This window comes from Rousettus aegyptiacus, unplaced genomic scaffold, assembly GCF_014176215.1.
Source record: "Rousettus aegyptiacus isolate mRouAeg1 unplaced genomic scaffold, mRouAeg1.p scaffold_m13_p_2, whole genome shotgun sequence".
Lineage (NCBI taxonomy): Eukaryota > Metazoa > Chordata > Mammalia > Chiroptera > Pteropodidae > Rousettus > Rousettus aegyptiacus.
In genome coordinates this window covers 21,728,097-21,798,584 of record NW_023416295.1, presented here as the reverse complement: position 1 = coordinate 21,798,584, position 70,488 = coordinate 21,728,097, and the positions used below count along the sequence as shown (strand labels likewise).

The window sequence follows — 70,488 nt, the reverse complement described above, 5'->3', positions numbered from 1 at the left end:
TGCATTGACTACACAGTAACACAACTACGCAATATACAGTGCACGATAATGATGATGCAACAGAAGCTCACACATACATTTAGCATTCATTGCATGCCAGGCCCCGTGCTAAATGCTTAACATGCACCATTTCATTTATCCCTCACAACAACCCTGCCAACCATCTTGTGTGATGAGGTTCAGAGAAGCTAAATAACTTACCCCTCGTCTCCTGGTCACTTAGTAAGAGAACCAGAATTCAAACTCAGGTCTATCTGACCTCAGGGCTTAATTACCAAACAATACTCTTTGGAGTTTCAATCTTTGTTCCTAATTGTGCAGAAATGTAGCTGAGATTGTTTTGCTTACCCTACATGATGATTTTTAAAAGTTTAAGCCTGTATTAAAAATCGGGGTGGTGAGTGGATAGTTAACACCAGAACATATAATTCTAGATTTTCATGAAAAGTTGGAAGATCTAGCTACTCCGGGCCCTCCTTTCCCTAGGACTGGAGGTAGCGGTTATGTACAGCTGACCACTCTTGATGGCCCAAGTTCATGCATACTTTGCCAATTCTCTGCAAACGCCCTTGTGGTATTTCCTGCTTGAGTCCCTCCTCCCAGTTGTCTGACCTTTGTCTTTAAGGAAACACAGGTCCAATTGCATCACACCTGCTGAATAGCTTCCACAGTCCCCTGTTACCTGAAAGTACTTCATATCCTGCTCCACCCTACCTTTCCAGCATCTTCGCTGGCCCTTTGCCTCTACCCACTCCCGATATCCTGTTCTCCAACCTCGCCGGGTTCCTCACTGTCCGCCTAACGCACCATGCCCGGTCATGCCTCTGTGTGTTCATACCTTTCTCATGCTGTCTGGATGCTATCAACATCCTTCTGCTCTTTCTCAATAGTTAAATTCTTACTCATAATTTAAAATCCATCTCCAATGTCACTTCCTCAGGAAATAACATCCCTCACCTGGGATTCTCCGTACGTACCTTGGAAGAGCCCACGTCTCCTGTGCCCTGGCAGCCCTGCACATGCTCAACTCCTGCCCCGTTAAACCACATGTTACCTCATCGAGTTAACTGTGGGTCTGACTCTCCTGAGACTCTGAGCACCTCAAGGGAAAAGGCTTCACCTGATTCCCCTTTGCCTTCCCAGGACCCGCTTCAGGGATGGGCGCAGAGTAAGGGCTCAATTAAAGAAAGTTCCTTCTCGCATCTCCTTAATGGCAATGACCATCTCACCATCTCTGAACTTTCTCTGCTTATCTCAGCAGCACTGGGGCCTGGGACATAATAGGTGCTCAATTAACCTGTGTTGCCTTATTGATTGAATGAATGTGTAGCTGGCATAGCAGGGCTCCATCTATATCTGACCCCATATTGTCCTTGGCCTTCCTAGTACCCTTTATGGTCCCTATGTGCTCAAGTGTCCCAGCTGCCGGAAATACCTACTGCCTGTACCCTCTGCTCTTCTAATCATAAGCCAATGACAAAGTCAGCTTGCCGAGATGTTAGGAAGCTTTTGGTCGGCATAGTGTTCTCAGAAGCAATGGAGATGAACAAAATCCCAGAATTCCGCAGGACATCACACTCCCCTGCCCACCAGCCTCCCGTCCCCCTGGTGGAAGTTACATTTTGCTTGACCGGTCACCCCTTGCCTGAGTTTCCTACTGGGCCAGAAGCCTAGACTTGAGCAGCAGCCCAGCAGGTGTGGATTCTGGGCACCTGGCCAAGTTCTCCAAGTCCATCCTCATGGCTTCTATTATCCGTTTTATTGACGCAGACTTAGGCAATGCTACGAAAGTTCTACTGTCACATCTTGTCTGGATCTTCTGGAACACTGACGAGAACTCGGAACCCACCGGCATTTGTGCTTCTCTCTAATTTGGCAGTTCACGCAGTAAGCCCTCTGTTGGGGGCGCCCTTCTCCGCCGTCCTCCTAGGGGACTACTGCCAGCTCTCTTCCTGCCTCTTCCTGCCAGGAACCCCCAGCTGGCCCGCCAGGGCCTGTCACCATTTCCTTGGCTCCTCTCAGCTTCTAATCTCAGGTTGAAGTTTTCTCTCAGTTTTCTGTCTTCTAAAGACAGAGCTTGGGCTTCCTAGTCCTTTAAGTAACTATCTAGGTAAACGTGCCCTTCCATAAAAAACACGAACCAAAATGTCTCTATTATTTTCAACTCAAGATAATAAATAATAATTATACAATACCCACATCGGTTTTTCAGTCCTGGGCTGACACAGTTTCTTTTCTTTTTTAGAAAATTCAGTAAGGAGACCACCCCCTCTCTAAGCCTCCGTGCCATGGAAGGGGTTCACGGCCCCCATCACGCACCCGAGTCTCTTCCTCTGGAGGGGTAAAGCGGCCCAGCTCCCCGCTTATTGAACAATGGTTGATCGTGATGACATCCTGCACTGATTGCCCTTTTCCTATCTGGAGGAGCACAGATAGGAGACAGATTCCCTCTGTTTTCTCACAGAAACATTCAAAAGCCTCGTTAAGGTCTCCGGACTGAGAGCAACCTACCAGGATATTGCAACACTTCATTCTCTCCCCTTGCTTGTCTGTACCAACGATCTTTTTGAGAAGACCCTGCCCATGCCTTATGGTATCTCGCCCTAGAAACACGAGTGAAGGCCAATCAAACCTACTCCTCCCCAGATGAAGGCAGGATGGCTGTGGGAAGGCAAATTACTGCCAGTCTGGGCCTGCACATGTGTTGCAAGAATGTCCTGTGGAAGCAGTGACCTCTAATCACACCTTTATCATCTTGCAGACAATCTTGTCTAAAACGACAGAAGTGACAACATCCGGTCTGATTTCAGGAGCGTTACAGACCCGGAATCTCCCCAGACCACTTCGTCTTTGTTTCAAAGATCCCTCCCTTCTACTTCCAGTCCTCTAGGTGGGGCACTTTCTCTCCCTCTCCTGCTGCCCCTCTCCTTCTCCTTGGGTATGACAAGTTACAGTCTTTGAGTAAATTACCTCCGGGAACACCACGTCCAGGAAATAGCATACACATTTCTGTCCACCCCCACCCTCATCTTCCTATGTCAAGGTGCGTCCTTACCCCGCACAGGGGCAGTGTAACTTAATGGCCAAGAGAGGCTTCTGAAGTCAGAGAAATCTGGCTTCAGATCCTGGTTCTGCCCCGTCTCCCCGCATGTGGTGCTGGGTCACTAATGTAACTGTTCAGAACTTGCGTCCTTGTGAAACGCAGATGCTCCCAGGACCCACTGGGAGGGACTGAACGAGCAAATGGGTTGTCCCCATGCCCGGTACACTGGAAACACTGTAAGTGGTGTCCGTTATTATTACTGGCTGCGTGGCAGAAAGGAACGTTGTCAAAGCGGCAAGCCGACCAGACTTTCAGCAGCTGCTCAATCTCTGCTCGCTGACGTGTGGGTTACAGGACACGGTGCCAACAAGTCAGCTTTCCACGTCTGGAAATGTCTTCCAGATGCTTAAAGAATGTCAGTGTTTTCCTATGTAATAAAATCTAGGTGGAGAATCGTCGCAACAGCGCCGGTTAGGTTTTATCTCTACAATTACAGTAATGTGTATTAGACCTCATGGGGACTTTTTTGTTTGCCTCCGAGCCAACAGAGATGTTAAAATTGATAGCACCAATGAAGAAGGGGGTAGGGAAGAGGCCCCTTCTCACCGCATCACCGTTTTAAAAAGCTCCCCGTAGGGTGGCAGTTACAATGAATCCTCATTAGCCCGGGACAAGCTGAGATGCAGCAGTGTGAATCGTTCCGGCTTTTGTCATTAGGCTCACCGTCAGGCTGGCTCCTGTGTCTCTCCCTGCCCTCCGCCCTTTCTCCTTCTAGCGTTTTCTTACTTTCTGGTACCACAAGATGTTCCAGACTCGTATTCTATTGTCTCTGCTCCTGCCCTGGAATTAACTGTTCCTCCTAGATCCCTGATTCCTTTTACTACAGAACGGTGCTGAGATGTCAAGGAAGAACACACTAGTGTTTTCCCTTACACCACGCACAATACTCTGAACACTTCGATATTCTATATTCAAATGTGTGGAGGTTTTTCTATTCCCTCAAATGATTCTGCGTCATCATCTAGGTGTCCTACAATTTAACTCAATTCTGGCACGATCGACCTGGAGATAGTCAGATCCCACAGGTTAAGGGCTTAGTCCTACACGGATGCCTCCCGCCACACTTGAGAAGCCAGTCTGAACCAAGTTCAGATTGTCACCGGTGCTTCTGACCAACGGGCTATAGATCAGAGGTTCTCACAACCTCCTCCTCAGATTTGATTAATTTGCTAGAGAGGCCCATAGAATTAAAAAAAAAAAAAAGTTGCTTTACTAGATTACAGGTTTATTATTATAAAAGGATTATTATAAAAGGATTTTAAAGAGGTTTTAGTTGTTTTTATTTATTTGTTTAAAGATTAGAGATAGTGGTTAAAAAAAAAACAGACATTTGCTAAAAGCTTTCAGTAATAAGACCATCACTATCAAATTAGTTTCTCTCATAAAAAGTGGCCACTCCTTTAAGTGTTTCTGAAAATTTCTTAGGACAGTCTAAGCATCCCAAAGAGTCTATAGTTACACATATTATTACGTATTACTTGTTGTCACTTAAAAACCTTGGGCAGAACAGCTCAGGGGGAGAAGACGCATCAGGCAAGATATGGGGAAAGGGACTCTGAGCTTCCATAGCCTCTCCCACTGTGCCGTTCTCCCAGTACCTCCACAGCATTCACCGACCTGGAAGCTCCGCAAACCCTGTCCCTTTGGGGTCTTATGGAGTACGTAGGCATAGCTGGCTAAATCACTGGACAGTGGTAACTGAACTCAATCTCCACCCCATTTCTCTTCCCCAGAAGTAGGCAGTGGGGGTGGGGCTGAAAGTCCCAACCCTCTAATTTCAGGTCAGTTCCCCTGGCAATGAGCCCCCATCCTTGGAGCCTTTCCAAAGGTCACTCAGGTGCTCAGGACAAAAAATGAGACAAACACAAAAGCAATAGCTTTCGTAGGAGGGAAAGGATCGGTGACCAATGGGTACCTCAAAACCCAATTCACAAGAGTCATGATTCAGAGAACTAATTCTTACCAATGTTCTCCTCCTGCTAATCTGGATTTAGAAAGGAAAAGTCAAAGTAAAATTATACTTGCTGTTTTCATGGGCACTACTGACAGAGATCAAGCAGAACTTTTGGCAAAAAATTTTTTCCATTTTTTCCTTCACTGACTTCTGCCAGATTTCCAAGATCCCATCTGCAGACTTTGGAGTACTTGGGGTGGCCCATCTGGTCCCTTTTGAGTTGCTGTCTTTTCCACTGGTAAGATTCTTTTGCAATCTAGAGATTTAGAGTCATTTTTCTCTTCCTAGTACAAGTTTTTCTTATAAATACAGATGTTCCCTATAAAAGGTAACTTGTATATTCTATTTTAAGAGTTTCTCCTGTGTCTCTTTCCTAAAAATAATCAGCTCAAAATAGTCTTTATGCCAAAGAGGCCTATTTTAGGGTGGCACATTCTGCTACCTTCACCTATGTACCAAAGATCACTGCTGTTGAACAAAAGTGAGTTTCCTGATACTTGCTGCAAGCAGGGGGTCTGTGCACCATGGGGCACCCCAGTGAGAAGGTGTCAAGAGAGGCTATTACAAGATTTGGTCTTGTGTTAGGTGCTTTGAAGATGGTCATCAGATAGGATCAGTTCTATGATTGGGTGTCTAGATATTATTATCTAAATATTGTCTATTATCTAGGAGGTGGAAGGAATAGAGTGGGACTAACGTTGTCATTGGGAAAGAAACAGCAGTCACTCATTATGATCTGGAGGAGGGAGATGTTCGGTCATCTTTGTCATTTGTAGGGTTCTCGTTCTTGCTTTCTGTGCCCAGACATGGTTACAGAGTGGTCTTATTTTTGTCTTGCTCCATCATGCTTGCAGGGCAACCCCAACTGATGATAGCGTTCTGTAAATTGTTCATGAGTGCCAGGCCAGCTCCTTGCTGTGAGCTGTCAGGAGCTGCTTTTTCCTCTCTCTTGACCAAAGTGCCCTGCGGGGGATCTCTGACCAGAGTGGGCAGAGGGTGGGGTCGGGGGGATGGGGCAGACAGTGGTGGTGGTTCATAGGGTACTTAGTCCTCCCAGTCCACAAGCAGTTAACAGAGGCTATGTTCTTTCTAACTCTTGCTAGGCACCCGGGAAAATTACAGAACATCTACTCCCTTCCTTTAGACCTGCCCTCCCTCCCCTCTGTCTAGAATATTCTTTCCTTACAGCCACTCCTTGTACTAAATTTCACGGTGTAACTCCACAGTCACCTCCTTGCTGAACTGGTTGTGAAAATATTGAAAGAAATGTTTCCATGCTGTTGGGCAAGTCACCTTTGCCCTTAACCTTGAGGTTCACTCAACTCACCCTTTTGGGATCCCAGTTTAGCCTCAGGACCCTGAAGCTGGCATTCATTTTGCTATGTCTGTGCCTTTGCCTTACGGGGTTCTTAAATATTTTACATACCACCTCCTGCGTCTCTCTTTGGTCACGGGAATATGTTAAACTCTCATGGCACATGTTTCTTTTTCCACTATAAATCAGTTTTGTGAATGCCTATCTCTCTTAGATATATAGGACTGTGTCTCCATGATATTTATTTTCTGAGGTCTTACAACAATGCTTGGTATATAGAAGGCCTCAATCACTGTCTGTTATATGTTAAGCCAAACTTGTCCCCTGACCTCCAGGCACTCATGATCAAGGCAGTTTGGTTTGGAGAAAAAAATTACAAAGTTTAATTAAATTAATTAATTAAATATTTTGAATTACATAATTCATCTTTATTTATTGAAGAAAAAATAGCTAAATAATAACTTATGTCATCTTGAATCCCACACCTTAGAGACAAATGCCAGTCACATTTTTGTGTTGATTTTTCAAGACTGTTTTTTACCTGCACACACAAAGAAAACCGGGATTACACCTTACATGCCTCTTTGACAAATGTTATTTTTCTTAAAGTATTATAAGCAGCTTTAATGTTCTCACCACAATAAGAACAACAAAATAGTAATGACATGAGGTAAAGAATGTGTTAACTAACCTTGCCGTGGTGAACATTTTGCGATATATTCTTGTATCGAATCGTCACATTGTATACCTTAAATTAACACAATGGTATATATCAATTATATCTCAATAAAGCTGAGAAAAAAAGAAAAATGAACAAACAAAATTGCTCACTGTGAATCCTTGAATGGAGGTATATAATAGGGGTGATGGAGGAACAGAGAAACTTTAAAGCCTATTTAAATAAATATTAAAGAGTTGTGAAGAAAAAAGATTACAAAATAGGCATAAAGGTGACAAAGAATTTGACACATGGGCAGTGGAGTGGTTCCTGGAGAGCCTGATGGTCAGGCAGCTTAGAACGGACTAGTTTGATTTCATGGAGAGAAAAGATGATGCTGTGAGGCAAGACATCTTATCTTTCCAGCCAGGACTCTGAGAGGGTGAAGCAGGTGACCACAAAGGCTGAGTGAGAGGGAGAAGGTACATTTCAAAGCCGATGTCTCGTAGACCCTCACGGCGCTCTGGGATCTGGGCTGCTTTGCGGTGTCCCCCTTCCACTGAGGGCATAGGCGAAGGTTTTCTGGAATGTTTAACAAAGCCCACAGGGGATGAGAACATGAATTATATTTGTGAGCTACATTAACGGTTTTCAGTTCCCACCCCTGAGACCAGTGTAAGCTGGACGTAGGAGGGTTCAGGCAGAAAGAAAAACATCCCTTTGAGGATATTACTGAAAGCAGCCTCAAGATGCATTGCTTAGGTGTTTTTTTGAAAGAGCCAAGTTGTAATTTTCAAAAGCAAGGATGGGCAGCAGAGGAGCTGCCCTGCACACTGTTCATTAACTAAGTGAATACACTTAGTTGACTTGGGATATTATAAGACCAGTGGGATAAGGATATCTTTAAGTGTCAGCAGACACTGAGGGACACAGGAAATAAGCCAACCAGATTTGGAATAGGTATCCTTCCCCCGCCCCCCCCCCAACAAAAAGATAGTAATGAAGATCTTTGTAAAAAAAAAATACACACACACACACATATACACACACACATATATGTATGTATGTATAATGGTAAAAAAATGCAAAGGGAATAAAACAGTTGGTTAAGAAATCATAAGTAAATAGGAGTTGAGTTTGAAGATGAAGTGGAGGAAAGATCTGAATAAGAATGTGGGATCGATCACACTCATGAACTCAGTTTCATAACTTAGAAGTGGATCTGTCAGACAGTGAGAGTTGGAGGGAGAAGACAGTGGGCCCCGTTAACAGGCGCAGTGCAAATGCTGGATTCCACGCTCCAAAGGGCCGTGCCTGCTCTGGTGAGCACAGGATCAGTCGTCATGCCTTTCTTCATCTTTTATGAAATGCTAAGGATGTGTCACAAAGCTCTCAAACACTGCTTTTAAAATAAGGTTTACATGTGCTTAAGAAGCACTTTGGCTATATTAGAAGATTACTCTGAATACACTGCACAGCAGAGTTCATTTAAAAGGTGCAAAATAATCTCTTAATACTCATGATTTCAGAAGAGGTTACATCATACTTGCCTTCCTTCTGATGAACACTAGGTGGAGCTCTTATCTAGAGTAAGTAAAAGCCTTGTCTAAGCAGAAGCAAAGGAAGCTACTTTAAAGAATTTGCATTTATGGAATTTTTAACTATTTAGTATCTCTCTGGAACAAGTCTTCCAACTTTTAACTAAAAAAAAAAAGAATTACAGGAACTATAAATCAGTAATAAAGAAAGATGTGGAAAGTAGGGTACAAAGAGAAAGAGCAAGGATTTGTGAATGGAAAGCTGTCATGTTATTAACAAATTTGGCTGATGGTGAGTTTAAGCATGGATGGGTTCTAAAGACTTCGTGTTCTAAAATCTTGTCCCTAAGTACAGAAAAGTCACCTTGGTTTTCAGGTGGTTCAGCTTGCCTAATCAACAAAAAGTCCAGATTGGACGGGGCCATTGCCCCCAGGTCACAGGGTCTCCGTGACTTTCCCTGCAGGAGCTGTCTGCCCAGGTCACCTGCACTCCCCCTGCCATACCTGACTCTGTCACCTGGGAAGGGCACCTGCAATCCCATAGGTGCTCTGCCTGAACCTGGTGGTTAGTTTGATTTTAAGAGAAGCTAAGAGTCCCTTCTTGGCACTAGATCCAAATCTTGTTTCCCAATCAAACTTTATCATTATCATTTTTTTAATTTTTATTTTTATGTTAGTTTCAGGTGTATAGGCGATGGAGCTTTATCATTATTAAAATATTATGATGTTTGAATATCTAGAACAAACAAGTACAAGAGCATATGTGAGTCAATAAATTTTAAATCAGGAGAGAAATTATTTGAAAATTATGTAATTTATTCAGAGCCTTTGTGAGTGCAGCTTGGGCATTAGCATTTTTGAAAATTCCATGGGTGATTCTAATGTGTAGCCAGACATGAGAACTCAGGATGTACAATGTACGCATACTAGATTTAGGGGACAGTGGCACTCTGTTGCCCAGAGCTTCTCAAATTTGCATGTACATAAGAATTACCTGGGATCTTGTTAAAATGTAGATTCTGATTCAGGAGGTCTGGGGGCGAGGCCTAAGGCTCTGCCATTTCCAGCAAACTCCCAGGGCAGCTCTGTGCTGCTGGTTTGCAGACCACACCTTGGAAAGAAAGTGTGTTTTTCAAATGGTGTACGGCAGGACCCTTGCCAGGGGAGCTTGTTAACCATCAGAAGCACAGGGTGCTCCCTGAGATTTCTGATTCACCAGGTCTGGGAATCTGCCTGCTAATAAGTGCCCAGCTGACTCTCATGACCTGTGAGCTGGGGAAAGGTCTCTCTAACTTAACCTATGTAGTTAATGGTGTACCAGACGTCTGTCACGTTACTTACCACGGCTTCAAAGTCCTTAATCTCTCTCTTAATAATTCTAACTATGAGTGCATGGGCATCATGGTATCTTTTAGTATTCATCATAAATTTCCAAGTTTTCTTGATGAATTGGTAGGTAGTGCTTTCTAGCATAATGGACAAAAAATTCGAAGTGATATAAAACGATTTAGTTCCGCTTCTCTCATTTTGTTGGCACTGCTCCTGCTGACTTCAATGTTTCCAGACTTATCTGGTCTGAAGAATTAGTTTAAAAGTCATTACATTTTATTATTTTTTTAAACGAAAGATACAAGTTTTATTGTGTAGCCACTGAACGTTTGGCATTATTTCTTACAGCGGTTAGCCCTCCCAGACCCATACATTCTTCTTCACCTTGTGGTCTTAAGGCTGAGGTGTCCTGGGGCTTCTCCACCTACACACACTCCCTCGAAGATCTTCTCTAAACTTAGGACTTTTGATACCGTCTACCCACTGATGACTTGCGAAAGCAGGTCTCCAGCCATGCCTTTCTCTTGAACTCCAGACTAGTACAACCAGTTGCCTGGTGAACAGCCCACTTGGATGTTTACTGTCATCTCAAACTTCGCTTGTCCAAAACAGAGTGCCTGGTTTTCCTTCCCGAAACTGCTCCCCCTGCAGCTCTCCCTGTTTGGGTGGAGGGCAACTCCCCTCTTCCAGATGCTCAAACCAAACCTCTCTCTCATATTCACATTGAATCCAGCAAGAGTTTTTGTTGGCTCTGCCTTCGGAATGTATTCAGATTCTGGCCACTACTCATCTCCATAAATGCCCCCATCCCACCCAGAGCCACCATCCTCTCTTCTCTGAATGACTGCAGCAACCTCACAGCTGGTGTCTCTGTTTTCTTCCTCAACGCTTCCTCTGTTTTTATTTTAAAGTTTCTCGAAATAATCTTTTGCAGTTCATAGTCATAGAAACAACCCATTTACCAAAATAACGTATTTAATATTCCAATTAGTTTGTAGAGAAAAAAAGATTGGTTTTAAAAGAAAACAGGAAGGACCCAGGCAAAAGTAACTAAGAAGTTATTGGAATAGTTCAGGTGAACGGTAATAAGAGGAGGAGCGGCAGGGAGAACGGAGAGGTTTTAAATAGCGGTGTTGATTCTTCTACAACCAGCTCTTCAGGTTTATGGTCTGGGTGGCGACCAGCTGCAGCCTCTCAGAGGAAGATGAGGTCGCGGGGCTTGTGGAAGAAGCAACAGTGTCAATGTTCTGTACCGATGCTTCTCCTTTACTGAGGTTTGCTTATGTGGAGTGGATTGGGAAAGGTTTTGCTTGCCTCTTTTTTTTTTTTTTTTTTTTAAAGCTTTTTGCTTTGGAGCTCAAGATCTAGATGCCAACTGTGAGCCTTCTGATGACATCACTCCTGTCTCAGCCAAGGTCTGATCAATAATGCCATTTCCCTCCCAAGTCCGGCCTTAACCATCTGTCTTCTCTTTTACTTCTCCTCTCTGGACCCCCTACTACGTCAGCTAACTTGAATTACTCATTGTTCCCCTCGTGTATGCCCTGTTTTCTTTCTTATTGAACAAAATGAGTTTATGACATTTTTTCGGCACTTTCTACCCATTTCTCTCATATTCACAGAACTTAATAACAATAATAATAATAATGATAATTATAGACACTTGAGGGAGCACTTACTATGTACCAGGCGCTGTGCTAAGTGATCGCAGGCATTATATCATTTAACCTTACAATGTATGCAGGAGATGCCTTTATTATCCCTCCTGTACTGACCAGGTACACCCTGCTCAATGCTCTCAGGTCCTCTTTGCAGCTCCAGGTGCTCACCTCCAGCTTCTATACGCTTCGCTGCCAGTGCTCACCCTGCAATCTTCGGAAGATTCACCCTCGCCAGTCGTTAAGGTGAGTCCAAAGGCTTTGGAATTTTCTGTCCCTCTTGCCCCATGATCAATGACAGAGGGGACTGGTGTAGGAATATCAGCCCCCGAATCTTTTGCCTCCAGGCAGGAGAGACTCCGAGACGCAATCCATGCTCCAGAGTAGCCAGGATTAGACTGAGCTGGCTTCCTCCCCTTCGCGATCTTGCTTCCTTCCTCCCTCATCTTTCCTCCTGGGAGCAATTCTCCAGTGAGTCACCTCCTCCCGAAACCCTGGTTCATGATGCACATTTGAGGGAAACCCTACCTAAGGCTCTTGCCTGGCTAACACAAGATACAGTTGAGATTTAAACCCAGTCTAACTCCAGTCGTATTTTAGAGTTAACCCTCCTCGTTATATTGTCTGTCATGTCAGTGTGATGATTCTGTTTCATTTTCTTTTTCCTAGCACACCGTTAGAAGAACTTTGGAACAGTGTCTCTGGTAGTTGTTTAGTTTTCTCAGTGTGGTACTGGGAATGTTTGAGGTCCTTTCCAGGGATGAGTGAAGCTGTGGTAGGGGCATCTCAGAAAGCACTAACAAGCATCTTCTTAGTCAACTTGCCCTCAGCCCTTTAGACATCCATGCTTCTACTCTTCTGCTGGGATAATTAAAGATGCTGTTGGGTGTTCTGCTCCCCCGCCCGACTATTCTACTTACTGCTGTTTCCCAGTACAGAGTTCAGTGTCTAAAAGTGGAAATGCTCAATCTTTTTGGATAGAATTCTGTAGTGCACAAAACTAGATTTTCAAAGGTGATTTCATATCTTTTTACATATGAAGCTTAGGGGCGAGGTCTAGGAATATGCATTTTAACAAGGGTCTCAGGTGATTCTGATGCAGGTGATCCTCAAATCATTATTGATATTCTGAAAAAAAGACAAACGCTAATTTATGAGATCTAAATAGTAAAAACCAAGAAACATTTATGTTATAAATACTTATTATGAAGCATTTACTTTGCACTTGATACCATTTATGAGAATTAAAAATAATAACTCATTTAATCCACACCACAACCTTATGAGATGAAGAGTGTTGCCACCCCACTTTTTACAAATCACGAAACTGAGGCACAGAAGTGCTAAGTAAGCTGCCCCATCATGTATAGCTAGGAAGTGGATGTGGACCCAGGCATTCCGGGTCCAGAGGCCGTGCTACCCCATACCACGCTTTCCACTGACAGGTGTAAGAAAGGCCACGTTAGGTCCAGCTTTGTTTTTGCCGAGCCCTTCCAAGGAGCCAGAAAGGAAAACAGGACCACGTGACTGCATGAAACACACAGGAAATATTTTATTAGCTTCCAGACGGAGAAAAAGGTAGAGTAAAAATATTTCAGTAGAAATCTATGGCTCTCCTCAAAGAGCCCACTCTGGCACTTGTGGCCCCCCAGTCGTGGTAGCGCCTGTAGTCCCCCGGCCTCAGCAGGTACTGCCGCCCGCGGTAGTGGGGCATCTCGTACAGGACCCAGTAGCCCTCCAGCACGCTGAAGGAGTGGATCTCACTGAAGTGGAAGCGGTCGTACACCGAGGAGCAGTCCTCCGTGAACTCCACCATCTGGCCCCTGTAATCTTCCCTCTCGTAGAGTCTGATTCTGTGGGAGCTGCTCTGTGGATTCGGCAATCAGCAGATAAGGGAAAGTCAGGAAACCTAGCCTTTACCAGCCAACCACACTCAGCCCTGGGGGGATGGGCATTTCTTTATCTTTTCTATATCAAAGGCAACAACTTAAAAAGACAGCCAACACCAAGGCCCCTGTGTACATTTGGGAAGGTCAATGCTGAGAAACTGAAGAGGGCGCCATTCACATAGGTCAAGATAGTAATGGTGCTACTTAGAGTTTTCTAAACCTAAATCCACACTAACCACGCATGCTGGCTCTGTTTAGTACCATTCTTAAGTAACAACTTTAATATATTTTTTGCTCTCTACTGGCTTATGGTGGTGGTCTGCGGCTCTCCTTAGATGATGAAAAAAAATTAGATATTAAAAAGATAAATATACACTGATGAAGACATTATTTTGAATCTTGATAGCATTAGGAAACCCTAGGGAGAGAGGAAGTCAAATTGCTTTCCCCAAAGTGGGCACAGAGTGGTGGCAATTAAGCACAGGCAATTCCTTACCATCTTCCTTTCTGCTTTAAGTCCTGCCGCCTTAAAATTTTGCAAAGCGAGAGCCATCGTAAAGATTAGGTTTCAGTTCTCAGCTCTAATTTATTCTCTAGAGAAACAGTTTTAGGTAACTAATAAAAATGGAAGCTCAAGATCATAAAAGATGCCTTTACAGATTAATCGATTGTAAAACCTTTAGAAAAATTGAAAGATAGTCTGTTTAGTCCTGGGCAAATCCTGTCTGTCTTTCCTTAAGTAGTTGTTCTTTTTTTATGTTCTTGTTCCTTCTCAGCAGGTACCCATTCAACATCTTCCTTCTTGTACGATTAAATTCACTTTAGAAAGGTTCTCTTAGGCAATTCACTCTGTGATATAAAAGATTGCTGACAACGGATCTTCCACGGTTTATAAAGGACTCACATATACTTTATCTAATTTGATTGTCACCACAGCCTGACACACACGGACTGCCATTAACAAGTCTTTTCTCCTTTTATGAGGAACTAACGAAAAGCCTGTAGTCTGTAACTAGAAGAGTCAGAACTGGAAAGTGGACGGCCAGATTTTCAGGCTCCTAACGCCAGTCTGGGTCCTTTTCCCTAGGACACTGTCATGGTCAAATCAGAGAATCACTAATTGTGGCCAGGGGGAGGGGGTGGTATTTGGGTAAGAGCGGGCTTTGCAGGAGCTATTGGAATCACATTGTTGGTTTTGCATTTTGCCTAATCTAAGGGCAGGACTTGAGAGACCTTTGCTGCTCATAATATTTTGGGGAGAGGGTGGTTTGCCACGTGCTTCTAGGTAAGCGCCTTTCATCCTCATCACAACTCTAGGAATTAGCTGCTCTTATTAGCCCCACTTTACAGAGGAGAGAGAAATGGTCTGGAGTAACTAGCCTAAGACCACCTGACAGTAAGGAGTTAATCTGTTACTTATTCATCACCTGTAACACAGACACTCTGAACTAATAAAACTTCCCATTAGAGGTGAGTTTACTTTCAACGAAGTAAAATAACATTTCCGATTGGAAGCCTTGCATAAATAAAGGAAAAGAGATTTTAGTTAGAACCAGAAAAAGGCTACCGTCCCAAATGGTGAATACTACGTCTGGAGCACTGGGGTGACCGGAGGGCTCAGAAGGAGCAGAGGGCCTGGACTCACGTGGGGGATGAGGCGGCAGGAGCGGACCGAGTCGCTGAGGCCCATCCACTGCTGGTAGTCGGGGTAGTCGCCGCGCCGCAGGAAGTACTGGCAGCCCGAGTAGTTGGGCTGCTCGTACAGCATCCAGCAGCCGCTGTCCACGCGCACCGAGTTGCAGCGGCTGAAGTAGGGCTGCAGGTTGGAGTGGTCGCTGCTGCACTCGTAGTGGCGGCCCTGGAAGCCGCGGTCCTCGTAGAAGGTGATCTGCAAGGGAGGCAAGGAGACGCTCAGAGGCCCGGCCCCCGCCCCCGGCGGCCCGGGCCCCTCCCGGCCTGGGCGCGGGGCTCACCTTCCCCATGGCTGGTCGACACGGATGAAGCGAGTTCAGTGGATGCGCCCGCAGGGCGGCGGGTCTATATAGCAGGCCGGCTGCTGCGTTGGCAGGAACAACACAAAAGGGGCCCGCGGGGTGAGGGGATGTCCTCTCTTTTCTATATAATGACTGCGGGGGTGGGGTGGGGGACTTATTGTATGTTTCCTCGTAAACTCGCCAGAGCTTTCGAACTGATGACCCGGGTTAAAACTGCCACTCGGTGCCTCTCGGACCTTTAAATGGAACCCATTCAGGACACTGGAACTGAAAGGGCGCTTAACCACGTTAGTAATTGTAATCAAAGGTTTCATTTGTCTTTTTAAATTTCGAAATGATCTCTCTTTTGAGTGACAATACAGGGCAGCGACCAGGTTCGAAGTCGGAAAGGGCTACAGCACGAGACGTTCAGATCAGATTGCGTTTTCCTGATCAGTGTGAATGTGGAATATGGGAACTTGCCTCCCCGCTAGGCCTTTTAAAGTAGGAAGGGATTTTCCTCCAAGAGAACTTGTCTATGATCCTACCTGCCCATACGAGGGTGTAGCAGATATTACTAACATTGGAGGAAGAATGGCAGACTGGGGCAGGGCGGAGTTAGGCGCCCCCCCCCCCCCCCGGAGGAAGCCCTGTTCAGGCACCTGGCCTCAGCTCTGCTCCCTGGGACTGGGTAGGACCAGGACATCTCCAGGGGTATCTCAACAGCTTCGGGTCTTGCCTCCCACCCCACAGGCAAAGAAATCCTTTTGGGATTCATGAGGTGACTCACTGGTGGTTATTACTCACACTGTAACTATTTATTTAACTAATAATTTTGCAAACTAAGCCCTATGCTAAGCTTAGTCAGTTCTAGCAGCTGACAACTGCTAGTTAACATGCAAATATAACAGCTTTAAAATCCTACAATTCTGCCTTCTCTAGCTTTCCCAGTCCTGGTTGCTCTCTAGTTAAGGTTCTGCCTCCAGGGAGTCTTCCTTCCCTTAAGACCGCCTCCCACAACCCTGCCTGCAGCGCAGCTGCTGGACCCCCACTCTCTTTAGAACAGGATTTCTCAGCCTCATACTATTTTGACATTTTGGATTAGAAAATTCTCTGTTGTGGGGGACTGTCCTGTGCATTTTAGGATGTTTAGTAGTATCCCTGGTCTTAACCCACCAGATGCTAACTGCATTATTCTCAATGTCGTGGCAACCGAAAATGTCTCCAGAGATTGTCAACCATCCCCTTGGGGAGCAGAATCGACCCTGGTTAGAAGGAGCTAGTCCCCAACTAGATACAACCTTGATCCACTACATCTTGTTCCTTAGTTTGGATTCTTGCTACCAAAGGCAAATGCTAAAAAGTTATTTTTGTCAATGGCCGTGCTACTCTGTTCAAGCCTGATCTCATCTGATCTCCAAAGTTAAGCAGGGTCGGGCCTGGTTAGTACTTAGATGGGAGACCACCTAGGAAGACCAGGTGCTGTAGGCACAAAAAAATAAGGGATTGTAAGCTGACAAGGTCCTTGCAATCTGTGAGGTCAACTAAGTGTTGCCTCTTCTAAAAAAAAATAAAGTGAAAAGTTATTTTACCAGAATAAATTTCATTTGATACACACGAATTTATAAGACTTATTCACGTTCTTTCTTTTAAAAATTCTAACTTTATAAAAAATTTGGAAACTACAGAGAAGCAGAAAGGAGGAAAAAATTTCAATCATTGTACTGTATATTAAAAAGCATTGTTAATCTACATTAAAAAACCTCCTTTCAGTTCTGCAAAATGAAAAAGGTCTAGAGAGCTGTTGCCTAATGATGTGCATGTAGTTAACACTAATATACTCTGTGGTTAAGAATAGTTAAGATGGTAAATTTCATGTTATGTGTTTTTACCACAAAAAAGACACCACCCCTTAAAAAAAAATACCCTTTTAAATTTCACTTCTCGAGCTAATACTTTCATCTCTAGGTATTTGTCCCCCCAAAATAAAGATACATGTAAACATTATGCCCAGTGGTATTTTATCAGAACATTGTTTATAATATAAAAAATTAGGTAAAAATAAAATGTCAAAAATATGACATTAATTGTACAAATTATGAAACATCTGTTTGATGAGATGGCATGCAGATACCCAAAATTATGTTCTCAAAGAATTTATTTAAAGATATGAAAAATACTCACTATATGTTTTTTTAAAGCAAGTATATTATATACTGAAAACTACAAAACTGAAAGAAAGATGTAAATAAGTGGAAATATATCTTGCATTCATGGATTAGAAGGTTTAATATTGTTCAGATATCAATACTACCCAAAGTGATCTACAGAGTCAATACAATCCCTATCAAAATGCCAATGTTTTATGCAAGAATAGAAAAACCCATCCTAAAATTCATGTAGAATCTCAAGGGATGCTAAATCCCCCAAAAAATCTTGGGGTGAGGGGAGAACAAAGTTGGAGAACTAACACTTCTCGATTTTAAGACTCTCTACAAAGTTACTGTAATCGAAACAGTGTGATACTGGAATAAAGAACAGAGAACCCAGAAACAAACCCTCACCTATATGTCAAATGGCTTTTGAGAAGGTTGCCAAGACCATTCAATGGAGAAAGGATAATCTTTGCAACGAATGGTATGCAGAAAGCCGGTTATCCACATGCAAAAGAATGAAGTGGGAGGCTTACCTTATATTATATACAAAAATTAACTCGAAATACATTAAAGACCAAATGTAAGAGCTAAATGTAAGAGCTAAAACTATAAGACTCCTAGAAGAAAACATAGTGGGGAAGCTTCATGACAATAGATTTGGCAATGATTTTCTAGATATGAAAAAAATAGGCATAGGTAATAGATAAATTAACTTTATCAAACTAAAACCTCTGTACATCAAAGAAGACTATTAACAGGGTAAAAAAGGCAACATATGAAATAGGATAAAATATTTGCAAATCGTATATTTGATAAGGGATTGATATTCAAAATACATAAAGAATTCTTACAACTCAGCAATAACAACAAAAACAAATTTAAACATTCTATGAAAAAATTTGAATAGACAGTTTTCAAATGGCCAATAAGCACATAAAAAGATGCTCAATATCACTAATTATTCTTGAAATGCAATCAAAACTCTAATGAGATACTACTTCACACCATTAGGATGGCTATTATAAAAAAGTCAGAAACAAAACAGAAAATAGCAAATGTAAGTGAGGGTGTAGAGCAGTTGGAAACTTTGTGCATCGCTGGTGGGAATGTAAAATGGTAGAATCACTGTGGAACGCTGTATGATAGTTCCTCAAAAAATCAAACATCTAATTACGTAATCCAGCAATTCTACTTCTAGACATAAACCTGAAAAAATTGAAAGCACAAACTCCAACAGATGTTTGTACACCAATATTTATAGCAGCATTACTTATAATAGCTAAAAAGGTGAAAACAATCCAAATGCCAGTTGAGAGGTGAACGGACAAACAAAATGTGGTATACGCACAGAATGGAAGATTATTCAGCCTTAGAAAGGAATGAGGTTTTGATAAATGTCACAACAGAGATAAACCTTAAAAACAAGCCAGACACAGAAGGACAAATATTGTATAATTCTGTTTATTTGAGGTGTTTAGAATAGTAAGATTCATGAATACAGAAAGTAGAATGGTGGTGACCAGAGGATGGGGGAAGGTGCGAATGGGAGATTGTTGTTTAATGGGCATAGAGTTTGGGATGATGAAAAAGCTCTGGAGATGGGTAGTGCTGATGTTTGCACAGCAATGTGAATGTGCTGCGTTGTACACTTAAAAATGGTTAGAATGATACGTTTTATGTACGTAAGTTTTCACACAATTTAAAACATCTTCCATGAGCATTGAGGAAGAAAATCAATATTTTATCAATATTACTTCTTAATTTTGATAATTGTACTGTGGTTGTAAGAAAACATTAAAATAAAGTGTGTCTTAGGGACTAAAAAGGAATTAAAAAGCATTTAATAGTTGATTTTAAATTTCTTACAGTACTCTTTATAATGAGAATAAAAAGAATAATTAACATTTAAACATTTTTTTTTTCTATTGGTATTTTTCCCTTGTTGGGCTCCCTCACTCTTTCTTCTTTTATTTATTTCATTCTAATTTCCTCACATCTCAAAGCTTACACCCAGAAACCTGATAATATTTCAAGGTCCTCTTTAATCTTGGGGATTTGTGCTCTGGATACACTTGTCCTGTAGGCAAAGATTGTTGTGTGCTTTCCTTCACCCAAGCTGCCTTGTATATTGCCCCATTTGCAACTAGCGGCTACCCTATGGTTACCAGGGACACCAGATTCAGGCCGATGCAGATGTGAAGGCAGACAGAAAAATCTTGGGGCCCTGGTGATACTGTTTAGATACTCAATCAACCATTCCTAAATCCAGTGCCTTCTAGGACTTCCTTCTATTTGAGCTAATAGATTTCCATACTGCTTGTCTGTTTGGTAGGGGCTTTCTGCCACTTCCACTCTAACGTATCTTAACTGATTTAAATTCTTTTTGGCCAACAATTAGAGTGAATTTTGATCAAACTTTGGAGGATGAGCAGCTCACAAGGAAGAAGGTGGGGAAGAATGACCCAGGCGAGGAAAAGATGTGAGCAAAGGCACACATATCATGTGCGCTTGGTGTGCTAGGAGGACTAAAGTGAGGTGGGAGTAAAGGGCAACTGGGGTCAAGTAACAGGAGGTGAAGTAGACAGGGAAGGGGCAGGTTCTTAAAAGAAGTGGAATTTTCCCCTGTGGGCAGGGCGGAAACATGGAAGGTTTAATCAGGGAAATGACATGACCAGATCAGTCTCTGAGCATGTAAACAGTCATCATTTTTCTTTTCTTAAACCTTAGCAAGGAGAGCATAAGTAAGACAGAACAAGAGGTAAGAGAAGAATCGACATAAGTATTATAGTGTCCTGCTTCCCTATAACCTTATACATATAGTCTTCTAACACACACACACACACACACACACACAGAGTTTATGTAGATGGTTATATTAATATATATAACTGTGTGTGAGTGTGTGCATATATACAGAGAGAGAACACAACTCTAAATTATCTTATGTATTTAATTTAATTCTTGGTTGGTTGTTTGCAATGACCTCCCAGCAAGAATCTGTAAACTAGTGCTGTCATTACTTTGACAAGAGTCTTCCTGATTTAACAATAGAAAAGCTCTGATCTCTGAGCTGTGAGCTCTGGGTTCCAATGCCATCTCTAATATTAACTATTTGACATTAGTATCGGACTTAGTTTTCCTTTACATAAAATGAGTTATCTAGGTTAGATGCTCTCTAGATCTAAAATATGTTAAACATCATATATATGACTTTGTTGTTCTATAGTAGTTTTCTTTCTTCTTGCCCTCTTCCCTCCCTTCCTCCCTCCCTCCATCTCTCTCTCCCTCTCTTCTTCCCTTCTTCCTTACCTCTCTTTCCTTCCTTCCTTCCTTCCTTCCTTCCTTCCTTCCTTCCTTCCTTCCTTCCTTCCTTCCTTCCTTCCCCTCCTCCTGTTCCTTCTCCTTCTTCACATTTTCCATTAGGAATTATTTTTGAGACTCTGAATAAAATTTTAAACAATAGCCTAAGAAAAATTCACATATACTATATATCAGCTAGAAATGTGAGTTGAACTACAAATAACAGAATACCCAATTAGTGTGGCATAAACATATGTGTGCTTATTTTACTCCTATTGCAAGAAGTCTGAAGGTAAAAGATCGCTGGCATTGTGTGTTGGTTAATTTTATGTGCCAACTTGATTGGGATAAGGGATTCCCAGATAGCTGGTAAACCATCATTTCTGGGTGTGGCTGTAAGAATTTTTCCTGGAGAGAGTAGCATGTGAAATCTTAGACTGAGAAGATCGCCTTCACCAATGTATCATCCAATCTGCTGAGGGCCTGAATAGAACAAAAACGTGAAGGAAGGAGGAATTTGCTCTTTCTGCTTCAACTGAAACATCCATCTTCTACCTTCAGAAATGGAGCTCCTGATTTCCAGTCCTTTGGATTCAGACTAAATTATACCAATGGTTTTCCTGGTTCTCCAGCTATAGGTTGTAGAACCTCTTGGCCGCCATAATTACATGAGCCAATTTCTGTAATAAATATCTTCATCTATATCTAGATACATCTCCCCTTGGTTCTGTTTCTCTGGAGAGCCCTGAGTAATAGACACTGGTATGGGGGCTTGACCACATTGAGGCCAGCAGTTCTGAGACTGTGGTGTTTCCTTCATCCTTGTCACCTCTCGGGTATAAAATATCTGGAATAAGAGGGAATTGCAGCATCAGAAGCAGCCACTCCATTTCATCATAAATGCAACAGTTTTTCCAGAGCCATCTCTTTTTCCTCCCAATCAGCACTCCTCTACTTACAATTCAATGTCCAGAGTTTCATGTGACCACCTCAGCACCAAGGGAGTCTGCTAGAGATTTGTGAACTTGACTTTGCATATAATTTAGGGGATTCAAACATCTTTTGAGAACTGTGGCGGAACCCAGCCTCAGAATCTGTGATTTAAAGAGTGGATTATGCTATCTTTGAATCTCAGCTTTCAGATCCTCACTCCTCAGAGATAAACTGACTGAACAGGTCTCTGATAATCTGATTTGAAGCAGCAACTTGTTTAAAGGCCAGAGAACTGAACGAGATAATGTATTATGAAAGTGTTTTTTGCAAACTGTAAAGTTCTGCTTAATACGAAGGCATATTTCTATTATGAGAACTTTTTTTGTTACCTATTGATCACACATCTTGGGTTCCGCTTGCATTGCGTGTGCATATATGTGTAAATAAAAAAAAATAAGAGTAAGATAAAGGAAAAATACAAGCAAATCAGTGCCAGAAACACACAGAAAATATTTTATTAGTTTCCAGACTGAGAAATGATGAAGAACTTATTTCAATAGAAATCCATGACTCTCCTCAAAGAGCCCACTCTGGCACTTGTGGCCCCCCAGTCATGGTACCGCCTGTAGTCCCCCGGCCTCAGCAGGTACTGCCGCCCCCGGTAGTTGGGCATCTCGTAGAGGACCCAGGAGCCCTCCAGAACATTGAGGGAGTAAATTTCATTGGAGTGGAAGCGGTCCTGAAGAGAGGAGCAGTCCTCCGTGAACTCCACCATCTGGCCTCTGTAGTCTTCCCTCTCGTAGAGTCTGATCCGGTGGGAGCCAGCCTGGCTCATCCCAGGATGGCAAGAGGGGAAAAGCAAACCATGAAACGACTCCAACATATTCCTGCAGTCTCGTTGTGTGGAGACCAGCTCAAGCCATTTTGAAATACGTGGTAAAAATTAATGAATTTTGAATATTTATACATTCTCCATTTTCAAAGGTGGTAATTGGGTACCGTTTCAAAATAATAAAGTGTGATTGAATGAATTAAGAAGGAAATCTCACTCTTTAAAATATTCAGCTATTTCCCAAGACAAACTACTAACCATCCTAACCATATTAACCAGTATACCATACCACGGAGAAATCCAAATCTTTAACTACTTTTCACTATTTTTGCCATTTTGAAAAAATATTTTTAATTTTTCAAGCATGTGTACTTGAATACTAAAGCCAGTTTATGAAATGAATGACCCTGCACTGAGTTTAAAATAAATCTTGGAAAAAATCACCAATGGCTTGGATATTTCTATTGAATGCAAAGGTAAATGGCTTAAGTCTCTCAGGCAATAATCAATCCTTATTTAATAATTTATACATAGAACGAGGGAAAATGGTGTGTGTGGGGGGATCAGTAAGCCCAAAGACTAATTTTTAAAAAAAATTAGTGTTTTTAAAACATTAATAAAATATATGTGGCCCATGTGTGAAATCTCTCTGTGTTGATTACCATTGAAAGAAAGTACTTTTATTTGTATAGGTTGGAGAAAACTAAAATATTCAAAAAAGGGAGGAAGCCTTTAAAAAAATTACCTCTGTAAAGGTTTCCTTTTTGATTCCTGTGTGCTCAGGAACTACCACGCATTCTAGCACTTCATTACTCCTCTATTAGACATTAGGGGTTTTCCTACAACTCCATTGTAAACGATGCCCAGACAGAACTCTGTCATATCTCACCAGGGCAGCCAACACATTCTTGCTCAATAAATATTTTTTGATTAATTGGTACCTGGGTAAACCTCGCTTTTTGTTCAGGGGGAACTATATTGAACTAATCTACCATAGCTTATCTTTTGTCCAAACTCTCAATTATTCTGAGCGATCCCTACTCCAAATGTTTAACCTTTGCCTTGAAACTATCCATTGTGCCCCTAGGGCCCATTTCTGATATGGAACTGGACTCACGTGGGGGATGAGGCGGCAGGAGCGGACCGAGTCGCTGAGGCCCATCCACTGCTGGTAGTCGGGGTAGTCGCCGCGCCGCAGGAAGTACTGGCAGCCCGAGTAGTTGGGCTGCTCGTACAGCATCCAGCAGCCGCTGTCCACGCGCACCGAGTTGCAGCGGCTGAAGTAGGGCTGCAGGTTGGAGTGGTCGCTGCTGCACTCGTAGTGGCGGCCCTGGAAGCCGCGGTCCTCGTAGAAGGTGATCTGCAAGGGAGGCAAGGAGACGCTCAGAGGCCCGGCCCCCGCCCCCGGCGGCCCGGGCCCCTCCCGGCCTGGGCGCGGGGCTCACCTTCCCCATGGCTGGTCGACACGGATGAAGCGAGTTCAGTGGATGCGCCCGCAGGGCGGCGGGTCTATATAGCAGGCCGGCTGCTGCGTTGGCAGGAACAACACAAAAGGGGCCCGCGGGGTGAGGAGGGGATTTTCGTGTTCTCTTTTTTCTCTTTGCTGTCATAGTCCACGGGGCTCATTGTGGGGTTTGGTCCCATTCTCTCTGGAGTATTCGAGTTGCTATCACTGGTTGATGCTATTGAGACAGTTTTAAAAAAAGTCATTTGGGACATTGTCTATTTAATAATAGAGATAGAAATTCAGCCATTTTATATATACTCTAGACTTTCATTTGTATAGGTTGGGGAAATACAAAAAAAAGTGTTAAGTGGGGGAGCAAAATAGAAAGGATCTTAATATGGTAAATATAAAATAAACTGTAAGAACTATCATATTACTTATTGAATGCTAATTGTTCATAGAAGAAAATGACCCTAGCTGAATGTGAAAATTTCAGATTAGTCCTATGAGGGAACTTCCTCATTCAAGGGTATAAGAAATTGGAATGTTTACCAAGGATGTTCACAGAATTTCAAGCTTTAAATATGGTTAAAAAAAAAAAAAAAAAAAAAAAGGAAAAAAAACCCAGCAAGCACAGATCTTCAGTACTTGGTTCAATTTTGATTTTGTTGCAGTCATGCTTAAAAGTAGGCTAAGAATTAGTTGTTTTTTTCTTGGCTAATTGAGATTCAAAAGGAAGAATAGTTTTAAGATGTTTAATCTCAGAAAGAACTAACATTGACATTTCTAAGTTTAAAGAAATAAGAAAAAGTAATATATTTAAAACACAAAACCAGATGGCCTCTTAGGTTATTATAAATAAAACCAAAAATTTAACAACCCCCTTCTGATTGATCTAGAGATATCTTTGTTCTCTGGGGAACAAGAGCACACAAAGCTATTGACTCAGGAGATAGATTACATGAAGATAAAGAGGAGCTCTGGTTGAAATAGTGTAGGGAAAGAGAGGAATAAATATCTAGGACTCTAGGAAGACTTTAGAAAGTATTTATCGGCCTGGAAGTGAATAATTTGATGGACTGGAAAGAGCACTGGAGTGGAAGATGACCTATGACTTTAGCCTCTTTCATGTTCAAAGAATTATTCACAGTCCTGTGTTGTCTTGTGGAAATACTTTGTTTTGACTTTGGGTGATAAATCTTTGTAAGTCTATACTTTTGAATTAAATACCAGCTTTGTAAAATATAATGATTTCAGTTATTGTTATTCACTGTGTAAAGGCATATGTTTCAAAGTTACTCATGTGTCCATAGTGGAAAATAAGCAGCCAGAATCTAAAAAATAAAAATCATCATTTTAATTAAAATTAAAAGAAAATAAGAATAATTTTAAAAATAAATTTTAAAATCACCAAGTCTGCTCAGAGCTGGTTCTATGAGGAGAATGCTAAGAGTCCCAGAGAGCACCTTGGGGAGCGTGGCGGGTAGGTCTGCGGGGGTCACCACCTCAGCTGACATGCTATGACAACTGAAATTTAGCATACATCTAAAGGACCAAAACAAGGAACTTCCGGCGTGGGCTTTTTGTTTTTGGTTTTGCTTTGTTTTTTTGTTTTTTGGTTTTTGTTTTTTTTTGTTTTTTTTGTTTTTGTTTTTGTTTTGTTTTCATTAACTAGGTGGAGAAGAGGCTTTATTTCAGCCTGGGGGAAGAAACAAGGGAAAAATCCTGTACTTCTCACAGACCTGAAAAGCGAATGGCTTGGGCCAAAAAAAAAAATGGCTTGATTTCAGTCCTCTACAGAAAATTTTGGAAGTGACAAATGTGTTTCAGACCTAAGTTCCACACTGTACTTAGTGCGATTAGGTGAAATAAGACCTGAGAATCCTAACCCCTGTAGCACAGAGGCAGAGCTCTGTGCAAGTTGCCTGCAGCGACTGATGGGGCCTGGCTTCAGAGGGAGAACAGAGATAAGGAACAGGTGCCCTATTGCCCTATTAGTGGCTCTCTCCAGTTTTCACAGCAGCATGGAAATGACAACTGGCAACCCTGAAGGCTGTGGATCTGGAGGTGTGATTTATTTGGTTGGCACAGTGTTCAGGCATTTTTTTTTTTTTTTTTGTAATGCTTTGGGTTGATTCACACTTGCCACAGTTCACCGCACTCCCCATTAGTCCTTGTTGTCTTAAAAAAGATGGTTTCACTTATTTACATCATCTCCCTGGGCCCCTAAGGCGTTGAGTGGCAACCTCAAAGAAGAGTTTTTAAACTCTACTCAGTCTCTATCAGTTTTTGCCAAATGAAAAACAACAACAGTAACAACAACAACAACAACAACTATACATCGAAGTTCCCAAGCATTCTTTCTTACTCTGAACCATTCTTTATTAGGAACTTGTGTGTTTTGGGGTGAAAATGTCCTTTTGTAAATGTTTTTTTCTTTTATGAAATGTGCAAATAGATAGTGGTTAGTTTTACCTTTTTTGTTGTTTTGTTTTTAATTTTAAATGTCCTTGCTTGGCAAAATTAAAATTGGTGATCCTATGTTGATCCCTATTTAAAGCAGATTAGTCTGGGAAATCTAAAATATTGAGAACCACTTGATGTAAAGAATATGAAAAATATGGCGAACAGTTTTTTGGCGGGGATGGGGGAGACATTCTGTTTGTTTTAATGCTTCAAAATTAGATCCTAGAGTTACTTCAGAAATTATTCCTCCATAGAACTCTCCCACGTTAGGGAGAGCATAGCAGTTAGGAACATCAGACAAACCTGAGCTATAGTCTCATCCTTGCCTCTTACTAATGGTGGAACCCTGGGCATGTTATTTAATTCAACTTAACCTCAGTTTTTTCTACAGGTATTATAAACAACAGGCTTCATATAAGGTGATTGTTTCAAGCTAATAATTTTCACCTTCACATTAATATTTCTTATATGTAAGCCAAGTCATTATGCTATACATTTAAGACTTTTTTTTTTTAATGTGCAGGGCTTTGCTTGTGAGCAAGCAGATTTTACTTCAATCAAAGGGCTCTGGAAATTATGGCTTTCTTCAAATGTGCCTTTAAATTTGAGCCAGTCTTTTTGTAGTAAAGGAATTTTTATGTTTAAAGTACACTATATCATGCGTATTTATTTAAAATATTAATGTGCATCTCATCAATTTATTTGTATTAGCTGGGTGCCATGTTTAGCCATGCGGTTTCTGTCCTTCATGCAGTGTTTGGCTCAGTGGCTGCATTGGCCAAGAGGTGCACCCCAGACACAAGCTGTTTTAGAACAGAGAGGAAGGTCTTCTTTAAACTGAGTCCAAAAGTTTGGCAATGGCAAAAGGCACCCCTGGCATTAGTTACATAATACAGTGCTTGAAAGTAAACAAAATTACAATTCCTTATATAGTCTTAATCAAGCTTTTTTCCAAGTGGGCTTCTCTTCAGCATTCATCTGTGACCCTCTGTGGCCTCCAGTCACCTTTTGAATCAGAAGGAAACTCCTGGAATATTGTTCCTCAAGGCCCTGAGCTGAATGCCTCCCTTCTCACCAGTCACCCTCTCCCGTTTCTGCCTTTCTTTCTCAGAAAGACTACCTCCTCCCTATACCCCCACTTCTGAGGCTTGCGCAAGTCTCGTTTTACCTTGAAGCTCTTCTAGAATAGACCCTTCCACACTTATTCACCCTTCAACCTTTACCAGGGAGCATTTACAGGTGAATTAATTGGCACACGACGAAAGAAAAACAGAAGCCAGCAATTGCCAACAATACAGACTAAATACTTTATTAGGTTCCAAATTGAGAAAATGGTAGTGTGAACCTATTTTAGTATAAATCCACCACTCTCCGCAAAGAGCCAGCCTTAGCATCCACAGCCCCCCAGTCATGGTAGCGTCTGTACTCCTGGGGCCTCAGCAGGTACTGCCGCCCCCGGTAGTTGGGCAACTCGTAGAGGACCCAGCAGCCCTCCAGCACGTGCAAGGAGCGGACCTCACTCAGGTGAAAGCGGTCCTGGATGCAGGAGCAGTCCTCACTCAGCTCCATCATGAGGCCTTTGTGGTCCTCTCTCTCATACAGCCGCAGCCTGTGGGAGGCCGTCTGCTCGGTCCACAGAGAGAAGGAGCAGAAGAAACAACCAAACAACAGATGAACTTGGTTGGCTGGGGCATGGGATTGTCCATGTAATAACTGAGACTCTAAGATTGCTGTGAATGCTGTATATCGATCTGTGTCGTACTAGCATTTAACAAATAGTTGCATGCTCCTTTTCCAATTCTTATCTAGGACACATAATTTTTAAGAGGTTCAAAGTCTAGGTTAGAATCCATCAAGTACTCATCTTGTTTTCTAATTCCTAATTCTTTAATTCCTTAAGCGTTAACTCAAACTGGTGTTTGGGGGAAATGTAAAATATTTGACTAATATTCTTTCAATATGAGTATTATCTCCCAAATTTATATTTATAAAAATTTACCACTGAAGTAGGATTTTAAAAATCACATCCTTCAGCTAACATTAGTTTAAATAGTCACTCGGAGCCAGAATTCAATTGGTTTCCTAAATTAAGGACAACTACCTTTTCCAAAGTTAAATATTACCTTTGGGTAGCTTAGATTAACAATAGAATTTTCGCTTTTTACTAGTCTACAGTGGGACTTAGCTAATTTGTTCATCGTCAATGTCTTTACTATGGGTAAAAATTAATTTGTTAGAAATACCACTTTCTTATGCTCAACCAGCCTCCCATTTGCGAGTTTTGTTTTATAATCCACTACGATATCATATGTGTTACAACCTTCCATTGATCTAATGGCAGCAACATTTGAAAATAAAACTTCCTCTAAGTGGATTCTTCCCCAGATTCTCTGTTGTTTTCGTGTGGATATCTATCCTGTCTTAGGCAGGTGTCTAAAGCCCACTTAACACTTAGGTGTTTTTAAAGGAAAACCTCCCTCAGTCTAAGCCCCAGCAGTCACACTGTGAGGACACTCAGGCAGCATGGTCAGGCCTCACTCACTTGGGGGATGAGACAGCAGGAGCGGATGGAGTCGCTGAAGCCCATCCACTGCTGGTAGTCGGGGTAGTCGCCGCGCCGCAGGAAGTACTGGTGGCCCTGGTAGTTGGGGCGCTCGTACAGCATCCAGCAGCCGCTGTCCACCCGGATGGAGTTGCAGCGGCTGAAGTAGGTCTGCAGGTTGGGGCAGTCGCTGCTGCACTCATAGCAGCGGCCCTGGAAGCCCCGGTCCTCGTAGAAGGTGATCTGCAAGTGAGAAGAATAATTCCAAATTAAACCCTTTGCTCCCAGTAGAACTTGTATGCAGGCATTTATTTTTATTTTTATTTTTATTTAACTTGTGTTCTGCTCACCTTTCCCATGGCTGGTTGACACGGATGAAGTGAGTTCAGTGGATAAGGCCGGCAGGGCGGCGGATCTATATAGCAGGCCGGCTGCTGCGTTGGCAGGAACAACACAAAAGGGGCCCGCGGGGTGAGTAAGGGGATTTCATGGATCGCTTTTACATGCTCCATTCAGTGGAAATGCCGGTGGAGTTTGCCCTCATTCTCTGGTATATTCTAATGCTGTCCTGTATGTATCCTAGATGAGTCCCTACAGTTGCTTTTATTTGGATTCTTAGTGTTTTCTAAATTTATCAGCACATCAGTCTGAACTTTTGACCTGAAGTGCATGTCTCTACATATAATTCAGTTATGCCCCATATATTTTCTGGGGAAAACCTATGCCTTTATAACAGTGCCTCAGAATTCCAGAGAGGCTGTCAGGAAATAGAATGCCACGGCACTAATTTTCCTTGACGACAGAGGCCACTCTAACTTAAGATTTCTTGCTTTACATGACTTGCCAGTCTAGTGAAGGGCACAAATCTGGGTTCTGATCTTTGCTAGTTTTGACAGTGTTGACCAGATGCTTTAACTTATAACTGCTAACTTCCTCTTTGGTGTGTATATAAGAAATCAGCCACTGATAGTCAACTTGTGAGGAACCAACAAAAGTATTCTATGGTTATTGTGTCCAAGACTGAGAATTTTATTTCTTTACAGATCGCTTCCCCATTTCCAGGGCTGGGGAAGGCAGCAAAGCCTCAGGGACTGAGAATGTCCACTTAGTAGCTGCATGAGCTCACCAAGCCACATAACCTCACAGAGCATGAGTTGCTTCATAGTACTTATCTCATGGGATATAATATGTTGAATGAAAAAGAACTAAAGAAAAGAAAAAAGAAAGAAAGAAAGAAAGAAAGAAAGAAAGAAAGAAAGAAAGAAAGAAAGAAAGAAAGGCCTCTGACATTTAAAAGCTGGCCAGACACTCAGAGCTCAGCCATGTTATTCCCTATTAGACATAAACAACTTCATAGAATACCAACTTCAGGCAAGGTTACTCTGAGATCACGATGAAACAAGACAAAAAAGGGCACTTAGCAATTTTGTCTAATCATAGGCAAAAACAAAGTCAGCGTGCCACCCATGAGATACCAAGCACTATCCCCCTTTCATCTAAAATGATTAACTGCTACTTTATAAAACAAATCAACCGCAGCTTTATTCTTGTTCTAGGCTCCCCTCCCTGTGAATAGATTTATTGAGCTATCCAATTATAAAATTACCCCTGCTTTCTGACAACATCTAATTTAGAGCGAACCCCTCTTTTTCTAGACATTTCCCCAAATCTCCCAACCAAAGTACAAATCCTATAATAGATTCTTTCTAACACTCTTACTGAGGCAGCCCATGCTTCCTCCTCCTCCTCCTCCTCCTCCTCCTCCTCCTCCTCTTCCTCCTCCTCCTCCTCCACTTCCTCCTCCTTCTCCTTCTTCAAGAAAGAAAACACATTTTAGCTGCCCCAAGGTAATATTTTATTAGCAAGTATACTAACATTTTCTTTAACCACACAGGCAGACATACTCTCTTCTTTGCTCTATAGTTTCATATGCACATGACAGGAGATTCAAAGCAGAGGTATCAGCCCTTTAAATAATAGTACTGTTAGAAAGGAAAAAAAATAGCGATGAGAAAATGCCTATTACTAAACTTTAGTCTCGTCTCAGAATAGTACAGTCTTTATATTTCTCTCACCTGTTTTCAGATCTTTCTTGTTGTCTTTCCTGGCCCCTGTCTTCCTCTCTTCCACAACCCACCCCCTGCCCCTGGCTGTAGCTGCCTTACTTAGAGTCTCATTATATCTCAGCTGGACTGAACTTAACCCTGTTCAGTGTTGCCTTCCTCCAAACTGAACTCTGCTGGGATGCCAGGGTGATCAGAATCAAGTCATGCCAGCTGCTATAGACAGAATGTCTTTATTCCCTCAAAGTTCATACGTCGAAACTCTAATCCTCAATATAATGTTGAAACCCTAACCCCCAAAGGAGATGGGGCCTTTGGGAGGTAACTAGGTCATGAGGGTGGAGCTCTCATGAGGGATTAGTGTCCTTATAAAAAGAGACGTGGGACGGCTTGCTTCCTCTCTCTGTTTGGCAGGTGAGGATACAAAAATGATGTCTGGAAACCATGACGCGGGCCCTGATCTTGGACTTCTCAGTCCCCAGAATTGTGAGAAACAAATGCTCGCTGCTTATGTCATCCAGTCTACAGTATTTTTGGAATAGCAGACAACACTAAGATAGCTGCTCACCTGCTTGAACTACTTGGCTGATTCCCCTTGCCTCCAGAATCAAGTACCGGTTCCTTAGCATGGCACACCAGACCTGACATCCTCTGTCTGTCCCCAGACTTTCTGTCTGATCACACTGAACTACTTGTAGTTTCCCAAATGCACAAAGTTATTTTCATACTTTTCATGTTTTGATCCTTGAATATGTTGATCCTTTGAATTGAGACACCAGTTCCATATTTGTCACCCAGAGAAATTTTACTCTTTCTTCAAGAATCAGCTCAAGTGTCAATTCCTCTGTAACTATTTTCTTTAGCCATTCTTTATATTCAAGGCTGAATTTAATACTGCCTAATCATCCCCAATCATCTTGTTCATACCACCATAATGGTAATTATCATTTTCTAATTCTTTCATTTAGATATCGGTTCCTTGAAATAAATGAGAAAAGCCTCATGAGAGCAGTGATTATTCCATCTTTATTTTTGTATTCTCACAACTGGCAAAATAAATTGGCATGTTGAAGTTACTCAGTAAATGCCTGGGGGATATAAACGTTACTCCCTAGTCTGAAATTCATTATTGTAATAGTCCACGGGACTGATTTCAAATGCTCAGCAAATGCTGGCATACACACTTTCATCAAAGTTCAGCGTTTTCAACTTTCAATGTGTAGAACGACACAAGCACCCTGCATTTGATGTTAATGGGCCTTTATAACAGAGAAGATGAGGAAGCAAAAGAGAGAAAACAGGAATGTTGTGCTGTCCCCAGGAATTCCTCGGTAATTTTAATTACTATGTCTTCTGAGCTGTCAAATGAATATTACAATAGCAACAGCCAATTCCAGAGTTTTGTAGTATCTGAGGTCCAGCCAGAAGTGGGCCTTACGACTCACCTTCCTGCTTCCTAGTAATTAATGTAGCATCTTATCATATACGCACTCGGTTAAATGAGCAGAGCTCATTTGATTGGCAGCCATGAAGACCAAACTATCCCAAACAAAGAGACTGGGTAAAGACCAAAGATCACCATCACAGCACCAGCCTCTGGTTCCCTTTCTCACTTTGTCTTTGATGACCCTTTAACAAATGACAAGAAGACAGAGCAATCATCGAGTCACCGTTGCTTAACTCCTATGGCGTTCTTCTTGGAACGAATTGATTTTTGTGTTAAAAACAATACATTTTTTTCTTGTTTAAGCAACAGGTGGTTGTGATGGTCATTTTTGCTTTGACAAAATGACAAAGAAGAAAATTTGAATTTCTACAGTATGGAGACAAAGGAATAAGACCATAGTAATATCAAGACTTAACCCTGTGGCAGCATGCCAGAACAAATGGAGAGGGACCCCATGAGAAGGAGAACCCTCTGAAGGTACAACATAAAACAATAGTTCTTGGCACTCCTTTATGGAATAGCTGCTACTTCAGGTCCTTTGCTTGGCGAGCCCTGTATAAGGTTAGATAGACCAGAAATCATTGTAGATTAAAAGGAAGAAAAGAGGGAGAAAGGGAAGAAAAGACTTAAAATCTGGACTTAGTATTACAAGCTAGAATTTCCAGAAAACACTGATGTGTGTAGGATACATAGACTGACACTGAGTCATCCCAAATTGTTGGTATATCTTAATGGCGATAAGGTTGCTAGGATCCCTTCTCCCATTCTGCTCTTGGAGGCTGCTTTTACCTCAGATCCTTTTACCTCTCTGAGGTCCCAGTGTTTACATTAGAGAGAAGAGGGAGAGAAGAGAGAAGGAGGGAGAATAGAATTAGGAGGTAGTAGGGACACAATCCCCTTCCCCCTCCCCCCGCCCCCCAGCTTCCACTCACCACTACTGACTTTCTCTTTATTTGGAATTAAAGGAAGGATACCATTCTTTGTCATTGCCCCGGGAATGGAAAGAACCAATTTTCCAAGAAGAAAAATTTGATCAATGAGATTTAGGGTCTCTAATTTAGCGAGCTTCCAATTCAGGTATATCAGGATAATTTCCATGTCTGAAGTCTGTGATAGTATGCCTACTAGGAAAATAGTATAAAATTCAGCACTCCGAGAAACTTTTGCTTTCTAATTCATGTTTGATATATTAATATTTAAAAACAGAGGATTCTGGTTAATGTCCCTAGGAAGCCAGCCCTAGTGTTGGGAGTTTAAAGGTTAAAGAAGTGGGATTTAGGAACAATGAATGCCAAATAATTTAAAAATGTGACTCTTTTCCAGGGAAGGAACTTTTATAAGTAGCCAAACCACATGCTCCAGTTTGCCTAGAACAGTCTCGATTCGTGCCTTTTGCCCCAACATAAACCTTATATAGTACACCCTTTCTCTCTCAAAATGACTCAGTTTAAGAGGCAAATTATATGCTTGCTGTATTTTTTAGCCACTTGGGTGGTAAATTTGGATACCTCGAGGGCATGAGATGGGCAGAGACTCTATGAAACTGAACAACCATGTGGTTACAGCTAAGAACAAAGGAGAGATGAGCACAAAAGGGAAAGAAGACCAGGCAACCAAAGGCATGATGAAGCCTGCAGACTGGGGCCATCGACTATTAAATTTGACACTATTGTACTATGATGATCTACACTTGTCTTTCTCCCAGAGAACCACTATAAGAAAGCTGGCTGCACACATTAATGCTTTATGTGAGAAATGGTTCAGGGGTTATAGGAAAAGGAACTATTCTCTACCATCTGGGTCAGTATGATGTATGAGAGCAGGGAGGAGACACACCTGGGAAGACAAGATGATCCACCCAGTGACAAGGTAGGAGATCAGAGTAGATGGTGACCGGAAAAGTACAAACCATTCAATGATCTCTCTAGAATTACAAAAGACAGTGTGTGTGTGTGTGTGTGTGTGTGTGTGTGTGTGTGTGTGTGTGTAAATGGGATTTGAGTCATTTCATTAGAATTTCAAAGGATGGGCTACTTCAGATAAATTTTGAGTTGATGCCATCAGCTTCATTGAGGAATGGTCCTAAGAACTATATTCAATATTTACTCAGTACCCTCTTTAGCAGGACCTATAAGAAAATTTTCCTTTAGGTTTCAGTACTAGGGATCGTTAAGTTTGTCTTGAATAATGCAGTTATTTGTCTTACGAATTCTATGACTCGTGGAACTGATCTTGTTTCCCTTTCTGCCTTGGCTGCTGGATCCAAATCTGGTTCTACCTATAACTAGCAAACTGCCTTGTAGATAAACTTGGACTCGAGCTTTACTCCTGGCTCCATCTCTCTTTCTCTTACTCTTGTTTACCCTTTGACCCAATTCTCTCATTCACCTATTTTTAATTTCTTTAATTTATTATATTATAAATTTTTATTAATGGACTTTAATCCATTCTTTAAAAATAAAAGAAACGAACATACAATCAAACTTCTCCAGCGAATTTCAATTCCTTATTTTACACTTAGTATTATTTTCTGTGTATTATGTCATAATACTTATTTTCTATTAAAATGACAAGAGACCGAATTTCCCTGTGTGCCTGTGTTTTTGGTGAAAATCCTGAAATTCTACAAAGCATGTAAAGCAAGCTGACAGTGAATTATATTTGGACTAGAAATCTCATGGAGGAATGGGATATTAGAAATGCAATTGGGAGAAAAGGAACACGACAGGACAATAGGATCGGAGTGGAATAGTTGAGTGGGACCCGTTTATTTGTTTACGGAACTAGAGTAAGAGTCTAGAGTGGAATAGTTGAGTGGGACCCGTTTATTTGTTTACGGAACTAGAATAAGAGTGTAGACTTTCTTCATCAGTTAAGATTTGGACTATCTAAGGAAGATGGTGGGGATAACCTGGAAGGATAGCTGGAGTGTCTCAATAAATACTAATTTGTTATTGTAGCTGCAGAAATAGCCTTGTGAGACCAACCACAAACGGCTTTGGCCCAATTGAATTGAACTTTTCTTTGTGTTCACATGGTTTAATATTTAAAAGAATGCTGGCAATAATACCTCCTACTTTATTTCCCTTATAAGACATTGTTTCCCCCTCTTGAAAACATGTCATTATTTTGGCCAAATGCCATTATTGCATAGGAATCCTTAGTAGAGTGAAAGAAAGACAGGACTCTATTAGTGCCAGAAACACAAGCTACGATATTTTATTAGATTCTAAAGGAGAAAACTAGAGAATATGAATACTTCAGTAAAAATCCATGACACGTCTAAAAGAACCAACTTTGGCATTCATAGCCCCCCAGTCGAGATATCTTCTGTACTCTCCTGGTCTCAGGAGGTACTGCCTTCCCCGGTAGCTGGGCATCTCGTAAAGAACCCAGCAGCCCTCCAGCACATTGAGGGAGTGGATTTCATTGAGGTGGAAGCGGTCTTGAAGAGAGAGACAATCATCTGTGATCTCTGACATTTGTCCTCTGAAGTCATCTCTCTCATAGATCCTCATTCTGTAGGTGCCAGAGTGCTGGGGTGGTAAACAGAAAAGAAAAAGTAAATGAACACAAAAAGAGAGAAATTAAAGTTCTAGCTCCTGCACCTCCCTGGCCACAGCTGCCCCGAAGTTCTCAGAGTCCAAGCTTGCTTCCAGGACAGACATGTTGCAGAGTTAAAAAGCGTTCTTGGCTCCTGATCACCCACTTCTGGTGAGTGTAATGGTTTATGGATAAAGCGAGGAAAAGAACTCAACAGCCCTTCAACTGCTACCACCAGTTTCTGTCCTTGGGAATTAAGATTTGCCTAAAATAAAATAAATTTTATTAGAGAAAGTCCCTCTCAAAGAAGAAAAATGAGAGCCCAGTCTCACTTAGTATATTATTCTTATTAAAAAGGAATCAACATTTAAGTATTTTCTGTAAACATGATGTTTAAGTGTTCATGGACACCACGGAACATAACAGCATGAAGCTTTTGTAATTAATTACGATAGCACGCTTTCTTTGGCTGTTTTCATAATCTCAATTTCGGTTCAGATTTCAGCCTTTTTGACTCTTCAGCTTCCTTTCTGGCCTCCTACCCTTTACTTACCCATTTCCCTCAGCAGCTCTGTTTGGATGACACTATATCCCCTGCCTTCCACATTCCATTCTTCTAAGAACTATGCAATCACTTTCTAGAAAATATTAAATCTCAAACTAAGGTTTTGGATTTGGCCTTTCCACTAATTTATACCTCAAAGTGAACGGATGATAGGTGCTGACCATGAAATTATTATAGAAACCAGAAGACAGAGGCCTGTTATTCTCCAAGAAGATAATTAAAAGAAAAGCAAGCCAAAGCAAGCAGAAGTACTTTTATCAATTAAGCAGACCCAAACTGTATTTCTACACTTTGTTATATTAGATGTCTGAGTTGATATGGCTTAGAATCACCACTTTAAGAAATTATATCTTGAACAGATTGCAAACTCAGTTTCCTCTGTGTTCTGCTTTTTCTTAGACTTTGGTCTTTTAATGTTTGATTACATTTAAAATATAAAATTTTGGAACGTGTAATTAAAAAAAAAAAAAACAGATTTCCTGAAAAACAGCTTCCCATGCAAGACATCCTTCTAGAATGGACTGCATTATTAGGCTCATTTCCACTTTCTACTCTCTAGTTGGAACAATTTGGTTGAAGAATGACATTTTTTAATGACGCTCCTTTCCAAAGAGAACGAAGACAAAGAGAGAACCACACTCACCTGAGGAATGAGGCGGCAGGAGCGGATGGAGTCGCTGAAGCCCATCCACTGCTGGTAGTCGGGGTAGTCGCCGCGCCGCAGGAAGTACTGGTGGCCCTGGTAGTTGGGGCGCTCGTACAGCATCCAGCAGCCGCTGTCCACCCGGATGGAGTTGCAGCGGCTGAAGTAGGTCTGCAGGTTGGGGCAGTCGCTGCTGCACTCATAGCAGCGGCCCTGGAAGCCCCGGTCCTCGTAGAAGGTGATCTGTAAATGGAAGATGTGGGAGCATGAGGCTATTCGCCCTCTCCGAAGATGCTGCCAAAGGGTAAAGGTGGAGCTTCAGGTACCCAGCACTTACCTTTCCCATTTTGGAGAGAGTGAGCAGTAGATGTTCGCTCGGTGCTGTGTGGGACTAGGGGACCGCTGCTGTATATATAGCAGCCATGAGTGCTGCCTCCGCAGGAAATCACACAAAAGGGGCCCATTTCGGTGAGTAGGGGATTTGCCAGCTCCCCGCTCCCCCTCCCCCCTGGTCATTGGGGTTAGCTGAATGGTTTACTCTCATTCTTTCTGGTAGGTTCGGGTTGTTCTAATTCGCTAAAGCTGTTGTTGCCACCAAAATGAAAAGAGTCTTTACTCTTTTAGTTGAGCAAAAGGATGAGCGAAATTCCATCCTCATGCTTTTATTTTATAGCCTAGTCGGCTTAATTGGCTCCTCAAAGATAATTAAACTAAGCAATGTATTCTGCTTGGGGACTGATGGTTTCTTTTTTTAAAGAAAAAAAGAAAAGACAAGACTTCGTAAAAACCAGAATTTAAATAATTAAGAATCTTAAGGAAGAGGGAATCAGGTGAAGTAATTTATGAAAGTGCTTTGAAAAGCATAAAGCTTAGTTCAAATTTGAGATTCTGTAATTATTATTGTTATTTTGGGACTTATCTTGAGTAAAACTGATACTTGACTGGAAATTTGTACGCTCCTGGGGGCTGTGAATTCTTTCTTGTTCCTTTCTGCTCCTGGGCCCTAGAGCAGAGGTTTGGCACATAGTAGGCCCTCAATACTTGGCTTTGACCTGAAAGAAAGCAGATAGTGTGGGCTTTCTCCCTTTCTCACATCATCCTGGGAGCCTAAATTCTTCCTTCAAATGTTCTAAGATCTTTCTTTCCTCTTCACCATTATAAACTCTTGCTCCCTTGATAAAGGTGCTTCAAGTTAGTGTAATGTAGAAACCCTTAGACTATCACACCTGTCTACTTCCTCAGATGTTTGAGATGCTGGACAGCACCCAGAAATGCCAATAGAGCCTCTTGACATTACAGAATTTACAGTGGTATGGGGGACTCCCTCCACCAAAGGTCCTGAGATGCTTTTAAGGGGTTCAAAAGGTCAAAACAATACCAAGAAGTTATTTGCCTTTTTCACTCTTATTCTTTTGCAAGTATATAATGGAGTTTTTCCAGAGACTATTGACATTAATTTTTAAAAGTGTAAAACAGTACCAGTCTTTCCATTAATTGTTTTTGTTTTAGAAAATACAGCTATTATTCATAAATGTTACTTCTGTTAACATGTAATAGGGTTGCTGTCCATCTAAGGCTCTCCTTTAAAAAAAAGGGAAACCCACAGGGGGTCCCTCTGTTTGACTAGAACAAACACAATATTCAACAAATGCCCAGACCCTGGCATGACTCTCCATGGGATGATAAAGAGAATAGGGTGGTTATAGGCTGAATCCATTCTACTTCTTAGCCAATTCCATATAACATTATGAAATTCATCCCAACCTCTTATAAAACTAGTAGCAGCACTAAAGGATCCCTGAGGCAAAGAGTTATGCTAAGACATATTCAGGATCAAATAAAATACCTAGAAATAAAATATTGGGTCAGGAGGTTGGTGAGAGCTAGCCTTATCTGTTGATTTCAAAGACATAGGAAAGTCTGGGCCTACGTCAAGCCCTCACAGTAATATAGTCAGCTTCTAACGTTAGAGAATCAGGGACATGGGCTGGGTCAAGTAGTGGGCTCACTGGTGCTTCAGGGGCTGCATCATTGCTTGGTGGAAGAGCAAGGGCTTGCAAACTACCTACCCTGCCTGTCCTGTGGCCTTGCTTTCATACTGCTTCCTCCAAAGTTATTTTTCTTCACAGTACTAACGAGTACCATAAAATTGTTGAATAGGCACTACCTGTGAAGGACACATTCAGGGAGCAATGGCTACATACATCCACGCACACTTCTGCAGCTTTCGTTACTGCTTGTGTAATCTTTGGAAAGTCACTCAATATTCCTCAAGCCCCAGTTTTCCCTATTTATAAAATAGGAATGACAATAAAAATCAAATGAAGTAATGGACTTGAAAGCACATGGTAAATTGTCAAGTACCTTCAGTGGTGAAAAAATATGTTACATTATTTGTGTGTTAATAAATGCTAAAGATGAAAATATTAATAGAATTCTTTGGTACATCAATCAAGAATGCTTGTGGTTTGGGGTTCAGTGTCCAGGCTTTTGCTTATGGTATGGAGACTAAAGGTAATTAGTGGATAATTTCAAGTATTGGAACGCTTTGTTCTAATTTAGCAAAGATCTTCTGTTTGGGAATTTTGGTATCACAATCAAATAATGACTACTATTTGTTTGTGACCTTGAGGAAGATGCCAGGAGGTGGAATAACACATGGAAGGACTGGGTAGTCAGAGAGGATGGAGTCTGTTGAAGCCTGCCCACTGCTGGTAGTGGATATACTGTCCCAGCCCAGAACATCCAGTCTTACTGTCCACCTGTAAGCACTAAGTTGCCCTGTATAAAGTAGGACTACAGATTGAAGTGCTCACTGCTGCAGCATAGGAGGTTATGTGCAATGGAACATACCAACAGTAAGGGAAATCTTCCCAAGAACACTGTGAGTTCATTGACAAACCTTTCTTTGTTCTATACCCATCTCACTGTGTATGGTAGACTATAGACGCAGAAGCCAGGAGCATCACCAGCCATAACAGAGGCTCAAGGGTGTGCATGCTTCTGTGTATATGTGGACATATCAGATCTATCAGGTGATTTAGGACTGATTTGGCTCGAAGCAGAATTTCCCCCTTTTTCTCATTTCCATATGACTTTTATTCTTCATTACATTTAACTATGTATTCTTTCTATTAAAGTGCATTGGAGGTCTTTGAAGCACTGTGGAATAGGAAAGCTGATATATAAAGAACTACCCTCAGAAGGACTACCCTCGCTCTCATTTTATTGACCCTCTTTATGATTAAGTAGAGAAATAGTAAGAATAGACACAATTCACACTGAAAACAATGGGCACATTTGTTTTAAATCTTGGCAGCTGAGAGGGCTAACTAGGGAGAATTTTTTCCCTTTTTTTGCCTTCTAATTTCAAGATGTCTATGATAATCTGGGCCTGTGGAAGGGAGCTGTTCCCTAACATGCAATACCTTCCCTTTCTGGAAGCTTATCGAATCCTACCCAGTATTCAAGGCAGTCTAGTCCCTCTTCCTAGGATGTCTCCTCTCAGAAGCAGCTTTGACTCGTCTCTCCCTTCTCTGAATGTTTACATCCACTTCAGCACCACCCGACTTTGCAGTTAAGCATTGCCTTCCTCTTACTGTTTCTTCTTTTCCTGGCTTAGTGTCTTCAACAAGGTTATAAGCTCAAGGGACCAGGTCACACTTCTCTATCCCCCATAATTAATTGTTAATTATAGAGCCCTGGAAACATGAAAAGCAACTAAACCAACAATGCTTCCAATCCTATTTTGGAAAACAATAGCTTTCCCACATGAAGTGCCCATGTGAATGTTCAGAGACACAGAAGCCACTTACTTTCTCCCACTCACTCTTCTACCACCGCTCCTGGTTCTGATACCCTCCGGTTTTGCCCTGTCCTGGTGATCTGAGAAGGCTCAAAAGGAGGTAAAAATGGCCCAGAAACCTTGCAGGCTGGTATAGGCGACAGGAGGGAGACTTTCCCGAGGGGGGCGCTAGAGCACCACCAGGGAGATCCTGCGGAGGTCTCAGCTTTTACAGTGAAAGAAGAGACAGGAGAGGTGGCCTGAGAAAGGAAATGAAAATGAAAGAAAAGGTCATAAACAACATCGTTGTGAAGGAGAACAATAAAAGAGATTCCCAGGCACTTACTTACATTTTAGAAGATGGATGGATCAATGGAATGAGACATTTGGTCTCAGATGCTACAAGACATGCTTCGTTAGGTTTCTTTGTATTATCAGCTAACATCTCAGTCTAGAATATGCCAAAGATTAAGGGACTGAAGCCAATGAGACTTTTATCACAAATATTTGAATACTGAGTTTAACTCTAAAGTTAAATACAAGCTTTTTTTGTCTTTAAAAATAAGTGCAAAACTTAAAACACACACGCATGCGCGCGTGCACACACACACATACACAAACAGATCTCATTTAAATCAGAAAAATAAAAAAAATAAAGCCCAGGAACTCACAGTTAAATAAGCTTATATAATAAAATATATAAGCACATCTATCATAACATTTAAAAGAATCTAGTTAACCTGGCTTCTTCCCCAAACCAAATCTTTCATTTAGGAACCGTTAAAGTTACCATGTCTGAAGCTTCGGCAGAAATAGTTCTAGGCTCCTCCCTTGACATAGATGTTTTAGTTTATAATCTGGGTTTTCTGAAGCATTTGCAGACTTCTTTCCCTGCTCTGCGGTAGCCACCTACATGTTTCCCAGCTGAAACCTCCTGAATTCATCAGGACATTGCTGACATGGCCCTGCTGAAGGAAGCCAGGCTCACTTCCGTTTATGTAGGTAGGATTGAACCTGCAGCAAACTTTATAGTACTCATTTGATTCACAATGATGAAAATAATAATAGTTAATAATAATAGCCTACTGCATAATGAGTGTCTACTCTGTTCCAAACATTGTGCCAAGAATCTTACGCAAAGTAGGTCATGTAGCCAACACAGCACAATTATTACCAGGACTGCCCCAAATATTTGAGACTTGGGGCAAGAACATACAGAGTCCCTGTCCACTACTCCATCGACTATGCTTCTGTCTTCCCACTCACTCATGCGTCCAAGCTCCATCCACATGTTCCTCTCCCCTTCACTTCCCACAAACATCTGCCCTTAAACTAGCAGTGTCCTCGGAGGATAGACCTGGTAAAGACTCTCTCTTAGGTCTTGAAATCAAGGGTCTAAATGGAGGGAATACTGGAGCTTCAAGTATAGGAAGTATTGTCTAGGAGAACTGTGGGCATGTCTGCGTTTCCCCATCGATTACTGTCCTGTAGGGAACGCTGCAGCTAGAGAAGTTTAAAGGAGGTTCCCTGAAGCACCTAGTTCAGGCCAAGAACCTTAACTAAGTCTAATCACAGTACTCATCACTATGAGGAAATATACGAAACGATACATAGAGCTAGTAAGTGGAGGAACTGGGAATTGGACTCAAGTCTGTCAGCCTTTAACGCCTGAGCTAATTGCCTCTGCATATACCATTGCTTGTTTTAGATGTTATCTTTCTAGATGTGCACATCTATGTCTTCCCTAAATTGTATACCTCTCATAGTAGGTTCAATGTTATGCCTTTTTTTTTTTTTTTTTTTTTTTTTTGTAGAAATCCCTAACACCCAAGTATCCTACAGTGTCCCTACCAACCCGGAGAATCATCTTTGGCTCTAATAGGAACTCTACATTCTAGTGGATTATACAATTGACTGATTTCTTCAGCCTGGCTCTAAGATCTTGGCATTAACTAACTAACTATAAAGGGCGCTGCATTTCTGATTTACTTATTTGTGTGTAAACTTCAAAGATAAGAGTAATGAGTGCCTATCAAAAGAACACTGAAAATGTTCATGTTTCCTCAAGTTAGAGGAATTTTCTAGTAAATATCGAATTTATTCTGATCCTTTTTTCTTATAAAATCCATATATATAGCATAACCACATAAAGCTATTGAATTGGTGACTGCTATTTATTGAGCCTCTGCTATGTGCTAGCTCCTTTACAAGAGGTATCTATCTCATTTATTTCTCATGAGAATATGCGAGGAACAACCGAGGCTTAGGGAGGATAAGTAACTTGCTCAAGGTCACACAACCATTAGGTGGTCAAGCCAGAAATGAAGTCCACAGACCTGTAAGCCTATGTTGGTAACTACTGAGATACGCCACCTTGAAACCTAATAGAATCTTAAAGTGAAGGACTCATGGAGCTCATCTTGTCCATACCCCCAGCTTTGTAGGGAAGGAAGCTTGCGGCATACTGAGCTTTATCAGATAAAATGCTGTTTTCTAAATCTTTCAGTTCACCAGGTTAAAACAAAGAAAAACTTCAAGTTAATAAAATTATTTTCAGTGAGACATGTCATTTAGTTTTTCCTTTTTTGTTAAAACAAAGCTGATATTTTATTAGTTACCCATCTAGAGGACAACACACAATGATTTAGCTAAGCCAGTAGCAAAACCCCAAATATTCTGCATATTTGATATTGGAAAGAATCACAACATTTTGATAATACAGTAGTCCCTCCTTATCCACAAAGGATGTGTTCCAATCCCTCAGTGGATGCCTGAAACCTCAGATAGTACCAAACATATATGCTATGTTTTTTCCTATACATACTTATGATAAAGTTTAATTTAGAAATTAGACAGCAGATTAAAAATAATAACTAATAATAAACTAGAACACTTATAACAACATACTGTAATAAAAGTTGTGTGAATGTGGTCCCTCTCTCATTCTCGCTGATAACTGATAGCCTACACAGCTACTGAGCGACTAATGGGCAGGTAATTTATGAAGCATAGATACAGGGTGATTCATGTACCTGGCTGGACAAAGAGAGGTGGCATGAGATTTCATCACACTTTTCAGAACGGCATGCAGTTTAAAACTTATGAGTTGTTTATTTCTGAAATTTTTCATTTAATATTTTTGGACCACTGTCGACCACTGGTAACTGAAACCTTGAAAAGTGAAACGACGGATAAGGGGGGACTACTGTATGTGTATCTTCATATTTATAGTTGAATCCCATAAGAGTCCAACAAGAAGGGATCTTAATTTAAAGAATCTTCATTATTTAAGGTTCTGTGCAGGGCTTTATTTTTTTTTTAACAGCTTTATTGAGATATAATTCACATACCATACAGTTCACCCATCTTAAGTGTACGATTCAGTAGCTTTAGTATATTCAGACATATGCAACCAGTCAATTTTAGAACATATTTACCATCATAATGAGAAACCCTGTACCCTTTAGCTATCTTTCCCTCCAGCACTAAATAACCACCAACCTACTTACTGTCACTATAGATTTGCCTATTCTGGTATTTTATATAAATGGAATCACATAATATGAGAACTTAGATGACTGTCTTCTTTCACATAGCATAATGTTTTCAAGGTTCTTCATCGTTGTATAGCATGTATTAGTACTTCATTCCTTTTCGTTGTCAAATAATATTTCCTTATATTGATAATATCACATTTCATTTATCCAATCATCTATTGATAGACATGTGGGTTTCTCTCACCCTTTAATTATTGTGAATGGTGCTGCTATAGACATTCATGTGTAAGTTTTTGTTTGAACATTCTTTTTCAATTCTTTTCAGTATATACTTAGGAGTAGACTTACTGAGTCATGTGATAACTCTATATTTAACTATTTGAGGAATTACTGAACTGTTTTCCACATGGCTGCACCATTTTACATTCTCACCAGAAATTTGTAAGAATTCCAATTTCTTCATATCCTTACCAATACTTGTTATTTTCTGTTTTACCCCCTTAGAATTATTATAAACATCCTGGTGAGAATTAGGTGGTATTTTATTGTGATTTTGACTTGGATTTCCCTAATGACTAATGATATTGAACATCTTTTTGCTTGTAGGCCAATTGTATATTTTTGGAAAGATATATATTCAAGTCCTTTGATCATTTTTTAATTACATTATTAGTGTTGTTGAATTGTAAGGGTTCTTTATGTATTCTGGGTACTAGACCCTTATCAGATATATGCTTTCTAAGTATTTTCTCTCATTCTGTGGGCTGTATTTTCACTTTATTGATAGTGTACTTTGATGCATAAAAGGTTTTAATTTTCATGAAATCCAATTTATTTTTCTGTTGCTTATGCTTTTGGTGTCATATTTAAGAAATATTGCCTCATAAAAGGTCATAAAAATGTATGCCTCTATTTTCTTCTAAGAGTTTTATAGTTTAAGATTTTACATTTAGGTATTTAATCTATTTTGAGTTAGTTTATATATATAGATATTAGATAGGGGTCCAACTTCATTCCTTTTCATGTGGATATCCGGTAGTTGCAGCAGAACTGTTGAAAAGCTATTCTTTCTCCTATTGAATTGTTTTAGCACCCTCGTCAAAAATCAGTTAAACATAGACTCATGGGTTTATTTCTGGACGTTCAAGTCTATTACATTTATTTTATGTCTACCCTATGACAGTACCTCACTATCTTTATTATTGTTTTGTGGTGAGAAGTGTGAGTACTCCTACTTTTTTCTTCTTTCTCAAGATTGTTTTGGCTCTTCTGGGTCCTTTGCAATTCCAGAAATTTTAAAATCAATTTCTACAAAAAAAATTTAACTGGGACAGAGCACTATTTTTGCTTATATAAATTTGGAAAGAAATCCCAGAGGTATGCAGAATAGTAAATATTAATACTTTGCTTTGCATAATTAAGTCTTTGATAAGTGAGTCTTGATAAAATTCATATTGGAGTCCAAAATAAAGCTGACCATATCGTACTGTTGAATTTGAAGGGACACTAAGGATACATTCATTTCTTACATTTACATTTATATAGCGATTTAAAGATAACAAAACGCGTTCACAATTTTTCTTCATCTTTTCATCATAACTTTCCTGGGATTTAGTGATGCAGGAATTTGTTATTACCTGTAGTTTTCAATAAGGCAGTTTAAGCATAGAGAGGATAATAAGGGACTTGCTCAAAGAGATAAGCTAGTAAATAGGGCAACCAACCACCCCGTTTACCTGAGACTGAGTGCTTTCTAGGAGGTAGGACTAAATCTGGGAGAATCTCTAGAAAACTAGTGTGAGTTGGTCTCTCTACCAGTAATTTATAGAGACAAGATAACAATGCAGGCCCTTTAACTCTTAATTTCCACCAGATGACCTCATCAAGCAAGCTTGACCTTCTCTACTTTGGGAATTCTGCTTAAAACCCTTCTCTTCTTTTAGCCTGCCTTGACTAATGCCTGAGACTTCAGCTGCACTAGCCTCTCTGGCAATCCCTTGTCTTTGGTGTCGTGGTCACACCTGGTTCCAATTTTTCTCCTTTATATGAGTTCCAATAATTTTTCATTATGTTTGTCTTTCCTCTCTCCCTCAGGAGAGAGTGGGTAATAGAAGCAGAAACAATGCTTCTCTCTCCTTCTCACATGAGTGGGGACTCCATAAATACTGTTGAAAGTAAGTAGACATTGAAAACACCTATCTTTGGGGTCAGGTGAGTGCCCAAGAGTCATCATTTATTAGAATTCAGTTATTATTTGAAAGATACACAAGAGTCACATAGTGCCAGGAACACTTGTTTATTTATTGCATTTCTATGTAGATTATAAAGAGAAAAACACAGCTTAGTATAAATCGATGACCCGTCTCAGAGAGCCTACTCTGGCATCCATGGCCCCCCAGTCATGGTACCGCCTGTAGTCCCCTGGTCTCAGCAGGTACTGCCGTCCCCGGTAGTTGGGCAACTCGTAGAGGACCCAGCAGCCCTCCAGCACGTGGAGGGAGTACAGCTCATTGAGCCGGAAGCGATCGTGGATGCAGGAGCAGTCCTCAGTGAGCTCGGACACAAGGCCTCGGTAGTCATCTCTCTCATACAGTCTTATCCTGTGAGAGCCGGTCTGTTGTGATAATAAACAAAAGAAGAAATAAATAAATTGTGTGCATCCTTGATGTCAATAAAAGCGACTCAATCTGCCTGCATCTTTTGAGGAAGCACAGTTTTCAACAATCCTGATATACACGTTTCCTCCCTGCTCCCTCTCCTTATATTGTTGGACTCATAAATTAAGAAGAGTCTTAAAATAAAATTTACCTGACCAGTAAACTATCTTATGGAAGGAACAAACTTTGAAATAAACAGAATGAAAGGGATTCCTCTGTAACAACCATATTTGGTGAGTCTGCAAAGAGGATTTTAACTGCCTTTTCTGTTATGACTGCATTGAACTGAGTCCTATCAAACTTGTTTCCAAGTGGCTTTTGCATTCATAATGGGCAGCAATTCCTGTTTACTCTGAATCCACATGTCTGACACCATGCCAAGTCACTTATACCATTTGAGTTTCTTGCCTCAAAGAAATTCCTATTTTATTTGTATCTCTTTTTGCATCTGCAAATTTCTCTAACCTAATTTTGGTTTCAATTCTTAAATTTGCTTCCCACACTAATTTAGTGTCACCAGAAAGCAGAAACACAAACTCCATGTGATTAAAAAACATTAAGCAACACTTTGGGGAGGATCATGTCTCATAAAATCCTAATCCTTGTAATAAACTAGTTGATAATGACTCCTAGAATACAAGCCACTCACAAGCTGAAACAAGTTGTTAGTTTCTAGAGCAGTGTGAGGACATACTGATAAAGAATATAGAGAATGTATTAAAAATAATCACCGATATGGTTAAAATATATTATACCTACATTGTTCTCCCACAGTCTGTTAGTGATTTTTTTTTAATCATTAAAAAAGAATTATCTAGATAGATTTTTTTTCCTTTACTGAAGAAGGTGATTTTTGTTTAGAAATTAGAGATTAGCCCGATGCTATGAAATTTAATTTTAGAGGCTAAGTTGTTGTGATTTCTTGTGCCCCCAAAACAATTGTCATCCTTAAGTAAGAAAAAAATAGAGATTACAGTTATTCATGATCTTGCTCTCTTAAAAAAAAACCAAAAAACAAAAAAAACCCTTAAGAATCGGGCATTGCTATCCTTACTGTGAACACTAGTTCTGAGTTGGAACAAATTGACTTTAATAAACAGGAATTTGTGGCCCCTAATCAATGACGCTTTCTCATCAGTTGCTTGGAGCAAGACTCACATAAGGAATTGCGCGGCAGGAGCGGATGGAGTCGCTGAAACCCATCCACTGCTGGTAGTCGGGGTAGTCGCCACGCCGCAGGAAGTACTGGTGGCCCTGGTAGTTGGGGCGCTCGTACAGCATCCAGCAGCCGCTGTCCACCCTGATGGAGTTGCAGCGGCTGAAGTAGCTCTGCAGGTTGGGGCAGTCGCTGCTGCACTCATAGCAGCGGCCCTGGAAGCCCCGGTCCTCGTAGAAGGTGATCTGTAGTGGAAAAGAAGGCAACGGTAAGCAATCGACTGGGAAGTACATCCTCCAGACACAGTAGACATCCAACAGACATGGTATGGCACCTGGGTTGGCTCACCTTTCCCATGGTTGTTGACAGCGAATGATCAGTGTCCAGTGTGATGGGGATAAGAGTGGCAGCTGGTATATATAGCAGGACGGCTGCTGTGTTGGCAAGAACAACACAAAAGGAGCCTGGGGGTAGTGCGTGAGGGGATTTCCATGTTCTCTCTTTTTTTTCATTTGGGATCATGGGTCAGGGGGCTCTCATTCTCTCTGGCATTTTCGACTTGTCCTCACTAGCTCCAGTGAAAGGAATTGAAGTCAGCAGAGCCATTATGACCTTGGAGACAAAGGGCGCACTTCTCATCCTATGCAGCGCTCTAGAAATACATTACATGCCCAGCATTTTGTAATGTTTGCCTATGGAAACTGCTGAGATGAGGTTGGTGGTTCCATCTGGGGTGACTCGTGACAATCCTATGAGTTCCAGAAGGACTTGAAGAGCTAACGGCAACAAAAAATTCTATAGTTGAAAAACAATTACATTTCCTAAATTACCTCATCAGTATGATATGGTTTTGATAACAGTATTTTGCATATGTTTATGTGGGGAAAAAAGATTAGAACAGTTATGTATACACTGAAGTGTCAGTCATGGTTATGATTGAATGGCAAAATTATAGGTCTTAGTTTTATGTTTTTATTTCTCCTTTTTATGGTTTTTGATTGCCTTGATTTTCTATTATAAATAGATATTACTTTCACGAGTTGAAAAAGTAAAATCAATTTGTAAATATATAACTTTGAGTTGATGGTGAAAAGCAGAAATTTTGGAAAACAGGCATAATTTAATTTGTGATTAAACACTTCTCCTTGAGCTAAAGCAGAGATCAACCAAAATTAGCAGCATGATTTGCCTGAGTTTTCCCTCCCTGAAGTGTCACTGTGTCTTAACACCTTGAGGACTGCCTGAAGAGCTTTCTCCATTGTTGTCAACCTATTAATTTAGAAGCACACCTCAGGTATGCAGGCGTAGAGGATGACTCTAACCCCCAGGTCATCTTTTGTCATCCCACGTGTACATAGAAAGATGAAATCAAACACCTTTGTGTTTCACGTGACGCTTAAAGAGGCTCTAAAAGGATATCCAACTGCAGCTAGCGGTGTGTCCACAATGCCTTTTGTGAAAGTCCTCAGGCAGCATGTAAAGCAAATGTGCAGATGTAAAAGGGAGAGACCAATAGCCACAAAGGAAAAATGTACCCTCGCAACTAGCAGTGCTATACAAAAGAAAACTGGGAGAAGTCTTATGAAATTAGACACCTGGCAGTGTACCCAGGGACCATAGGCCACTGACATACTTCTCTGTCTCCTGCCTCATGCTGCAGGTCTACTGGTAAACTTCAGTACAGCCATAATTGAACCAGTACGAGAACATCTGCATTGGTCTTTCTAGCCACAAGCCCACATTGGAATATACCACCATTTCAGCAGAAGCCAACAAATCATACAAGTGTTTTTGCACACGTTAAAAAAAAAAAAAACACTTCTGTAAAAAGATGGCAGATCAAAACCTTAATGAAAGTATAATCTGTACTCACATTCCATTCGTCAAATTTTTACTTACATAATTACAAACTAAGCCATATGCCTAATTAGCATTTTGGAAATGTACAGAATGACTAGAACATTTTATTTTCCTCCTAGATATAATATTTTGTTAAATGAAAGTTTACACCCATTTTTCTTTTAATGCTTTATTTAAATGATTTTAAATGTTTCCATATGAGAACATAATAAAGGCAATCAATGACATTAATTTTATTTTATTCCATTACTCTGCAATATTCAGTGCTAAACATTTGGAAAATGTGCTACGAAGTCAGCCTGCAATGACATAGAAACACTATATGATCTTGGAATTCTCTGACTAACAGTCTTCCACTTACAATGACGTCGCATAAGATATACACATTTTTAAACCCGAATGTAATCATACAATATGTTTCTAAGAGAAGAAAGATCAATATCCAATAATAACACTCCAGTGCAGTTTGCATCAAAAGCTAACTGTAAAGAAAAATGTGCTGACAAGAGTTGTAGTTTTCAGATGATGTTTCTTTTCCTCTCCCAGAGACTTTATTATAAAGCCCCATGGTGCAGTTCCAAGTTTCTAAGTGATCTGAAGAATAAAAAGATGAATTTTAGTATGAAGCACATCAACTTAACATGGACACAGACATTGATTTTCAATCTATAGAGAGTTAAGGTTAAGTATAAGATATTAAGTTACTGACAAAGATGGCTTAAAATGAATATAGGTACAAAAGAATTTCCATAAAACTGTTCTGAGACATTTGGAAATCGAGTTATATTTTTCCTATTTACTAAATACAATGTATGATCCCACACTAGATCCTATACAGAAGGAAAAAAATTTGGGGGGTTCAATTGACAAAATTTGTATATAGACAGTAGATTAGATAAAAGTATCAATGTTAGATGTTCTAAAGTCGATCATTTTATTAAGAGAATGACTATTCTTAGAAAATACACACTAAAGTATATGAGGGTAAAATGATATGGCAATATAACTTCTGATTGCTTGGAAAAAAATTATATATCTGTATCTATATACAGAGAGAGAAAGAGAGAGAAATAGGGGCAGAGGGAGAGAGAGGCAGAGAGAAAATGATGTAGTTAACAGAGCAGAATGTTAACCATTGGTAAATCTGAGTAAAGGGTTTATGAGGATTCTTTGTACTATTCTTGCAACTTTTCTCTAAGCTTGAAATTATTTCCAAATAAAAGCAAATAATAAAAGTAATTCCTCCTTTGATAATCATACCCAAACCAAATAATTTCTTTGCCCCTTAGTTGTGTGTTATCCTCGTGGCATATTACTTTGAATTTCTTGTGTACTACTTTGAGTTTAAACTTAAATTACTCTCTCTTTATTTCTGGTAGAGAGGTGTCAAAGTCTCCAACTAGGATAGTGAAATTATCTATTTCTCCTTGCAGTTCTATGAGTTTTTACTTCAAGTAGTTTGATGATCTATTGTTCGATGCATACATGTTAAGGATGTTATGTCTTCTTGGAGATTAACCTTTGTCATCATGTAATTTCCTTGTTTATCCCTGATAACTTTCTTTGCTTTGAAGTCAGCTATCTGTGAATTATTTTTTTTTTTAAGCTCCTACAGCACCTGGTATTCCAAGGTGGTTTCCCATCCAAGTACTAACCAGGCCCGACCCTGCTTAACTTCTGAGATCAGATGAGATTAAGGCATGTTCAGGATGGCATGGCCATAGACTTCTCTGTGAAATTAATATAGTTACTTTTCCTTTTTTTGATTAGTGTCAACATGGCATATTTTTCTCTATCCATTTACTTTTAATCTACATGTCATTATATTTCAAGTGGATTTCTTGGCAGACAACACGTAATTGGGTTCTGTTTGTTATCTACTGACAATCTCTGTCTTTTTTTTCTTCTTCATAATTTCATTATGAAATTTTCCATGCAGAAAAGTTGAAAGAATTGTGCAATGAGGATAGATATGCTCCTCTGCCAATTCTGTAGTTAACAGTTTGCCGTATTTGCTTTAACATATATCAGTGTGTCTCTCCATCCCTCTAGCCATCCATCAATTCATCTTATTCTTGAGGACAGCTGTGTCCTCCCTTCACTTACATTTATAAGAAGTGTTGATTTTTCGGTCTGTTCAGCTTTTTACTTGTTGGGATAGAGTAGCGATATCCAAGCTCCTTATGTGTGGAAACAGAAACCAGACCCCTCAAACTGCCCTCTCTCCAAGTCTTGTTCCCTTCCACAATATTGTAAGTTTCTCAGGAGTGACAATAATGGGGACACTTATATGATTGCTTGCTATAGTCTTGGCGCTTTTCTAAGCCCTTCCACATATATTAACTTACGTAGTCCTTGTAACAACTCTATGAGGTAAGTAATGTTGTAATCCTCTTTTTATAGATAAAGTACAGAGAAAGTGACGTAATAATTTACCCAAGTTATTATTAAATGGGGAACTAGGTTTCAAATCCAGCCATCTGAATCCAGAGTCTACACTCTTAATCACTATAGTATGCTGTTTTTTAGGTCTTTGGTATGGTCCTGTTTATTCCATATTAATTTGCTTGTCATCTTCCCAATATCGATACTTTCTTAGGATATGGTCATGCTCATACCCATTTTGACTAATAAATGAGCTACTAACACCAATATAGTATAAAAGAAATATTTAAAACTGTTTGCTAGAATATCTGGATTTTTAAAAAGTAATTTCTTCTTTTCCCTTACTTTAAGAAATTCAGTGGCTGGAAATAAATAGAAAATTCTGGATAAAGATTTGTTTCATCTTGAGATTACATAATTGTGTATCGGCTAAAAGTCATGACATAATATCTATAAGCCAGAAAGGAAAAGACTAAGAAGCTCATGTATATCGAATGAAAAACTTCAAACAATAAACTTTAAAGCATATTTTTCATACCTTTAATAAAATATTTACCTCTTAATAAAAATATTTATTTCTTTAATTATTTGGTTATTTCTAAGAAATCAGTAAGACATACATGTATGCATATTTCTGTATACATGTACAGCAATATTTGAATATTATAAGAAATATTAACAGCAGTTATTTCTGAGGAATAGAAAAGGTATATGGGGAAAAGGAGATTCTTTTACTTTTCACTTATAATTTTTGTATTATTTGAAATTTTTACTGTAAGCATGTACACAGTTATCTGAATCCACAGAATAATAGATGATTAACTTGTGAATAGCATTTCTCAAATGCTAAAAAATAATAATGGTTAATATTTATTTAGGATTTACTCTGTGCGAGTACTAGTCTAATCTCTTAACATGCATAATTTCAGTTAATCAATCCAACAACCTAGAGGGAGGTACCATTATTCTCTGCATTTTGCAGAAGAGGAAACTAAGGAACAGAGAGGTTAAGTAACTTGCCTGAAGCACACAGAAGTGGGCTTTAGATTCAAACACAGAGCATCTACCTCTAAAGGCTAGATAGACTCTTAACTACCATATGAGTAAAGTACTCCCAAAATATACGATATCAGTTTGGTCCAATTTGTGTTTTTAGACCTACTTTGTTCTTTGGCTGTGTGTCCAAAGATAAATTTTTTGATGATTTCTGTTCCATAGCATTTGCTTCCCTCGTAGAGCTGCTGGTGGCATTTTTAGTCGTTGCTCTCCTTCTTAACTTGACACCTAGAGACACATGTAGTAACCATATCTGTACAAAAAAACACTTTCTAAAAAAATGAATCCACCCGCAGTTTCAGATCCTTCCCTTGCAGCGTGCTTTGCTCCCATCACCAAAGGGTCTGAGACATAAGTCGTCCCTGATTTTGATAATGGAGAGAAATCAAGTCGTAAATGCTCCTGATTCTTTTTAATTCAATCAGACAGAGAGATCCGATTACCATAACAACTTTGATCTTTGTGAATTCCCCTCCTAGGTTTACTTAAATTTCTCTAAGCCGATGGAAGTAAAAGGCTTACTCTGTTTGCGGGCGTATTCTGCTGCTTTGGGTGCTGTTAACATGGCAAAAGGGTGCAAGGAGAGGTGGAAAGGTGGAGCTCGGGGACCCTGAAAGGAAAACAGTCTCACTGTTAAAAGCTGCACACACTTTGTGCTGCTAATACCTGCTAGTTGCTGCCCTGGGCCTGCGTACCAACCCACGGTCCTAGACATCACCAGCGGCCCACATTTCATTTGTCATGCACATTCACACACTGCCTTCTACTTTCCTGCCTGGTTCTCCTTGCCTAGAATGCTTTTTTCATGCTCTGATGCCCATCAAATGGTTCCTTTTACCTAAAACAGTGATTTCCTTCTTTTTCCCTTGAGCCCTTACTTTTCCTTTGACATGTAGCTCAAATGTCACCTTTTCTGAGAAACTTGCCCCAGTGTCTCCCTACCTCAACTCTCCCATGCCTGCCTCCAGCCGTCCACCTCACCCCAAGGCAGAATTATTATTGCTCACTCATCTGTGAACTCAAAGCATGTTCGTCACATAGAACAAACCAAGTGCATTATAGTTAGTTATAACCCTCCGTCTACTGCACTACATTGGAAACTTCTTCGAGGCTTGGACTGCCCCTTCATTCATTCATTCATTGGTCATTCATTCAAGTTTTCAGTGAGCATCCACTATGGACCAGGCTCTTTTTAGGAGTTGTGGTTAGTAAAATAGAGAAGGTTTCCTGCCTTTTTAGGGCTGAGTGAGGAGAGACAAACAATAAACTATTAGACGACAGAGTAACTATACATCGTGATAAGTTTAATAAATAAACTAAACAAAGGGGGTTACTGGGCAGCCACCATTTCAGACAGAATGGACAGAGAAATCCTGGAAGCAATGTTTCAGCTGAGACTTACAGGATGAGTAGCAGCCAGCCATGGGAGGGGCTGGAGAGAAGTGTCCCAGGCAAAGGGAATGAGAAGCCTTTCTTGGAATAATCTCGTGCCTTCCAGACACAGAAAGGAAGCCAGTGGTTAGAGCATAGTGATAAAGGGGAAAATTATAGATGAGACAGAAGAGGGAGGAAGGACCCAGATCGTGGTGTGGAGCTGTACATTAAAATTGATTCCAGGTGCAATGGAAGCCAGAAAAGTATTTTCAAGCAGTACGTTACAAGGTCTGATTTAGGTTTTAAAAAGATCACTCTGGCTGCTATGTGGAGAATGGATTGCAGTGTGGAAGGAGGGAGGCTAGTTAGCTAATTTAACCTTTTCTCTTCAGTGCCTTAGAGAGTGCCTAGCACATAGCAGGCACTTAAATAGTATTGACCAGTTGGATAACTATGATTCTAGTCAAGGCAATGGTAGTTAACAGCATGACTTTGGTGTCTAACTGGCTGTATTTGAATGTAGGCTATACCATTTATAAGATGTGTGACCTTGGGCACATCATTTAACTTCTCTGCCTGTTTCTTCATGTGACGATAATAATAATACTGGTACCTACCTCATAGAGTTGTGGTAGGGATTAAAGAGTTAGCATATGTAAAGTACTTAGAATAGTGTTCAGCACATAGTACAATATAGTAGCTTTAAAATTAATGATAGTAATAATTATTAATGATATCTATCACCATTGTCTTTCTCCCCGACTCGTTTCTCTCTATTGTATAGAATTATTCGTGGCAATAACTTTGCCACCATTTTCTGTACAGGATCCTGCTTCACCTACCAGAGAAAGGTTGAGTGAATGGCTGACAAATAACTAATCAGAGCCATGAGGTCTGAAATAATTAACATTCCACTGCAAGATCAACAATGCCTTGGTTTCTCACTGACAGAGATTCGGGTTTTATATTTACAGAACTTTTCTTTCTCAGGAGTAAAGTTTGATTACTCTTTAAGTGTGCATTTCAACAAATATTCCATTCCACCAATAGGATACCCTTACATGATGTATAACCGAAGCAAACAGCAAAAGACAAGGATGATAAACACTTATTTTTAGATTACCAGTTCAGTAGAAATTTTTTACTCTATTTTTACTATCCCAAACTCAACGATCAAGTTCCCACAAAATTGACATCCCTTCAAGGTAGGTCAAAATTTGTATTTCCACAAGAATCTGATCTCTAAGATAATTGTGTGGTTTATAGTTATTTAGGAGGGTCTTTTTCTTGAAGAAAGGGACTATATTTATATATTATTTTATAATTTTCAACAGAACAGTTTAGAGCCACCTCAGCAGGACCACTTCCAAATTTGACCTCAATCTTTTATTCAAGTGAAAAAAAATTTTTTTGAGAGTTTACTTCATATCCAGCCTTGTAAAGACTTAAACATAAGCATAAACTATGGCCTCTAACCTCAGGAGGCATATAATCTATTCAGAATGATAACCCTAAAACACAAAAGTAATTGAAATGAGGCTTTATATAAGCATGGGGCAATTACGGCTGTGACAATAGCTTTTTAGGATGATGTATAAGGTACAAGAAAAAGAGAAAAAATAAAATGTTAAAAAATATGTATATATAATATGAAAAAATAAACTAGCATTTAAAAAAAAGAAAAAGAAAAAGCGAACTGGCTCATACATTTTTTTTCCTTCAGTACTTAGCCATTTATATAACTTACAGAGTGATCCCCTCGATGGGTCTAGTCATATGTTGTTCTCGATGCAAGACTGATGCTTTCCATGTGCCGATTTCTCTATTTACAGGGGGGAATTGAACCCAGTGATTTTAAAGGTTATTTCCAGCTCGAATATTCTGTGAGTCCTGATAATCTGGTGGCTCATACAAGCAATTAATGTAGCTTTCGGTGTGGTTTGTATGAACAATTATTTAAAAGATGGAATTTAAATCCTAAACTTAGACTTAATCACATCTGCCTTTTTTACTTTAAGGCCACTTACTAATGTCTTCATTGTGTCAATGTAAAAGTATTGTTATGATTGTTATTTTTCTACTCAAGTACTTATGGAGTGCCAAATTATGTCCAAAACACATTCGGCAAAAACTCCTTCCAACTGGTAGGAGGAGGGGGACAAGAAGAAGATGAGGATGTATAAAGTCCTGTCTTTCCTTATTCCCTCTTTCTCCATCAAATGGAGCTGAAAAATATTTTTATTGCTTGCTTTATTTGTTGAAGGAAGATTTATGCTCTTTTTTCATCAGTTTAAAATTTAGTAGGACAGTTTACATTTATCTGAAGCTAACTGTAAATAACCCTCACTTGTGAGAAGCCCCGAGCTGATTTCTTCGATGGGTCCAAAGTCCTCAGCAGAAAAATGTCTCCTTATTAGCAAAGACAGCTCCTTATCAGGGGTAAAACCTGAAGCAAATAGAATTGGTGAATACTGCGTCCATGTTGGCTTTCTGTCACCAGGTGGCAGCAAACAGTCCTGAAGAAAGCCATCAAGCCCGAGCACAGTACCCATATTGTATCATGTGGCCGATTCTGGTGGCCGGAAATTCTACGTAATCTAATTAGTATTCGACAGGGAATCAAGCTCTTGCTTGAGAAGGGTTTTAGCTGTTGCTTAGGAGACATTTTATCTGAAAAGAATTAAAGGTCATTCAGATATATGCAGCAATTTGAGAAGGACTTTTGGCAATACCTATTTTTTTGAGCAGCCCATCTCCTAGTTAAAAAGTTTGAAATCGTTAAGCTCCAAGGACTGTTTTAAAATAGCTCTTACAATTTAAGATCTTTGAAATGTCACATTTCCTTTGAGAGGCTCTGCTACTTCCTTATTTAAGATGTAGAGGAGGTCCCCGAGTGGAGCAAAAGAAAGGCCTGAGCAGGGAGGAACTTGGGTGGTTCACAGGGGTAGATGATCCTCAGATTCCTATCTCTGTAGCTCAACTAATATCATACCCTTTGCGCTATTTCATTGTCTAAAATAGGCAAAGTTTATATTATGTTAATAATACACATGGATGCTTGATGAACTATTTAAGTTATGAATATTTAGAACAGTGGTCATCTACCAGCAGTGATTTTGCCTCTTAGGGTACATTCAACAAAGTAGAAACACTTTTGGTTGTCACGACGGTGGGAGAATCTACTGGCATCTAGTGGGTAAAGGATTACCCAGGGATGCTGTTAAACATCCCACAAGGCACAGAAGAGCCCCTGACTCCACCCCCTACACACAATAAAAAATTATCTGGTCTAAAATGTAGAGAAACCCTGACTTAGTTAGACATAAAGGAAATCAGATACCCAACCCCTGAATAATAACTATAATAATAACTTAACTATAGCTAGTATTTTGAGGTTACTAGGTGCTAAGCACTAAGCGCTTTACTGGTACTAACATTCCATTGCCCACAACAACCCATCTTCTTGTCCCTCTTTTTACAAATGAAATTGAGACTGACAGATCTGAGAAGACCTGCCCAGGATTATTCTGCTTGTAGCCAGTGGAGCTGGGGTTCAAACCTCAGCAGCCTGGCTTTAGAATCCATGTGCTTAGCTATTATACAAACTGCCTCTCACATACAAATCAATAAGTGGGTTGATACTCATCTCCTGTATCAATAAACAAACACGGACCTTTGAAAGAAACTCCCTTGTATCTTATCTACTTCCCTTTAGTGCTGGTCACTGTGTAGTGTATGTGCACATTTGGGCTTTGTATTATTGGTCACTGATTGTGAAGACAGAGACTGTGTGTAACTAAACAGAGAAGGTGCTGAATAAAGGCTCTTTAATGGATAGGTAGAGATTGGCTGGCCCACCTCTAAACATTATGGCTTCCTCCTCTGGCTCTTTTAAGTGAATCTGGCTCATCTGAGCTATCCCGACACCCATGTCTGCAATCCTTTTGGACTGAGACTGGATGGCCATCTCCTCCAGGATATGATTGTCCATTTTTTCCCCCTAGCCAAGTGAGAGGAGGCCAACAGATCAGATACGCCTGATGCCTCATCTGAACCGCCCCAAGGCACCAGAAGATGAGGCTAAGAAAACACAGTCACCGGAAGCAGAGGGGCTTGGAGATCAGATATTTACGTGTATGTGATGGGGAGTAGGGGCGAGAAGGATGAGAAGAGGACAGCCTGAAAGGGAGAAAGCTGCAGGAAAAACAAGCAGGAATGTAGCAGTCTGGTTTGCTTGGATTTCTGAAAAACCCAGAGAGCTGGGCTTTCTTTAAAAGCCAAGAAGAGTTTGGTCTCTGAACAGTATCAGGCCTGGGGTGGCCAAGGTAGAATGTCAGCCCTAATACGAGATATAAGAACCACGAGAAAAGTAATCTTGTCTGACTTGCTCACCATTATATTCCCTACACCTACAACTATATTGAATGAATGAATGAATGAATGAATGAAGTTGAAAGTATAGTGATCAGGAGAACTTAAGTCTCAGGACTATAGCCAAGTTACATGTGAATTCAGATGAAAGGACAGTTTGTTTCAAAGTTACAACACAATAAACGCTTGACTCATAAGCTGAACTTGGAGTGCTCTTGACTTTACACAACCTCACTGTTTGCAGAATGGTCTACAGGTAAAAGAATGAGGGAGGCAGATGTTCCGATAGCCTTAGCCCTGTACCTGCCCTGGCCTCCCTTCCAAATTCAGTGGGAGCATCGAAAGAAACAGAAGGCCTGGGTCAGCAGAAGGCCTGGGTGTGAAGGAGAGGTCCTGCCTGCTTCCTTCCCTGACTCCCTCCTGCTCTATACCCATTTTTCATTTTCTGTTCTTTCTCCTGGAGGTATCTAAAGGTAAGCAAATCAGTAGTTCACCTCCAAATAGAACCCCCTACTTAAATGTTTACTGAATGTTAATACATTCATAAATAGGGAAAACTAAAGTGGCCATAAAGTTCATTTGGTATACTCTATTTTTTTTTAAAAAAAAGATTAGTATATGGAAGCCCAAAGAGGACAAGGGACCTAGGGATCCACGGAGTCAGAGTCGGAACTCAGACCCAGGTGTCTGAACTCCCCCATCATTACTGCTTCTACTGCAGCCATTTCAAAGGAGTCACAGGAAGCAGAAATGTGGCAACAGTAAACTACATTATTTACCATGAGAATGAACCTTGCTGATCTTGTCCCCGTCCTAGATGTTATGCTACATTGGACAAGGGGTGCACTTTGACTGCCCAGGTCTTCATTACAAAAAGTATAAGTGAGAAATTCTGTTAATTGGAAACAGAGGCAGAATCTAGACCCCAAGCCTGGTGCTCTCTTTGCTGCTCAGCCTCATACAAAATACTTTTATTATTATAAATACAGTCCTCTACCTGAGGAAAGCATTGTGTACACATATTACCCAAGTAAGAGATGACTACATCTGGTTTTAATTTAAAATTGTTATTTCACGCCTGAAAAGACAACATTATAAATGTATCAAATAAAGAAATTCTCTCTAGAAGTTCCTAATATTGATAGTCTCAGGTCACCCCTACCTTGGTAGTACAAGAATTGGCAGAAGAATCAGCCCCATAAATTTTAAAGACTTCCTCAATTGGGATGCTGTTCTGTTAAACAACGACAACAACAAAAATGTGTTATCATATCATGGTTTTTCTTTTATGACAAAACAAAACTGTGACACCTCCAGTATGTCTTGCATTGTACCTGGGTGGCATGACCACTAAATAAATAACTTCTGAAGAAATGGATAAATCAGAATATCCAGATTTCAATTATTAAAATGTTTCATTCTGGTTTTTATGCCCCTTAAATAAATGTTTCCATATTACAATATAGAAGCCAACATCTTTTTATTATATTTTAAAAAATAAAACATTAATATTAATAAACATTAAGATTTATAAACATCAGTTGAAAAAGAAAATTAATATGCATTAATATCACATTGTGCATAGTAAATATAAAATCTCTATGTATGCAAAAAGTGTTTTTTCTTACCATTAAGATTCCAGCATAAGATGATAAAATCATTGCTTCTCTTTCTCTATGGTTTGGATATATGAGTCTGCCACAAAATGGCCTTTTCCTAAGGAGGAATATGAATAAATATGAATCGAGGTTTTATTCCTATTTGTGATATCTGCTGGGATTGTGATAATAATCCATAAATAATCTCCAATGGCTGTGTGCTATGCACTTGTTTACAAAATTGATATGATTAATTTGCCACCAGTAAAGTACACACTTTGAATTTTGAATCTTCCAACAATGACGATGAATTTGCCCTCATCTCTACAAGTTTTTGCAGATATCAAACAATGTCAGACTATGGTAGACAGTTATGGTTTTGCCAACCAGGATCCTTTCCCTTCTTATAGCAATTTGCTTGGGGAACTGCCTTCCCCCACTGTAAGCCTATGTGCTTCTAGGGAAGCTGACAATACCCCTGGATTCTAGAGATGGGAAACACACTGTGGATTAAGCTAGTCAGTGTATTACACTCCCAACCCCCACTCTTAGACAAGTCAGGGCAAACAGAGCCATTGAGACACAATTCTGTGATTAAAAAGAGTCCATTCTCCCCTGGATTGAATGTTGTAATAAAGTGGGATGAAACTAAGGATAGTGTCCATCCAGAAGAAATAGTCAAGAGACAGATCCTGAGGACACAGTTTGGGATTTAAATTAAGCCCTGTCTAAGGCAGACCTACTCATGGACTTCTCAGACAAAGAGGCAATAAATCCCCCTTCTCATTCTCCCTCTCTCTTTTTTTTTTTTTTTTTTTTTTTTGGTGCTTGTCTTTTTGAACTAGATTTTCTGCTTATTGCTACTAAACTCTAACTGATACAACCATCCAGGATCAGGTGTGTGTTCTAAGGCCATGGAACAGAAAAAACAACTGGCTTCTAGAATAAACTATTCAATTCCGACCTCACTGGTTTCATGTTCTTAAAAATTGAGTGAGTCTGCCTGGCCCACATGGAGAAAATGCCAATAATCCTGGAAAGGAAATTATTCTTTCCTTTCGAATAGCTCGACTCAGATACATATCTCGTTAAATGCTTAAGAAGTTGTGTTTGAAAGTCTTTATGAAAAGAACTGCCTTCCCACAGGATTGACCATCTTTAAAATCATAGGCTGTATGTAATAAAGCAGTCATATTGCTAAGGCAGAGCATTCTATGCTAATAAAGCAGTCATATCGCTAAGGCAGAGCATTCCATGCAAGAAAGGATTTCTCCTGATGGAAACCAATTAGTAGAGATGCAACATATGTAAATATATAGGTGACTCCCACAAATTGATAACTGTGGGGTTTCTTCAGATTTCTAGTTGGAGAGGGATATCTCCCTGCGGTGTTTTCAAATCAGAGCACTTCCCGGTGGAAGACCCCAGGTAGAACTTCCTCTGTCATTACTCGTACTATTTTAAAACAAAACTATTTCAACTTACACTTTCTCCCACTCCAGCCACGTTAAGTCTTCTGGGTGATCCAGCCATTGCAAAGCAACACTGATGGCCAAGTCATAGTGTGCCTGGAAGCAGGAAGCACACAGAGCAAAGGAACCGGCTTGGACACGGGCTAACGCACTCCCTGGGCCCAATGACAATGGCACTGCTAAGCCTTCTACTATTTTGTCATGTCCATGATGGTGAGGATCATCAGCTCTGTCCAGTAATCTGATGCTCAGATAGAAATTATTAGGGGTCTTCAGGCATTACATTTACCTCTCACTATAGCAGTTCCTTTGGTGTGTGTGGACCGAAAAAGAAAGGATAGACTCTTGGAAAGAATACTAAACTGGGAATCAGAGAATCTGGGCTCGAATACAGGTATTGCAATCAGTTCATGATATATCCTTAGGTAAGCAGTTGATGTTCTCTAGCCTTGGTTTTCTTAAATTTTAACATAGAAAAAGGTGAAGATGGAGGAAGAGGGACCCGAGGAACGATTTTTAATTCTGTGAGTAGAATGACAGAAATGTACTTCCAGGTACACAAGGCAGGTGGTGTGTCCACCCCGGGAATCTCGGGAGGCTTCAGAGAAGAGGCCTCAGTGGAGCTGGGGCTTAAAGGGTGAGGGGGACCTTCTGGGTGGAAGGACCAAGAGCAGGGACTGAAGTAAACCTGATCAAGTGACCCGCTAAGAGTCTCCTGTACAGTAAGAAGCTGAGGACCAATTCGAATGTCCGTGCCTATCCTAGAAAAGGGAAGGTCAGTTTGGTTTTTGTATTTTTAGATGGGTTCTAAGGTTCTAAATAATGCCAACATTCTCTAAACAATGTAGTTATTTCTTTTTCTTCCAGGGACTGAATCAAATTGAAAAATAAATCAAAAGAGAAAGAGAAAAAGAAAAAGGAAAAAGAAAAGAAAAGAAAGAAAAAAAATGGACTATGATCAGTTGTTGAAACTTAATCCAAAGACTGATTGATGCACCGGCCAGCAGCGCTGGCATCATTGGCTGTTTGCTCATTAAAAATGCAAATTCCAAGCCCCACTCCAGACCTTCTGAATCACAACGGCCTTGTAATAAGACCTCATTAAAGTCTGAGAAGCACTTATCTAATCAGCTTAATTTCTTCATTTAATACAAGCATAGAGATGCACTTTAGAACGCCAAGGCTTATCTGCTTATTCAGCTCCAGGGAAGTCAAACAGGGAGAGGGGGAGGGAGAAGGAAAGATCCCTTTTTTCCTTATTAGTGCAATGGTAAACAGGTAGCATAAAAAAGCTGAGGGTTTACTAATTTCTTTTGAATTAGACCTTTACACACTTTCTTTCTTAATTTATGCAAAGTGAACTTTTATTATATAACATGAACCTGAGTTTCGGTATGAGCAATACTGAATCCTAAAATACAAGGAATTTTAAGATTGTTCAATTCTTTGGCTTTGTCCATTAATGAAAATGATTTAAAAAGGAAAAAAAGTATTATATTTGAGAACTACGTGATAGCTAATTCTGACCAAAATTTTTTAACATCTATGTAACATTTACCCTTGCACTCTTTCTACTTTCTGTTTAATGAGTTGGAAAGACCGTATGGGAAATCCTCAGATGAGAAGATGACAGAGATGACATTCTGGGGGATCAAGATTAGCCTCGTATTATTATATACGTTAGATCCTTGCTCCGTCCTCTTCATACACATATAACTCAAATGTGACTCACGCCCGCATGCCTTTCTTTACCATATCATCTAGAAAGGTGAGTTGCCTTCTTCCTTTTGGGTCAAATTCATTTTCCCGAAGTCTGATGCCAATATAATCTCCCCTTGAAAGCAAGAGAGCAGGATTGAACCATTGGGAACGATATCGGAGTCTGCAGAAGAGGGGTCCTGCCCAGCCCCTCCCTCCTCTACCAAATACAGGAGCAGTCACAGGCGGCTCTGGCAGCTGAGTTCACATTTCATTTTGATTTAAATGGGAATTCTGCCATGCCGCAGGCTTCAAATGTCTAACCACGATTAACTTAAATCACACGTATCTAAAAATTAAACTCACATGGTCAGCGCAGAGTGTATAGGAAAACAGAAAGTATGATAAATCCCCACATGCAGAAAAGTTTTTATAAAACTGACAGGACTGAGACCCACTGTTCAAAATAAAGATCCGTGTTAAATTAAGGCAGAATGTCCAAAGTTGATAAACTCTGGATAGATGCTATTCCATACAGACGTATTCTTTTGCTTAAAAGCTTTTACCCATTAGAATGCAAATATCCTTAGGAGGAGTTATGCCTAAAAATATGTTAGTAATTCCTCTTTAGTGTATCTTCGTCAGATCCTTTCAGAACAGTGACTTTTAATAAGGCGAGGGTAAAATAAAGGCCCTGGGAAGAGAATAGAAAGGTCGCTATTCTGGGAAAGTCCGGAGGGACTGGACGGATGCAGGATTCGCACACTTTGGGCAAGTGTGGGGGATAATTTTGTCTCGGGCTCCTAAAAGCTCTTCTGAGTCATTAAACTTCAATGGACAAAAATTCTCTTTTTTTTTCTTTGTAATTCCAAGGTACTTTATTTAAAGTAACCTAAATGTATTCTTTGGCTATATAATTATATCAGTTTTGAAACTGCAGCTCTGTGTGGAGGAATTGACATTCTTGATTATGATTTGTTCTTTATTATGTTGGCCTCCAAACATGTACATGTAAACATATATGACTTCATACACAGTTTATTCCGGCATTTCTTAAGGACTTGTTAAAGGGTAATTAACCTAGTCGGCTGAAAAAGAACATTTGATGAGGACTGTGCTAAGGTCTTTGATGAAAAAGGTATTATCGTTGTGACTGTAATACATATGAAATAGAATATAACCTTTTTTTCTTTCTTTTTATATGGTCTCTGATTTTCGCCAACCTCTTAACAAAGTAGCAAGTCAAAGAAAATCTAGCACAGGAGAAAAAAATTTTCCATGGGAAAACTTAATATTTACTTTATTATTTTTAAAAAAATCAGATGGCAAGAAAAAAAAAGATGAATTATTGAGACGATAAGACTGACAATAAAAGAGGCAGAGGCTGCAATTTAAATCCTGGGTCCTTGGGTACATTTTTCAGAAATCTCTCCTATATTTTGTATTAGCAGGGCCCTTTCAAAGGCACATCCTGTCCGGCACAGTCTGCCAGGCAATGGGCCCAGATCTTAGGCTCTAGAATGGGCATGCCTCAGATGTGCATGCTGCTGGTAGAGACGTCCTCCCAAGAGATTCAGCATTTGGTTTTGCACCGCATGTGAGACCTCTGTGGCTGGAGACAGAGGCCAGATCATCTTTTTTATTATTATTTTTTATTTTATTTTTTATGACAGTGGAGGAATAGAATCTTCCTTAGATTTTCAACTTCCTGCCAATATCCAGACCATCTATCACACATGAAACCCACAGAATGCTGAGTGAAAGAAATGAAAGTTATTCTCATGCATACTTACAGGAGCTTTTTCATTTCCTTCTTTAGAAGCCTTCTTTCCATGATTAAAGGTTTTTCCAGCTGAGCAGGTATCTGCAGCTTACACTGCACCTGATATCCTATGTGAACATCCAGCCTCTCTGAGCCTATAAGCTACAGCAGCAAATCAGAGAGAATTTGAGTAAGGGATGCTATCACTCCAAATACCAGTCATGGAGTCCTAGGCCCTGGAAGGGATCCGAGAGTGTACAGGGCTCAGGTCCTTATCCAGCAGATTCCAGGTCAAAAAGCTGCTTGGAGGCCAGCATACTGTACCTTGAGTTTATCTAATACTTCTTATTTCTTCCAAGGTTTTTCAACATTCGCCATTTATTTATTCTTGCAATAAACTAGCAAGTAAAACAGACATGGTTTGTATAATAGTGGATGGGAATATTTGGGCAGAGCCATCCAAACATGGATGGCCTGGGATCTGAATATGTTTAAGTCTAAGTACATTCAACATAGTTACTACCAGTGAATCTACCCTGGTGCAATGGCTTTGTAATGAAGTTTTCCATAGAAACTTTGTACAAATTTCTGTGGCCAGAAAGTTATTAAAAGAACATGTGAAGATGGCAAGTATGAGGCCATGTTTTCAATTCTCACTGCTGCATTGATCCAGAAATTGGAGTTCAGGCGACAGCATCAAATTATTTCTGAAGTCTCAAAAAAGAGTTTACAAAAAAAAAAAAAAAATCACAATTGAATGGGGTACCTAGGGAGAGGCAAAAATGGGATAGGAACTATATCTACAATGTTTTATTTCTTAAAAAAGATTTAAAGCAAAGTGTGATGGTTAATTTTATGTATCAACTTGGCTGGGCCACTGTCCCCAGATATTTGGTCAAACATTATTCTGGATGTTTTCATGAAGATGTTTCATGGATATTAACATTTAAATCACTGACTTGAGTAAAGCAGATTACTCTCCATTATGTGGGTGCACCTCATCTGATCAGTTGAAGGCCTTAAAAGAACAAAGACTGAATTCTCCCGAGCAAGAAGGAATTCTGAAAGCAAACTGACTTTAGATTGCAATTCTTCCCTGACTCGCCAGCCTGCCAGTCTACCTCATCAGATTTTGGACTAGCCAAGCTTCCACAATCATGTAAGCCAATTCCTTCAACTAAATCTCTCCGTATGTGTATACACACATCCTGTTGGTTCAGTTTCTCTGGAGAACCCTAACTAATACACAATATAAGAAAAATGTTAATTTTTTTGGCTCTGGGATTATAGAATGATAGATGTTTATTATATTACATTACATACATTTGAAATTATACATATGTTTTTAAATCACTTCTTCAAAAGTGGTTGGAGAAAACTTGAGAAACTTTTTTTTTTTTTTTGGAAAATGATAGCATATAAACATTAAGCTTCATTTGATTCAGCTCTCCAACAATAAACAGACAGGAAACAGGATGCCAATGATTTAAACAAATTCCTCACCAGACCGACTTAATTATTTTGAATGATTCTTGTTGCGGCTATTTGGATGGGATGTGGAAAATGTGAAAAGAGAGAAGGAAGTGGGAGCATTCCACTGGAAATAGATTAACTGTAAATACAGTAATGTGCTCTGTAGAGGAGAGCAAATTGCAGTGGATACTACTACATGCCAGAGAGGTAGCCTCATGACCCCAGAGAATCTAATTCCTGATGATCTGAGCGCTGGGAAGTGGCTGCAAATCCAGATGAAGCTTTGCTTGCTAGCCCACTGCTCACCTTCTGCTGTGAGGCCCGTTTTCTAACAGGAACAGGCCAGTTGGGGACCACTGGCTTAAAGAAGGAACAGCACTAGACCCAGGGAGGCCAGATGCCAGGATGTGGTGTTCACTATACCATTAACTGGTGCTGCCAGCCGACCTCTTGGCCATTTTGCACACCAGTCTCAGATGTCATCTAAAAAACGATGAGCCGGATGAACATGATTGAGAGCGCATTTCACCCTAACATTCTACAACTCCACAAAGGCTAGCATGTAGGTCGTTCTTTTAATTCAATAAGTTGGAAAAACATTTGTTGGTGCAACATTTGTCCTACCTCAATTTTTTGACTGATGTGTATTTGGGGTGAAGGTGGGGGTTGCTTCCTTAGCTTTGATGCCTTTTTAAAAAGCAAAAAACTTAGCATTTGTTTTAAGCCATTCTTGTTTTGTAGTCCTGAGCCAGCCCTTTGAATTTCGAATTTAGAAATTATAAGATTCGCATCTCTTGGTTGCTGCGCCTCCTCTTAGACCCACCTTCCCTCCCCGCTGCCATTCAATGTGACATAATATGCAAAGGTTTAAATCTTTAAAACATGAGCACCTCCCTTCCCAAAACCACTAGACTGGAGGCCCAGAGACCCCGGGAAGCTACCAACTAGCTGTGTCACCTTGGACAAGTGAATTTGCCTCTCTGTGTTTTTGTACTCCTTCGTAAAACAAACACTAAATGATTGGAGAGGTCCCTTTTTCTGTAGACTTCGGTGACTGACATGCATTGCATAGCTCTGCCTGGTTGAAAGAGGGCCATTTGCAGAGTCTATTCAGTTTAGGTTTGAGGTCAGCCAGTTACCCTTGTTTTCTGTCCATAGAGCTTTAATGAAAACAAGACTCTGGCTGGAAATACACACAAAAGAGCTACTGGAAAGACGTCGGCTGTTTCATAGAAGCCAATCCTCCCACCCCAAAAGGCACAGCCCCCATATTCTATAGGAATACCATGCCATAAATAATATCTGCACCCTCCCTGCAGGCCCCCCCCCCCCATGCACTCCTACATTGACGATACGGGTCTCTCATACTATGTTCCATTAGGTGCCCAGCTCTTAACAAATTCCCCTTTTAGAATCTCTCACCAACCGGAGCCCGATTCCAGTGCTTTTGTTCTCTCCCTGCTTCTGGAGGCGTGCTTGAGCATCCGCTTGGGCTGGTGCTCACAGACACCAGGAAAACAGATGCTTTTTTGTGGTTGCTAGGGAACAGCGACTGAATAAAAAGGATTTATGTTTTTTAAATACATCCCTAACCGTCCCAACCAGAAATAAAGAAAGTCAAACATTTGGGACAGAATTGTGATCCTTACCTGGACTTCACTTATGTATGTATGTATGTATGTATGTATGTATGTATGTATGTATCACCTGAGTAGGCTTTGTTTCCCATCTAAATGATTAATCAGAAAGCTGAGAAGATGTGAGAAGTCCACCTCCCACAGGGTTTTTTTTTTTCTTTTTTTTTAATAGCACTTGGCTGCTGACCCAGGAGTCAAGTGGCTGAGCAAGGATTTCTGAGGAAGCCAGTGAACCTCTGGCTCCTGACACACTTAGGGTGCCCCCAAGCACGTAGGGCGATTCTACTTGATGGCTATAGACACAGAGCAGTGGAAATGCTGAAGAACCATCACGTTGGTACAAGCTTTCACCATTCCTCTCACAACTTGCCTCCTCATTGTAAACACGTCCTCTCTTACTCAGAGCTTGCTGTTGTTTTCTGGTTGCTCTTAGAATGAGATCTAGACTCCTAGCCATGGCCTGTAAGTGAGTCTCCTCCATGCCCCTGGACAGAGGCATGTTATTCCCGCCCATCTAGGCCTGGGTGTCTGTTACCAATACCACTTAATCTTCATTTCCACTCCTCCCACCAACCGAGTCTCTTGGTTACCTGGTATCTCAGGTGTTCTGTGAGGGACAGTAAAACTCTAATTTGGATAGTTATAGATGAGTTGTTCATTCCACATTGAATTTATATTGTACCCAGAAGTTTCCAAGTTTTGTGAGCCTGAAGTTGATACAATTTGAATTTCATACAATTTAAGAAAAAGAATGCAAAATTGTGAATCCAAAGTTAATGTTTTTTTAGAACCATTAATCATCACAAGTTACAAATTTTAGAGAGCGAATAAATACCACAAATATTAAAAATATAGGGAAAAAATCACAGTATTATTATCTTTATTATTAATCGACATACCCTAATATTCTTTTTTTCTTACATATTCTTCGATTACTTCTTAATGCTATGAAGATTTTGCAATATTTTCTATTAGAGAGATTGGAAAAACAATTTGGTCTTTTCTCTAGTGTGGTCATTTATATTTATTTTTAATTATAAATAAAATATTAGACTAAACTAAAGGTTGTTTTTTACTTTGCTGACACCATCCGTGATGGTGACGTCTTCTCTATCATGTTTTCCACAGTTTCCTGCTCAAGAGATGCTCCTTACCCAAGGGCAAAGCCCCTGAAGAACTTTAGCCTTGACCTTGCTAGATTTGTTTGCCCCTGCCTCCCTCTCTCTCCTGCTTCCCCACCCCTACCCCTCCACTCCAGCTGCTTACCTAAACATTTCTTACTGTCATTTTTTCCCAACGAGCATGCAGAATTCTAACTTTATCAAGCCTTTCCTATTGCTCTCTAAATTCTTTA

The 70,488-nt window shown here is 40.3% G+C and overlaps 6 protein-coding genes and 2 pseudogenes across 8 annotated transcripts; 1 reads left to right on the top strand and 7 right to left on the bottom strand.

The window, feature by feature from the left end:
* Positions 1-13,149: 13,149 nt before the first annotated feature.
* LOC107505151 (gamma-crystallin F) lies at positions 13,150-15,441 on the bottom strand. The gene is made up of 3 exons (XM_016135005.2): positions 15,418-15,441; positions 15,090-15,332; positions 13,150-13,422 (listed from the first exon to the last, which is right to left on the bottom strand). Exons 1-3 carry the CDS (start codon positions 15,424-15,426, stop codon positions 13,150-13,152), a joined length of 525 nt encoding a protein of 174 aa, XP_015990491.1. The 5' UTR covers positions 15,427-15,441.
* Positions 15,442-16,789: 1,348 nt separating this feature from the next.
* Positions 16,790-16,908, top strand: LOC118614705 (annotated as a pseudogene).
* A 5,388-nt stretch (positions 16,909-22,296) lies between these two features.
* LOC107505146 (gamma-crystallin D) lies at positions 22,297-24,107 on the bottom strand. Its single transcript, XM_016135001.2, has 3 exons — positions 24,084-24,107; positions 23,756-23,998; positions 22,297-22,632 (listed from the first exon to the last, which is right to left on the bottom strand). The coding sequence occupies exons 1-3, from the start codon at positions 24,090-24,092 to the stop codon at positions 22,360-22,362; spliced, it is 525 nt and encodes a 174-aa protein (XP_015990487.2). The 5' UTR covers positions 24,093-24,107; the 3' UTR covers positions 22,297-22,359.
* Positions 24,108-27,834: 3,727 nt separating this feature from the next.
* CRYGC (crystallin gamma C) lies at positions 27,835-29,605 on the bottom strand. Of its 2 annotated transcripts, none has more exons than XM_016135004.2 (3): positions 29,444-29,605; positions 29,094-29,336; positions 27,835-28,174 (listed from the first exon to the last, which is right to left on the bottom strand). In XM_016135004.2, the coding sequence occupies exons 1-3, from the start codon at positions 29,603-29,605 to the stop codon at positions 27,902-27,904; spliced, it is 678 nt and encodes a 225-aa protein (XP_015990490.2). In that variant the 3' UTR covers positions 27,835-27,901. The 2 variants fall into 2 exon arrangements, with proteins under 2 accessions (XP_015990490.2, XP_015990489.2); XM_016135003.2 differs by having other exon boundaries at positions 27,902-28,177; positions 29,444-29,452.
* A 6,192-nt stretch (positions 29,606-35,797) lies between these two features.
* LOC107505161 (gamma-crystallin B) lies at positions 35,798-37,735 on the bottom strand. Of its 2 annotated transcripts, none has more exons than XM_016135032.2 (3): positions 37,692-37,735; positions 37,355-37,597; positions 35,798-36,139 (listed from the first exon to the last, which is right to left on the bottom strand). In XM_016135032.2, exons 1-3 carry the CDS (start codon positions 37,698-37,700, stop codon positions 35,864-35,866), a joined length of 528 nt encoding a protein of 175 aa, XP_015990518.2. In that variant the 5' UTR covers positions 37,701-37,735; the 3' UTR covers positions 35,798-35,863. The 2 variants fall into 2 exon arrangements, with proteins under 2 accessions (XP_015990518.2, XP_036093293.1); XM_036237400.1 differs by having other exon boundaries at positions 35,864-36,139; positions 37,349-37,597; positions 37,692-37,700.
* Positions 37,736-46,947: 9,212 nt separating this feature from the next.
* LOC107505160 (gamma-crystallin A) lies at positions 46,948-50,393 on the bottom strand. The gene is made up of 2 exons (XM_016135031.2): positions 48,451-50,393; positions 46,948-47,249 (listed from the first exon to the last, which is right to left on the bottom strand). The coding sequence occupies exons 1-2, from the start codon at positions 48,739-48,741 to the stop codon at positions 46,977-46,979; spliced, it is 564 nt and encodes a 187-aa protein (XP_015990517.2). The 5' UTR covers positions 48,742-50,393; the 3' UTR covers positions 46,948-46,976.
* A 74-nt stretch (positions 50,394-50,467) lies between these two features.
* CUNH2orf80 (chromosome unknown C2orf80 homolog) lies at positions 50,468-69,879 on the bottom strand. The gene is given in 10 exon segments (XM_016135024.2): positions 50,468-50,902; positions 53,856-53,977; positions 54,272-54,359; positions 60,657-60,728; positions 61,123-61,210; positions 62,578-62,660; positions 64,317-64,398; positions 66,056-66,186; positions 68,924-69,038; positions 69,040-69,879. Coding segments are annotated over 10 exon segments (873 nt in total). The 5' UTR covers positions 69,123-69,879; the 3' UTR covers positions 50,468-50,893.
* On the bottom strand, positions 51,915-52,034 carry LOC118614594 (annotated as a pseudogene).
* Positions 69,880-70,488: the final 609 nt, after the last annotated feature.

Coding starts and splice junctions, on each gene's coding strand:
- LOC107505151 (XM_016135005.2), bottom strand. Junction 13,423..15,089: donor CCTGCCGCCTCATCCCCCAC/GTGAGTCCAGGC, acceptor CCGAATCCACAG/AGCAGCTCCCACAGAATCAG.
- CRYGC (XM_016135004.2), bottom strand. CDS start 29,605: ATGGAGCATGTAAAAGCGATCCATGAAATCCCCTTACTCACCCCGCGG. Junction 29,337..29,443: donor GTCAACCAGCCATGGGAAAG/GTGAGCAGAACA, acceptor TCTCACTTGCAG/ATCACCTTCTACGAGGACCG. Junction 28,175..29,093: donor CCTGCTGTCTCATCCCCCAA/GTGAGTGAGGCC, acceptor TGGACCGAGCAG/ACGGCCTCCCACAGGCTGCG.
- LOC107505161 (XM_036237400.1), bottom strand. Junction 36,140..37,348: donor GCCTCATTCCTCAGGTGAGT/GTGGTTCTCTCT, acceptor TTACCACCCCAG/CACTCTGGCACCTACAGAAT.
- LOC107505160 (XM_016135031.2), bottom strand. CDS start 48,741: ATGTACTTCCCAGTCGATTGCTTACCGTTGCCTTCTTTTCCACTACAG. Junction 47,250..48,450: donor CCTGCCGCGCAATTCCTTAT/GTGAGTCTTGCT, acceptor TTATCACAACAG/ACCGGCTCTCACAGGATAAG.
- LOC107505146 (XM_016135001.2), bottom strand. Junction 22,633..23,755: donor CCTGCCGCCTCATCCCCCAC/GTGAGTCCAGTT, acceptor GGGATGAGCCAG/GCTGGCTCCCACCGGATCAG.